At 35.7% G+C, this 70,051-nt stretch overlaps 1 protein-coding gene across 2 annotated transcripts; it reads left to right on the plus strand.

Moving 5' to 3' along the window:
- The first annotated feature begins 1,516 nt into the window (after positions 1 to 1,516).
- LOC121424342 (kalirin-like) lies at positions 1,517 to 54,290 on the plus strand. Of its 2 annotated transcripts, XM_041619995.1 has the most exons (22): positions 1,517 to 1,732; positions 2,502 to 2,671; positions 18,558 to 18,732; positions 19,311 to 19,454; positions 26,755 to 26,955; positions 27,493 to 27,609; positions 28,349 to 28,540; positions 29,044 to 29,326; positions 30,037 to 30,152; positions 30,671 to 30,793; positions 31,374 to 31,556; positions 32,776 to 32,958; positions 33,617 to 33,726; positions 34,455 to 34,614; positions 35,081 to 35,173; positions 35,573 to 35,692; positions 37,229 to 37,411; positions 38,086 to 38,187; positions 38,383 to 38,464; positions 39,190 to 39,277; positions 40,039 to 40,153; positions 53,625 to 54,290. In XM_041619995.1, the coding sequence occupies exons 1-22, from the start codon at positions 1,700 to 1,702 to the stop codon at positions 53,892 to 53,894; spliced, it is 3,243 nt and encodes a 1,080-aa protein (XP_041475929.1). In that variant the 5' UTR covers positions 1,517 to 1,699; the 3' UTR covers positions 53,895 to 54,290. The 2 variants fall into 2 exon arrangements, with proteins under 2 accessions (XP_041475929.1, XP_041475936.1); XM_041620002.1 differs by lacking the exons at positions 1,517 to 1,732; positions 2,502 to 2,671; positions 18,558 to 18,732; positions 19,311 to 19,454 and adding an exon at positions 20,499 to 21,793.
- The last annotated feature ends 15,761 nt before the right edge of the window (positions 54,291 to 70,051 follow it).

A 70,051-nucleotide genomic window follows, 5' to 3' on the forward strand; every position in this document is an offset into this window, starting at 1 on the left:
GGTAAGGTGTGTCAATGGGCCCATCTACATCAGCTTGAGTTTTTAAATTTCCCTGCAATTTCTTATCCAGCGAACCATCTTGATGAGAACAACCCTGGATTATTTGTAAATAAGGTGCAGTCGGCAGAAAATTTTGTGCAGGGGCAGGGGCTCTCAACAATAGTAGTTTACACACACTACCCAAGGTTTCCCTAAATGTGCATTTTTCATATTGTTGAATACCCTACCCATGTAGGCCTATATGCAAATGTTCTCTGTGTATTCTACCTGGTAAACCAGTGTAAAACGTGAACCCTATAATCCATGCCACATTTTTTAAGGAATTGAAAAAAAACTTTTTCTTTATTTTCATAATAATACCCAATTATAAAGAAATATAGTAGCTTCACCTGTATATCAACAGTAACTTTATCAAATGCCACCCCTCAAAAAAAAATCATGTCATTGATTATATTACCAAACATGTAGGCCTATGTCACTGTCATTAAATGTCTGCATCAGAACCAGGACTCAACCATTAACAAGGAAAATGCCCTTTTACTGCCCTTTAGCTATCCTTGCGCTCACTAAAAATCAATACCAAAAATGGAGCTGCATAGGCATCTAGCAAACTTGATTTTCATTTGCAATTGGAATACACATGATATCTGTATCACTACAGTGCATTATTTTCTTTATATGCTGCTGGTCATTCTGCTCACATTGGATTTAGAAAAAAAATCAATAAAATCTGAATTACCAATAGTCACAGCAGTCCAATAACCAGTGGGATTATCCTCTACAAGAAGAGGTGGAAGGGATAAAGGGTTATATCCTCAATTTTCAACAAAAATAACCTTGCAAAGTGTGTGGAATGACAAGTAAAGTGTGACCTTGTATCATTTAGTTCCATCAGACTGCATCATAATATTGACCCATCAGCGGCAGCGTATACATGCACATATTGGCCAGAAACACTGGCTATTGTTCATATTTTGCTTCACAAACACAACACACATTTGTATTTTTGTTGTTTTCACGCTATGTTTTAGCTCTTAAACAACTGTTCAAGGTGACTGGGTACAAATGAGCGTGGTATTCTATGTGAGAGGAGAACTTTGATTTTTATTCACAAATTTGTGTTTGCTGTGAGTGATTCGCATTCAGTAGGAAAGTTGAGTGTAGCCGAAAGGTAGGTCGAGGATTGTATTAGGGATACCATCCTTGTGTGTGTTACAGCAGTTATTTTGTGAGAAAGGATGACAGAGGAGTGAGAGGTTAACAAGTTTATGTTGAGATGAACAATTATGACTTACATAGTGGATATTTCATTTTAACCTTTACTTCAGGTTCATTAAAATTGACCCAAATGATGATGGGATTATTTTCAATCAATGGTTTTCTTATCTCAGGTAGAACAAAATCTTTAAGATGGATTGCATTATGAGCAATTGAGATAAGGCCCCTCCATGACCAGTATATATTGAAATTTCATTTAATGCAAATTGTTATGTAATTTTGTACTAATGTTTTCCTCTTTTTTTCGCCGTGAATTTTTCAGAATACATTCACAAATGCGGAAAGACTTCTGAAGGACGCCGCGCAGCTAGCTCAAACAGGGGAGTGTGAGCCCGACGAGATCGAACCGGTTGCGAGGGCTTTAGAAGCCAAAGTCGGGGACTTTGTTGGCCGAGTTGCACAGCGTCGTCAGTTGCTTGTTATGTCAGTAGCCTTTCATCAGCACAGTAAAGAGGTATGTTTGATGATTGAGTTTGGATGAATGATAAAGGCTACTAAAATTGATTTCTTTGGTAAAAAGCAGATTGGTTTTAACAAAATAGCAGATACATGTACCATTATTAATCAGGGTTCAAATGTGACCCACAAATTTGAATTGTCCTTGACTGGCCAAATAGGCCCAATGTAAATGTGGTATCAGGGAATATTAAGTTAATCTTCGCCATCAATATCACAGTTTCATAATCAATCTTTCTATTCATCCAGATTAATTGTTCTGAACAAATTTTAAATTGTAAAGCATTTGCTAGATACCATACACAGTAATGAGGGATAAAAAAAAGTTAGTAAGGTTTATTATTCATGCAGTTGTGCATACCTCATGCACTTCTATGTTTTGTTCCAACATGCCTTCGTAGTCAGCATTCTTTTCCTGTTGCCATTTTCTTCTGTCAGTGATACATATGAAATTAATTTCCTGTCGTAAAAGGAGTATCTAAGAATTCATTACAGAAGTACATAGGAGGCGCGATAGCTCAGTCGGTAGAGCAGGGGATTCGTATTCCCACTTGGTGTGCTAGTGCCCTTTGGTAAGGCATTAATCCTCAGTACCAGGTCCTTCGGAGGGGACCTTAAGCCGCCGGTCCTCTGGTTGCTTGCTTACAAGCATTCATGCTTTCTTAGCATTCAGGTAAAAAATCATCAATCACCAATGATTGAAATATCATTGGTGTGTAGAATATAATTTCCTTTTCCCCTTTCCATCTTTGATTTCACTTTTACAGCTGAGTATATGGTACAAGGAACTCCAGGAGAGTTTACGTAGCAGTGTTGTCTCAGAGACTGTGGATGGTGCAGAGAAAGATTTAGCAGAATTTGAGCACCAAAGAACAATTACGGTTGATGCCTCGGTCAATACCATTGGAATAGGACAGAATCTCATTGACCAGTTAAGGTAGGGTTATCTTGAGTTTTTACTGACAACTGTTTTCTTAAGTCGTTTAATTCCTTCTAACTGATTGGCTCAGATCGAAGATTTCGCAGAGTTTGAGCACAAGAGTTGATAAGAGCATAACTGTTGATATCTCAGTTTATACCATTGAAATATGAAAGATTAAGGTGAGCTCATCTTGAGTTTTTATTGGCAATTGTTATTAGCGACTGAAATCCTTGCATTCAATTGGCTCAGAGCAAAGATTTAGCAGAATTAGAGCACCCAAGAATGATAACTGTTGATACCTTGGTCAGTACCATTGGTATAGGCATGAACCTAATAGGTCCACTGTATAGGACAGAATCTGTTGATTGGTTGAGGTAAGTTCACCCTCGAATGAGGAATGCATCAAAAGAGCATTTCATGAAATAGTGATGTTCACTGACGACTGTTTTAAGCTACTGATATCTTTGCATCTGATTGGCTGAAAGCAAGTTAATTTGGGAAATCAATGACTATATTCTTTGTGGAACACTCCTGGATTTTTTCTATTTTTTTGCGATAGCATAATACTGATGGAGTCTGGTCAAAAGCAGACTAGTTTAGGGAACATGAATCCAGGGACTTAGCATTACGTTTGTTGGGAAAAGCTTGTATGTTCATACTTTGATATGCTTTAAGAACTTTTCTTTATTGACTCCACACTACCTTAAAATAAGCAAAATTTACCACCTTTCATGACGTCCTTAGCTTCCTAAAGAACAAGTTTTCTTCAGTTTTTTTTTAAAGAAATAACAAAGCCTTCCCCTTGTACTGTTGTAAATCCCTTAGACCAAAAGGAAGATTGGTAAGAAAGTATTGAATATGAATGGAAGAATCAAAATCATTGAAAGAAAATGGAAATTGTTTTGTTGCAATTCTTGACAAAGTGTACTTGATTGTACATGCCAAATTGAACTTTCACAATGCAATAAATCAAAGCAATAGCAAATTTCATTATGATGGATGAATGCATGGAATTCTTATTGTATTGCTACATACACTATTAAACTATCAAACTATTTTTCTAAATCATGATTGACATTCATGGGTCATTTGAAATCCATATGGGACCGCCAGAGTGGTCAAACTCGCTTTGATATATGATGTCATAATTGACAGTTAAATTGCACATATTATAAATGGGTATGTAGTCTTGGATGCAGGTGAATTTTATTTTCCTTTTCTTTGCTTCATTGATTTAGATTCAATTTACATTCAGTTGATTGCTGCTACAATCAAAGCATTCAGATGAAATAAAGGGTTTGCAATGAAATAGAATGGATAATGATTATAGAGATTAATGCAAAACAAAACTCAACTGAATAGAGGTGACCAAATTGGAACACAAAAAAGATAATTATCACCCCGCCCCCCCAAAAAAAAAACTCTTCTACATGTAGCACAGAGAAGAGAGGAGAAGAAATTATAAATTGTAAGCCTATAGGGAAATTCAGCAATGATGAGAATTGAAGCTGAAAAATAAGGAGAAACTGACTTGATTATTAAAAAATGACAAATTTGTGATTTAGTACAGATAATGCAGTCTTGAGCTGCAGAAGTTCACCTATATTTTAACTTATTAGGCAAGGTTCTTGTAAGTTTACTCAACTGGTGCATTAGGCAGTATGCTTAAATGTTCAGAAAATGTATTGTCTGTGCATTCTGTCCTTGACTGCCTTGAGTAATCATTGCAGATTACAATAAATGATTCATCAGCTTTTGTGTCTTAAAGCTGAACATCATTTCACGTTCACAGAATTTCTTCATATTGTGTTACTGCTGACTGTAAATTGAACAAACTACCTTATTATTAACAGTTAGTGATGCAACATTTTTGTCATTGCAAGCTTTAAGTCCCATCATCAGGGAATTGACTAATCCTTCATAAGATTATGTTTACATGTTGATGCAGTGTTACCCATGAAAGCCTACATGGACACTATTTCATGCTTGGTGTAACACCAAGTCATGATCTATTTACTGTGTATATTTACATGCGGACTACTCGCCAAGGATAACAATCCTGTACTAAACTCTGAACAGTGTGATGTGCTGCCTACAGAATACGTCATGTCCTAATCTATGGTAGCACCTTGTACAAGAACAGATGTTTATGTACCTGCCTGATCACAAAAAATAAAGTTTGTAGATTAAATGTTCATACTACATAATTTCCTTTACCCTTTCAACCCATTTGAACCCCCATTTGGAAATAGACATAGTTGTGAGCCAGCAACAAGCCTCATGCATTTATTTATGAAGGATACCATTCTTCTTGCCTTTTCTATCTTAAGCTCTTCACGCTGCAAAAATCCCGAATTTTTATGAAGTGAAAAGTGGGCTTTTGTACTAACTTGTAGTTATGTCGACCCATGTATTTCCTTTGGGGATGTTACCAAGTGATGCTGATATTTTCTGATATGACAAAATAGATATGAAAGCCCCTAATGTACCAGTGTCAATGTATAAGAGCTACACCACATCCCATTTATTCTCAATATAGCTTTAAGAGGGGTATATGTTTTTTTTCTAACCACAGTAGCTTTTAGGAACTCCTCTGTGTGCAGATGCAAACCATTATTGAATACTTTGAAGAAGACAGAGTATAGTTTATTATCTTTATCCCTAAAAGCCATGATGAGTCCATACACTTTGTTTACATTGGTCTGTAATGGGTGATATGTGAAGTTTATGGGTGTCTGCGGACATGGAGATTTATTACTCTGATCAAAGCCATCAAAGAATTTGCCCCTCTTCTTTTATGAAACTTTCTGGAATTTAGTGGTTTCTTATACATGTAGATGAAGCTCCATGTTTTGTGAGATTTTAGCCTGGAGATGAGTCCCCCCCCTCCTTAGAAATGGAATGGGAAGGCTTTCTTAGCCTCTATACATAAAATGGCACCTAATGGCAATTATGTAGGCCTATAGAATGAATGGGGAATGGGGGGGGGGGGGGAGGTAGTCGTGACCCCCTTGACATTTTTTAAATATTAGCATTACACATGTAAATGAAAAATAAAGTAAATAGGACCTAGATCTGTATTTCTAAACCGACATATAGGCCTACATTTATATACAGAAAGTGTTATATGTAATTTCTCATTTGTTGGATCATCACTCTCCATGGGTCAAGGTAATTGTAGCCCCTGTTGATTATATGAAGGCCTATGTGGTTTTATTAATCCCTTTAAAGTGATCGTGAAGTTAGCATGAATGTGTCCACCAACAACATTTTGCTGACCAAACCATTCAGATTCTGATAAAAATCCAAATTATGTCCTAAGTCATTCTTTATGCACGTCTTAGCAACAACAAAGTCTAATAGTCATTGAACCAATAATTCATAGGCTGATATAATATTTCAATATACATAACTACAAAAATTATAGGCCTATGCATTAGCATATACAAGATCATTAAATGTAGGCCTCCCTGTTCACCATTCAATGTTTATACATCTGGGACCCAAATTACCTCAAGCAATATATAATATTAGGTATGTTTTTTTTTTTTACTTTGTTTTAGCTTTAAAGCTTGGGCAAACAGGCCATAATTTGGCAGTCTATTCCTGTTTCTGAGAACTGTAAAGAGGAATTATGTCTGCAAGGTCAGGCATATATCTATCAATGATCACTTGTTGGGCCACTTAAAGGGGAAGTTCACCCTGACATAAAGTTTATTGTAAAATAGCAAAAAAAATAATAAAAAATATTGCCGAAGGTTTTGAGAAAAATTCATCAAATAATTAAAAAGTTATTAGAATTTCAATTATTTGATTTGTGACATCATATACGAGCAGTGCGAGCAGCAGTCCTACATAGCGAATGGTAAAAAATCAATGAAATGTCATTTTCTCAGAAAATTGAAAATGGTTTTCACTCTACCTTTTGTATATCAATAGACAAATCATTTCACACCCGATCATGAATTGAAAACAAAATTAAGTCATCAGGAACCATACAAAATTTGAAATTCATGCATTTTATATTACATAACACATGGGGTAGCTGCTCGTTTGTGACGTCACAAATCCAAAACTTTGAACTCTAATAACTTTCTTACTCTTTAATGGATTTTCCTCAAACGTTCACCAATATTTTTTTACTATTTTTTCTGCTATTTTTACAACAAAGTTTTCTTCAGGATGAACTTCCCCTTTAAGGCCTTCCGCCTTCTTGTAGAGGTTTCCCCAAATATCTTCCCATCTGTACAAGAAATATGAAGAAAATATCAGGGTCTATGATCATTGTTGGGTGAAAGTTCTACATTTTTTTTGTGAGTGCATAGCCAGTGTACTTTCGCTTTCTTCATTCAATAATATTTACAATGAATTATGCCCAAGTTTGGATTGAGGTATTATTCGAAAGTAATCCATGAAATTCTAGAAATTCATCAAAAACCTTTCACGATCCGATTCAGAAAATTCTTGCGATTCCAGTTAGGAAAGCAGAATAATCAACACCATGTTATGCTCGCAGCATGGGAGTTTACACATCACAATCAGACCTGTTTATCTTGGCTATGCTGAACAGTTTACACAGTTGCAGCCCCCTATTCAAAATGCCCTGTAATAACCTACCAAGGACAATGTTCAACTTCTTTGTGTATGTGTGGGACTGAAGAAAGGGGAAAAAGAACTCACCAGGGAACTGGTTTATGTATGGTTCAAAAGAAGCACATAGACCTTGATGGCCAGCTTTGTGGGACCAGAGGAAACTAAAGATTGTTACCAAAAGACCTTAAGGATATTGGGTAATAGGATTCCCCCACTTCTTTCTCAAAACCGGCTTTGTCGTTCAGAGAAGAAGTACATCACATTATTGTACATTTTTTTCAGTTTAATGTTTTACTTCAGGACAAATTTTTATTTTCCACCTGATGTTGATGAAAGAAGCGGGGAAATGATATCTGTTTGTCGACAAAAACATTGAGAAAACAAGACCCTAAAGATAAATACCTGTAGTGGTAATGAGTTCTAACAGAATCCAGTAAAATCACCACCCAAGTGTTCATATGTATAAATAAAATATATGTGCCAAATGGCTCTGGACGAAGGTGCATTATGAAAAAATGAAAAATGAAAATCCATAATTTATTGTTCGAAATAGACATGAAATGAAATACTCAGAAAATTTTCTGCCCAATTGATCGTGGGCCCGGCAGCAACTGTGCAGCGCCAGATCGACGAGTTCTATCCCTGTAATCGTTGAACGCCAAACAGGGTAGCAGCAACTCCCATCTTTTAACGACTTTTGGTCTGATGCGGCCAGTGTTTGAACCCCCCGACTTCCGGTTGTGAGACGGACTCTCTACCAACTGAGCCAACACACCAGGCAAGAAATTAGCAAAGAAACATATAAGCACGGAATGGCATCATATGTCAGGTAGTTTTTCAAGCAATATGAATACACTGTCTCAAATGTGATTTTCTGTGTTAGTGATCATCAGAATTATCAGTTTTGAGCTAAGATTTCATGATTTTACAAAGATAAGTTTACATTAATGTACCAGATCTAGATATATGAAAATATAGTTACAATTAACCTTGATTTATTAAGACTTTCTCATGAAATAGCTATTTGCTGCAACTGCTTTCTTTTACCTTTAATAACGAAATAAAAGCAGATTTACAGGGTTGATTTTCTAGGCCCTTCTTGATTGAGAGGTAGATATTTAGATATTTAATTAGATGATAATGTCTTTTCCTGAGGAGATGTATGATGATAGTACCATTATTAGCTCAGCAGATGCAATATCAAATGTACAGGATGTAATTGCCCACTGTGAAATTGATTTTTCTCTCTGAACGTCAAATATAATTCCTGAATTCTGGTCTCCATCTCATGACATCAACACTTGACCCAATTTTACATCAGAATCTCAGATTTCTTAAAGCTGAATTTCCCAATATTTCCATCCAGATTTCTCAAGATTATTTAGGGGACTAAAGCATGCATCATTAGTTTCATTAAGTCATTGGATTATTATCGATGTGAGCCTTGCAGTACATGTAACTGGAAAACTCTTTTCCAATCTGTAAAATTTGCAGATTGAACTGCTTCTTCTTTGACTTGTGTACAGACTCTGAGTTTTTTCCCCTTCTTTCGTTCACAAAGTTGCATGAAGATAGAACTGTGATGGTGGTTTTGAGTTTAAAATATAAAAAAATGGTCTAGGTCTGCACTTTGGATTGTGAGGGTAAACCTCCCTTCAGTCAATGTAAATGCCATGATACCCATTCCCAAAATGCATGTTGATCTTCATGTATCAAGAATGCTTTAGAAATTAATGTGGAGATATTTTGAATTTCAAAATGCTGAAACTTTTCTGATGGCAGCTAACTGTTTGATGAAGATAGCCCTAAGGCAGCTCATCTCCGATAACACCATCAATGAGTGCATGCAATTAACATTTACAAGATTGTTTATCCACCCGCTAACATCCTCAGGAGGTTTTATTTTCATTCAGACTGTCATTCTCATTAACATTCATCGCTGTGGAGCTTTAAAGAGACTGTAGACATTTCCTATTCAGTTTTGAATCAACACTTGTAGTCTTAATCCTTAATTTGTGACATGGGTCTTTCTACATTTGCCCACATGTGTAAGTTTATGTTAGCAATTTTCATCAGAATTTCAGCATTACTCAGTTTTCAGCTTTAGTTTTCCTTATTGAATTTCTTAAACTATGTTGTAATTACTGTTGGGCAATTCCACAGGTTGGTGGACATGAGCTTAGAAATTCAAATTCAATAATTTCTTGAATTTTTTATACTTTAAGTCCTTCATACATGATAGTTTCAGGAACAAGAAATAAAAAGTTTATTTTCATATGTATACTGTGGAAAAAAATGGTCAAAAGTTGTGTCTTCCATTCTTTACCAAAATACAAGAAAAATAGTGAAAAATGAAATATGCCTTATTACCATTTTGTTATTGCAACAACATACCACCTTATATATTTCTGAAGTTTAGAAGAGTCAAATTAAAATACACAACAGCTTTTCAAGTGAATTTGTAGTACTCATTCAAAAATGAATATTGCAACCTGCTCAGGTGATGTAACGTGAGTAACCAAAAAAACTGACTTTGTTTTCTGAGAGAAAAATTCTTCACAGTTAATTGGTGGGATTTTAAATTCTCTTCCTTCAAACAATCTTTGACACAGTGATGACTATCAAAATCATTAAAAAGTAAATTTTTTATATAAAAATGATGAAGAAAAACTGTAACATGAGTAACTTTGTAACGTGAGTAACCATCATGTAATGTGAGTAACCAGTAAAAATTATTCAGTTAGGTAACATTTTCTGTGGGATGTCAAGTTTTAAGTCTCATGGTGAGTTGTGAAGTTATTTTTGATTAATTAAAAGCAAAATGAGGGTACACCTCTTTGATGTGACTCTTTGTTCATCAAAATATCAGTGGTCATACAATCACACAAAAAAATTGAATATTAGTAGAAGTATTCACAATGCGAGAGTGCTTAAAGTAGAAATATATTGAAAATCGTAAAACTGGAGAATCATATATTACAATAAAGGAGAAAATAAGGAGAACACGATGGTGTACATCATTTATCATGGAGACGGATGAAACTCAGTTAATTGATAGTTTAAAGTTCTCTCTCTGAATGCTTCAAACACGCAGAATTACGTCCGCGAAATTGGGGATTTTTTTATGACGTCACTGTCTGTACGAGAGGCGTGATTGGCTCTCCCACGTGAAGCTCCACTTGCATGCAAAACCTGTTGCAAGGGTACATTTTCTCCACATTGTCACTGAATACTTCGATCCCGAAATGATCGAAAGAAAACCCAGAATTTTATCTAGATTTGGATTTTCAAATTGATGATTTTGAGATGAAGAGAATGATGATGAAGTGAAACAACACAGTGACGTAGTTGGAGGTAAATTGGGGGAATTACGCCGATGATGATGAAAATTCAACTTGCAACACAATCACAAGTAAAGTCATGTACATACCGATTCGCTACCAATTCATGCTGCTGGAAGTGCTAGCTACACCGCGCGGGCCAAATTGAATTCATGCTGAACATGAATAACCACATCCAGACAGTCTATCATAAGAAGGAAAATGATATAACTGTACTTACAAACATGTGAATAATCCGAACCTGAAGGCAAATCAACTCAACGAATAGTACCAGACGATATGGCATATGCACTGACGATAAACTTCATGTGGCTGGATAGATTGTCACTCGTTCTGTTAGATGTAACTTTTATCTCATTAATTTGACAAAATTACGAAACTCGGGGAATTATTATTCTATATAAAAATATAGTAACATCTCTTATCATTTTTTGAATTATGATAAAACCTGTTTTGAAGGAAAACGTTGAGGTAAATTAAAATTAGATGTAAAAGATCATCCCATCATGCGTAGCATTATGTGATCGTAAACAAACCATCACAACAACACAAGCCGTATTGTTTGCTCGCCTTGGCTGAGACTGAGAGAATAGATCTATGCACGTGTTGCACAGCTCTCAATCAGCAAGGAAGGAATACGTGCATGTTTGCGATGGTTTGTTTGCAATGACATACAAGCTACGCATGTGGGGGGGGGGTTAAAAGTAATTTTAGTTTATCTCAACGTTTTCCTTCAAAAGAGGTTTTATCGTAATACAAAAAATAATAAGAGATGTTACTATATTTTTTATATATAAATAATTCCCCGAGTTTCGTAATTTTGTCAAATTAATGAGTTACAAATTACATCTAACAGAACGAGTGACAATCTATCCCAGCCACATGAAGTTTATCGTCGGTGCATATCGTCTGCTGCTATTCGTTGAGTTGCTTCCAGGTTAATTCGGATTATTCACTTGTTTGTAAGTACAGTTATATCATTATTTTCCTTCTTATGATAGACTCTCTCTGGATGTGGTTATTCATTTTCATGGATTTAATTTGGCCCGCGCGGTGTACGTATAGCTACCACTTGTAGCAGCAGCTGCATGAGTTGGTAGCGAATCGGCATGTACATGACTTTACTTGTGATCGTCAGGCAAGTTGAATTTTCATCATAATCATCGGCATTGTTCCCCCATTATTTACCTCCAACTACCTCACTGTGTTGTTCACTTCATCATCATTCTCTTCATCTTTAAAATCATCAATTTGAAAATCCAAATCTAGATAAAATTCTGGGTTTTCTTTCATTTCGTGATAGAAGTATTCAGTGACAGTGTGGAGAAAACGTACCCACGCAACAGGTTTTGCATGCAAGTGGAGCTTCACGTGGGAGAGCCAATCACGCCTCTCGTACAGACAGTGACGTCATCAAATTCCAGTCAATTCAGAGACCGATGCGAGGCATATTTCGGAGGGGCATTTTAGCGTTTTTTAATCGGCGATTTTCACCTTTTTGTATTATTTTCGGTATTTTTGAATGACCCACTGATGATCCCCACATCATTACCTTTCCATTGATATATAATAAGACCACATTCATAATCAATATATTTCTCCTTTAAATAGTAAGAGTTGGTTTCGATTAACCAAACTTTAAAGAGTGTTCGAACAACACATTGAATGCCCTTACCTGTAACCCTATCTAGGCCAGGGTATTTTGGGAGTTGATATGGCCCGGGGGGGGGGGGCCTCCCAAGCCCCCTTGAGATCTCGGCCATTGGCGGCATGATCACGCCGAAAATTTGCGCGCAGGTTGTCTTGGACATAATCTACAATTTATTTCATGCAAATTGGTATTAAGCGATTATGCTAATTTATGCATAATTAGTAAGCAAAATCATACTTTTCCCTCCTACTCCCTAATAAAGCTCCAATTGTTCCAATTTTTGGTATAAAGTCTCTTTTTTATGTTCCTAGCAATGAATTTTACACACATTTTTGAATTTTTAATTACATGTGTGTTGTTAACTATACATGGACAAAATGTAATGTGAGTAACCGTAACGTGAGTAACCATATTATCTGCACCCCAGGTAAAAACCATGTGTTCTTTATTTTTTTAATCATATACAAAGTTTGTCTCCCTAATATACTTCTTAGATATGGATATAATCAACTTTCATAAAAGCCTTGTATGAGGAGACTTTTCACTTATGTCGACTTTTCATTTTATGCATGTCCAAATCATGTAACGTGAGTAACCGACACATTCCAAAGATTTGCCAGGAGCATAATAAAATTTCCCAAGTTTTGTTTTTTTACAAAGGATAGTCAGACTGTGTACTTAGTTGTGATAAGATGTTTAGTTCCTATCAATAATAATGGAGTTACAGCTCCAAATATGAGTCAAGGTGTCTCCAAATGTAACGTGAGTAACCGTGGAATAGCCCTGTTATGATACAGGAAAATTTAGAAAACCTTAACCCCCCCTAAAAAAATTGCTTTGACCCTGTGCATTTGGCTTTTAGAATGTCATGCACAATGAAAAAATGAGGTAGGGGTCAAGCCTCTTGATGAGCACTGTACTCCATCCATCTTTGATAAAATTCTTATTCAAATTAGTCTCACTTCAAAAACAAATGATTCAGTATTGTTTCTTCATGAGCTCTTATAAACTTTATTGAGTGTCATGTCCATTCTGAGAGAATACACCTCGTAAAATTTGATATACCCAAGAAATATTCAAGACTAGTGTGTGATTTTAAGATAAATATCTTGAAGAGCTTCAAAATGCATTTATGGATTTGGAGGAATATTTTATTTAAGCCCTTGAGACCAGTTTAGATAGGGAATGAGTATTTACAGTTGTGTACACATATTTGATGTCGATGAGAACCGTGAAAGGGGGATCTATTGTAATATTCAGTTAGCTTTAAAAAACGAAACAAAACTGAGAGAAATGTGTCATTGTAAGTTTGGAGGAAAGGGAGCTACTGATCAGAATATATTAGAGTTGCAATTGAGATTACCACTCTTCTTTAATTACAATGTATGTTTCCTTCCTCTTTGATCGCAAAGAGAAATTCTGAAACTGACACTGGTCCATTCTTCCTATTTATCTGCTTTCACACCAACAAAAATATCCATAATATAAAAATTGGGACATTTTGTATGTTAAATTTTGGAATTCATCATCTGTTTAAGGGTCTACATTCTGTTAAACATGTATTTGGCTCTCAATCACTGGCGGATCCAGGTGGGGGGGGGGGGCTTAGCCGACCCGTGCCCTCCCCCCTTTGAGAAGCAAAATTGAAATTTGTAAACGGTTCTACGCATGTCCTCATGGATATATGCAATAAGCAAGCTGATGATATCATATCCCTACTTTCTTGTTTTGTCTTTTTATGTGAAATTATATTTATTCTTACTTTGTCCACCAAGGCACCATGTATAAAAGGATTGACAACTGATTTAATGTAAAGATATTCATTGCTGCAACTTATTTTGGTATAAGGAAGACATATCATATACTCACATGTACGGAAACATAAAATAAGTATTATTTGATATAATATAAGAAAAAAAGTGGGGATATGACATAATCGGCCACCGTAATAAATATTCAAGATCACATGCATATAACTTGACAAAAAAATTACTTGACTTTTAGTTTTCATAATTTTTTTTAATGAAATATTCAGTCTTTTGATCAAACCAGATTCCAAATGTCCAATACATGAATATTTATGAAATGCCTATACTACTTTCTTTATGGGAAGGAAAAAATACCTTTTAATACATTAGAAGCAAGAAAATTCACCCTCAGATCACTGAAGGAATAAAAATGCTTCAGATTTTACACTCCCTCTTGGGTGAAATACACCTTTAAATATGTAGTGCTTGCTAGCCAATCACTTGAAGAATTCAATTAGTGTTGATTTTTTGTGACGGCCAAGCTCACAGAAAGAGCATCCTCATCCCTGTTGATATATTCTCTGGAGGGTAATACCCGTTCGATCCGACATTCTAATTTACATGGTCGCTATCGGCTGAAACTAGCCAGGACATGGGGGAGACCCACCGGTCAATTTCATTAGCAAGTTTCTCCTCTCCCCGTGTCGGGTTAGGATTAATACAGCCACCTTCGGTTTCAGTCGGCAAGCGTATACGTTTTCATGAATTAGAGAAAAGATTTGGAGGGTATGTTTCCACAGGCCTGTCTGTAAGAAGAGCTTCACTCAACATGCATGTACTTACAATTTGTGTTCTAGAGGTTAATGAACTAAAAAGATGTCAGTGTGAATTGTCCTTTTGCTAAGATTTTTGACCGGATTTGTTTTCATCATCTGAAAAATCAATTGTAGTCAGGTATAGTAAGAGGTTATTTTTATTGTAGATGTAACATATATTTCTGAAATTAATGCAAAAAAATAAGTATTTTATAAGATCATAAGAATTTTGTAGGGATTTCTCCAAGATTGTGAGGATATTAAAGGGGAAGTCCACCCTGATGAAAAGTTTATTTAAAAAAAAGTAGAAAAAATAAAAATTATTGGTGAAGGTTTGAGGAAAATCCATTAACTATTAGGAAAGATATTACAATTTGAATTTTTTAATTTGTGACGTCATAAACTTGCAGCTACCCCATATCATGCAACATAAAATGCATGAATTTCATTTTTTAATGATTTGTGATGACTTATTTTTCATTTGCTTTTTAGGATCGAGTGCATGTAATTTTCTTAGAAATTTATATATCACTGATTTTTATGATACGATATGTAGGAAAGTTGCTCACATATGATGTCACGAATCAAATAATTAAAATTCCAATAACTCTTTTATTCTTTGATGGATTTTTCTCAAACCTTCACCAATATCTTTTCCCTGCTCTTTTCACAATAAAATTTTTGCCAGGGTGAACTGCCCCTTCAAATTACGGTGTGACTGCAAATCTCAAGAAATTTAAGTGTAAAAAGCATTGACATTTCATTTACATATGAATATAAGTGTCTTTTTGCTGGCTGATACTATAAGATCAATCTTGATCTGGTTTAAGTAGATGGTGAATCTGATCAAATATCAGATGCGGATCGTTTCACAAAGATTTTAGTGTGACTTAGAGTCAAACTTAAGTTTTAGTAGCATGCTGTGTATCATTGCATTGGTGTGAACATGCGCACGGGATGCTCACTAGTACAGTATATCTATCAATCGGTGCCTGCCGCACAGAAACGTAGCGTAACAGAGCGCTTACGGTAAGCCCATTCACATCTTTTGAATTGCCGGTTGCAACAGGGCCTCTGTTAGCGCTAACAACATTTCTTTGCGGTCAGTACAGATTATGCGTTCAATAACGTATGTGCAGTAGCGGACCGTGACCCGGAGGAGACAAAGCATTGGGGGGGGGGCACTGCATTGTTTGTGAACAATGCCGTGCCCCCCCATGCTTTGTCTCCTCGGGGTCACGGTCCGCCACTGTATGTGTTTTGGTGTTTAACCAGGACCCTAATACCGTGTTTACACAGTGACACGGCTCGGGGGTTCGACACGCGAGCCGTGCTCAACACGGCAATTTTATGCTGTGTCAACGCGATCAGTGTCGAACACGGCTTTTTTGATCCGCCAAAATCGTAGGTTTCAACCCGCGAGCCGAGTCAGACTCGGCAATTTTTTCGTGTGTAAACAGAAAGCCGTGTCGAACTCTCTTGACCAGGTCACTGCGCGCGCTTTCACTTTTGGCATTGTTGTTGTTCGCACGGACAAGATTCGATCGGCGGTGAATTTCCCGCGTTTAATTTGCGACGTCATAATTCTTATTCTGTTCGAGATCCGCGAGCCGTGTTGAACTCGCCTTTTTATATGTACGTATAAACGCGATCTCTGATCCCTTCTTCGCAGTGTTCAACCCGGCTCGCGGATTCAACACCCGAGCCGAGTCAATGTGTAAACACGGTATAAGTCACACTTAATTCCTTGTGAATCACCTCCCTGGTAATTTGAGGTTTTGAATAGTTCTTATGATTTACTAGTATATTTGTGATCAGGTGGGTGTTAAAGCAGTTTATGTCGAAGATGACCACTACCTTTTTGGTACCTCAGTGAAGTGTTTCCTGTCATTTTGACTTCATCTGCCATTTAGAAAATGGAACGTATGAAAAATGGATGCTGACAGAGGGTGTCGGTATTCAAGTAACAAAAATGAATAAAAAAATTTGTACTGGGAGAATATTAGGAGAGAATGTAATACTACTGTCTGCTCATTTGAGTATGTTTTGTTTTTTATGTTTAATATCATACATTTCTTGCCTGTGAAATCTTAAAATTGCAAACAGAACCTTCAATGATTGTTGTTTAAATTATTTTGAATTTTATTTGACTGCTAGCTTTATTGCATTAAATCATTACTCAACATAGCTCAATAAAAAAAAACATTCAACAACTACAGTCTGACCTCTCTTATCCGGCCTCCCCTTATCCGGATCTCTCTATTATCCGGACGCACACTTGCCGAGATTTTTTATTCAATCTAGTACGTGAGGAAATGAGATTTCAAATTCAATCTAAACTCAATCCTATACGTAATCTCACTTTGATTACATATATTTCCCAATATAGTCAACCTACAAAAAATTATTTTCATGAAATCATCTCACCCAAATCACCAAAAGAACTTAGGCATGATTATTTCCAGTAAATCAGGGTGCAGCGCAAACATTTCATCACGATTCTCTTTTTGCTTCGTGGGGAAAAACAACACATGTCTCTGATCCCTAGCTAACGTTAGGCCTCAATACGGACAGCGCCATCTATCATGTTTGAGCCTACAGTCAGTGTAACAATGGCTGACATCGCGAAGCTGCGATACCCGCCGCGATGATCTAATTGTAAAACTTGGTTTCATCGAGTCATTCTCTTTCTTTCGAGGTATGCTCGATGTATACCTCAGTCATTTTAGCAGGTAAATTATCCAAGAGTTTTGGCCATCGATCGATTTCATTTCCGTAAAAACACTGCCTGTAATTTGCAATGATACTGCAGTGAATACTGTCTGTACGCCCACTACAATAGTTTAGCTACCGCTGCTGGCCTGGGGAGGCAACCGGCAGCGCAGCTGCGTGTATTTGATATTGGGTCTCCCAGATCCGGATAAATCCCTTATCCGGATTGGTGCTGGTCCCAACGTGTCCGGATAAGAGAGGTCGGACTGTAAGTCACATCCTTTAATTGCTGATATTTGGCCGCAGTGATGTTGTTATTCAGTTTAGCAGTCTTCTGTTTGGGATAATATTTCCCAATGTTTTCATATTATCATCACTAATTAAATTAACCAATGTCAGCGGTTGTGGTAATGTTGAAGATGAAGAGCAGACAACCACAAGTTGCTTTATTTCCTTCATCCTTCCAATTTCAATTATGAGACCAAAACTAGTACGAAACAGAGATTGAGGAGAATCTGTGTGAAGAAAAAAAGGGATTAATAGAATAGAAATAGAGGAAGAGAGAGGGAAAGATGAAGAGCAAAATAAAGTGATAGACATAAAAAGCAAGGGAGAGAGAGTGAGAGAGGAAATAAAGAGAAAGAAAGAAAGATAGAAGGAATAAAAGAGAGAGAAAAAAAGAGTGTGGAATGATAAATTGATCAAATTGTAAGGACACTTTACCAATGTGCCAGCAAAGCTTTAATACATAGCGCCATCTGTTGATGTAAATCAAGTTAGTTTCAGTGATATTTCAAATTTGTTGGATTGCTTTTTTCTTTGTAAGAGATTTTAATGGATTGGGAATGAAGCCCTGTGACAAACATAACATTATTTCCAATGGGATAGAAATGACTATCTTGGGGGAAAATTCTTCACATTCTTACATAAAATATAAAATAAAGCTCTTTATTCAAAACGAAATATTTGTAATCTGTATCCCTATGTCACAAGAATCAGTAAATAAGATTCTTTCCTATTTCTTTTATTTTCTTTCATCAGGCAAATCGAGATGGATACAAAAAAGGCCAACTACAGTGATACCTGCCATCACATTGATGGGTTACTAAGCAACTTAGAGGATGGGAGGAGTAAACTAGATGACTTATGGGCTACAAGAAGGCTTAAACTAGAACTGTGTTTGCAGCTCAGGCATTTTGAAAGAGATGCATTAGAGGTAATTTGGAAAGATTTAAAGGGGAAGTACTGTTATGATAAAAAAAATCACGTAATAAGAACCCACAAAAAGTTTGCCTTTCCAAATGCCTTAGTTTCATAATGGCTTTCTTCATAAAGTGCATGAACAAGAATATAATACGTGTCTAATAGATATAGACATTAGCAAATTTAGTAAATATTTCTATTATAGATTATACAACCTTACAGCATACTACTACATTTATTAAATGAATTATCAGCAACCTTCAATATAATTTGTCTTTAAGATTTGAGATTGATTTTTTTTTAAGTAAATAGAAGTCCAATGATATATTTTTAAGGGAAATAATAAAGCAACAAAACTTTTAAAGATGTTGAAATGCAGTTAGCAAATAACATATTTATATTAGAAGAAATAAGTGATTCAAATCATTATTCTTTTTTTTTGGGGGGGGGGGTATTAAGGAATGATAATTCTCTTTTGGAAGAGGATATAAATTTGGTATTCAGTACTAATTTGAAAAGAAGAAATAATACAAACTGGAAAACAAAATAAATGCTTGAATAATGTTTTTGTTATGATTCTTTTGATTTCAGTTACTAAGTCAGCTGCCAATTTGGACGCAAGAGATGCACAATAGGGATTTCAGCTTTGATCTGGATGCAGCTGATTTCATTCTAAAGAGTCATTTAGAGCTTGTAGAAAGTATTCAAGAAAACACTGTTCAACTCATTCAAAAGGTAAGAAAGATATACATGAAATTTAGAGTTTAAGATTATACCAATGGCTTCTTTGCGATAGTTACCCTAAGGTGGGGGGGGTATTTGGAAATAAAAATAAGTAGCCCCCCCCAAAAAAAAAAAACCCCACAGCATTTCATCTCCAAAATACAGACATTAAAACATGCTTTGCATGACTTGCACATTATCATTGTGTGTGGGTTTTCCTGAAGGTATCTTTAGAAAGTCATATTTAAAAAAATTATTTACTGCTTATAGTATGTCAGAGCAGCTTTTCTGATTCCCCATTGTTTTGTCTATGCAGAAAAGTGGTATTGTAAAGGAAAATGTGATTAGTGAGATCCCCAATACAAACTGCAGCTAAACATGGCTCAGACTAGTCTGGTTTTTAGATAAGAATGGATGAGACTATGTGTTGTAAGAATACACTTGCATTAGGCAAAGTGGGAGTAGACATAGTGGCAATTGGCATCCTGTCTGGTGCATTGGCAGATAGACGTTACCCTGTATTCTTACTGCTGGCATGTGCACGTGTATGAAATGTGGTGACAGGGGAAGCGTGCCACTTTCATCCTTGATCTCGAAGACTGTTTGCAGCCATTAAGGCCAATGTGAACGTGTAATTAAATCAAGATTAAGAGAAACTTTCTCCTCCCCCCCCCTCCTGCCCGATCCCCTTCACAAGTGTGAACAAGAAGCAAGGTACCCCTGATCACCACTGGCTCTCCTTGAAACACTTTGATGAGGAGCAAATTAGCTTCACTCTTTTGTTTGTCTCGACTTGATCGAAATACTGCAATACACTTCATAGTTTTGCATTTTTCTGTTCAGTTGTGACAAGTCACTTCTATTTTTTAACCTTATTCAGGGTGACAGGAGAAGCATGCCACTTTCATCCTTGATCTCGAAGACTGTTTGCAGCCATTAAGGCCAATGTGAACATGTACTTAAATCAAGATTAAGAGAAACTTCCCCCCCCCCCTCCTGCCCAATCCCCTTCACAAGTGTGAACAAGAAGCAAGGTACCCCTGATCACCACTGGCTCTCCTTGAAACACTTTGATGAGGAGCAAATTAGCTTCACTCTTTTGTTTGTCTCGACTTGATCGAAATACTGCAATACACTTCATAGTTTTACATTTTTCTGTTCAGTTGTGACAAGTCACTTCTATTTTTAAACCTTATTCAGGGATATCAACCAAGTCCCTTGATTTTTTGTTTACAAATACATGTAGCATGGTATGTTCCTGTAGAACTTCACTTTTCATTTTTTTTTGCCTGGTATTGTTGCACATAATGAATCGAGCCCAATGTCTTATTTTACTACCTCTGTTGTCTTTTTGGCAAAAGTTGGTAAGTTTTCCTTGGACACTTCAGATGAGCTCTAAAAAATTTCAGTGACAGAAAAACTTGATTTTCTTATCAATCTATCAAAGTGAGATCTTTGAAAACTTGACCCTTTGTAAGAGTCGGATTTTGATTTTTAAAAACTTTTCTATGTGAAAATGATGATAATGACACCTACTACCCCTTCATATATGCATAACTACATTTTCCTCAGTATCCCTACTGGTTGAGTTTTTTTCCCCTTAGGCAGATGTGGGATACCTTACCCCAAGGTGCTGGTAGTTTAGAAGAACACTGCATTTATCATATAGCAGCTGATATACGATTAATTGCCGGGATCATACCACACTTTCTATGAACTCATTAGGATATAACATTCAACTGCAAATACTTTGCTGTGCCTAAGTTCTTGCTGATGGTAATTTTTACTTCTGGAATATGGCTTCATGGTCTTAGAGTTTTCAAGCTATGGGAAGAACTAGGGAATCACTGGTCAGAGTTGTGATGAAGCCGTGTTTGTCTGTAAATCTATTTTGAGAAAAAACGAAGGCAGGATATTTACGAAGGCTTTTGATGCATAGTATTCAAATACAACATACAAGTTGTGAATATGTTGAAGAAGAATGGAGTAGATGAAGCCTATGTTGCAAGAGCAGGATCCTAACCAGTAATCGCAGTGGTGATGCTTTGATTTCTTGTGGATTGTATATCTCTACTAACAAGGATTACTATAGATGGGCATTGGTAAAAAATGGGGTAATCAAATATAACCCTTCAACCTCGTCTAATGTTTGGACATTTAAATGGAACTAATTGACAGTGGTAATGATAATAATAATAATAGCTAGTTTTTATATAGTCCTTTTCCCATACCGGCTCAAAGCAGCATATTATTACCCTGGTCATTGGATTCTGGAATATGGCTTCATGGTCTGAAGTTTTAGAGCTTCAGTGATGTCTTCAAGAAAGACTTCAAGATGTAAAACTAAGAAGGTGTGTATAAGAATCATACATTTTGACTAGAACAGGGTAAATCTAATTAAGTAAAGAATTAAATCATAAAATTTTGTCAAAATGAATCAACAATTTTAAATGAGATGTTAGTTTGTCATAATTCATATCATTGGAATTTATACCAATTTTTCTTTCCCTTGAATGTTTCCCTCCAGATTTTCATGTTTTGTGACCAACTTTGAGTTTTGGAGATTTGGAGTTTGGTAGTCTAGTATTGAATAGGATCTGTTTCAAAGGCATGCGGGACTCTGGTTCCAATATGGATTTACACTTGCCACTCCTTACCAGGGAGTGTTGCTAAGTCAGTAGCCAGTTGAATGTGAGAGTCAATGTAGTTGTGTCTGCATTGTAAGCACCACAGTCACAGTGCCTTGTTGAAATACTCTCTGGAGAGAGGAGAAAGTACGTACAGCGCATTGTCCTTTAATAGCAAAGTTCTTTCCGACCAGAAATTGTTAGAAAGTTCGTAAATGAATTAGGCAATGTACAAGAGGAGAAATATTCTTACGATTACATGTACATGAAAAAGGTGAATGCACATGTCGGTATTTTTACAAAAGTCTTGGCCATTCCCATCAGTTTTTTTTCTCTGTGTCTCAGTTTCTGTTTCTGTTTGTGGTAACTCCCGTAGGAACTCGGCAGGACAGCATTTTGTGCTGGTAAACGCCAAGCTGGTATATAACCAATTACCTTGGAAACATTTAACGTCTAGGTTAATCAGTCATAGTGGCTGACGTAATAGACGACAGATATCACTCTTGGGCCTTTTTATCAAAGTGGAGACAATGAGTTGCGAACTCACAACCTTGCGATTGTGAGTCCAATGTTCTAACCACTGGACCACATGACCCACCCAGTTGTTTTTTGTAAGTCAAATATAAAATGGGGATCGTTGTGTAATCCTGTATGCAATAAAATGATGGAGGTGACTTCTACTATTAATTGTTTCATATATTTTAAGTCTAAGAAATGCTACAGCAGGAGACTGCTATTCAACAGTCAGCTAATATTTCACATTATGAAGCAAAACTATCAACCCTTATCGTAGTTGTGATACTATTTCTTCAAGGATATGTTTAATACTGCATGACAAGAATGGCATAGATTATGCAATTTTAATTATGCATAGTAAAAACTAAAAATAGTACAATTATAAAGGCCATACTCATCTCCTGTTTTGCCACTTAAAGGTCAGTATGATTTGCGATACTATACGGTCAATTACATTTCTAGGACTGACTGCCAGTTTATTAAACACAGCCTGATAGGACAATAGCAGGTACTCCAGGTAAAGGGAACTCGCACAAAATTAATCAGCTCTTAATTCTCTTGGCCTGACCGGTGGATAGGCTTGTGTATTGGTTGATTATGAGGATTGGTTACAAATGAATGGAATTGCGGGAATCAATGATTGCATTTTCATGCCTTGTGCACTAGACAAAGAGACAGGACAATGACTTGTTTAATGTACATGATTGTGGAAGAATGGTTTAGAATGCTGTGTAGAATCATGCATATGAATGGGATTTTTGTTCTAATTTAGAAAATATATATATATTTTTTGGAGAATGTCATGCCATGCATGGTACATGTATATGTCCTAAAATGATGAAAAGGCTTTTAATTGATGTCACAGTTTACTAAAGAGAAATGCCTGTAGTTGTAGTAAACACTGACTTCATGAGAAAGTCTGTAAAACCAGGCTTATTGTCACTATATCATCGAGGATCTAGATCTGGTACAGTCACATAAACTGAATTTTGTGAAATCTTGAAATCTACACTGAAAGATATTCACACTGAAGATCACCAACACAGTTATAGCGCACGTGGGACAGTGTATTATTATTGCTTTGAATGTCGTGCCCGACGCTTGACCCGAATCCTGTTATTATTTGCTAATTTCTCAGCAAATACACAACTTCTTCCAGAATCCTTTGGCACATATTCTTTTATACAAACAGACACTTTGGTGGTCATTTCATTGGATTCTGTACGAACTCATTTTGATAACGTTACCAAAACTGACATTTACATGTACCTTTAAATAATAAAAAAGACAAAGAAGAAAATAATAAAAATGCAAACGAACAAACCTCTGTCTGTTTGTAAGTGCCCAATTTATGAATGCTCAAATTTCCTCCTGGTGCATTTACATAAACTTAAGATTAAAAGATAATTTTCACTTATGTTGTGTGTTCTGATGTTCTTTGTACAGAAATACAAATATTAAGAAATCTGTTGGCGTAACAAGACATTATTTCTAGTGTGCTCAGGCTTGGTTTGCTGAATGATGCCCCATTTCTGAAAATTGTAGAGTTACCTTCAAATTAAATTTTTCGTTATGTAAAAAACTTATATATCTTATCAGCCATATTTAAATAATATGTAATGGAATTTATAATTACCCCAAAAATATAAATTTTACCCCCCCCCAAAAAAAAATGTGAATAAATAAAAAAAAGAAAAAAAAAAGAGGTCTTACAGTTCGACAGCTCCCAAACCGCCACCAGGACACCACAGGATACAACTTGCAAGGAATAGCTTTAGGTTTACGTCTACTACAGGCACATCATTTCGAAAGAAGATGATGATCTCTACATCTTTTCAATCAATCATCCAACCATAGGTCATCATTAAATACCATCAACTGGTCACCCTTAATCCAGCTCCATGGACCTGTTACACAAAACTTAGTAATTGATCTTACATTTTATTTCATACAAGTAATTTCCCATGTTTATCAATTCATTGAATTGTACCAATAACCACTATAATCAGTTGCTAAGCCTTATGAAAGGAGGGTTAGATACGGTTAATGGAATTGAATCATACATGACCAAATCTCTTGACTCCCGCCACGGCATTCCTACTCGTGGAAAAAAAAGGGAGGAAGCGTAGTAATATTTCATCATAAATCCTCATTAAATGCCAATTAATTTGGGTTGTCTCTCGGACCTGTCATCAATGGGCTTGATGTAAATTGTTTGTATTACAATGGTAGTAGCATGCATCATCCTCGAGTCAGTTGTAGGGTTCTTATTCTGGTTTTGATACTATCTGATATCACTTGATCGAATTCTGACTTCTTTGCTATTCAACATTTTTTAATCCAGCTTTTTAACAGTATTTTCTACATCATAAAGGACACCTTTCTGATGTAAAGTTGGATATATTTGGAACAACGCTCAATGTAGGAATTACTAACAATAGACTTGAAAATTTAGGCTCATGAGCAAACAGTGGATGCAATTTGGTATATTTATTCAAAGGCAACCATTTGGAATAACAGTTGATGCTATTTTTCTTTACTACATTTGTTGATATTGATGAATACTATTGGATCAGTGATTGATCAGGAATTCAGAGAGCAATTGTTAGTTTAACCATCAAGGCGCATTCTTTATAAATTTAAATGAAAGCATTACATGAATCAATAATTGAGAGAAATTGTAGCATTTTCTTCTGAGGAACGTCGTCGTGTTCATTATCTGATTTTTTAAGGTTACAATTCTGAAATTGGAACAGAAACTATATTTGACTATTTGTGTCTATTTATTCACACCGTTGGAAGAATGATGTCAAATGAACTAACGAGACAAATTGAAACACTGTCCTTGGGAGTGTTATGTACAAAAATTTTAGCAGTCAGGCCGTGATTGTTTTTCCCTATTATGAGGAATCATCATTTGACTGATGTTTGTCTCAAATGAAGTAAAATCTGTCATTTCTATGCAGTATTTGTTTGCTTGTTACACCCATAATATTGACGATAGTCTACGGATGATTGGCTTGTCAGGACAAGGAACAATGATTTTCTGTTGCATAGCTTTTAAGTTAATCTGATGTCGTGGGTGATTAATTAACTAAAACACGCTGTATACATCAATTATTGTTCTTTTCGTATTGCACATTTTTTATTATATCTTGCGACCAGTGACATCTGGAGAGATCTTACTGGACGGTTATTTTATGGATACATAAAATGGCTTGAAGGCCACTTGATGTCCATTCTATGTGTTTCTGATATCATAAATGGATTTGGATGAAACTATAACTTGCACTGAAGGACATTTCAGATGACTATTGTATATTGTGGCCTCCAGTAGGATATTTTAACAGGATGTATGGATACTCAAATGTAATGGATGATGGTCAATTTTTGGTCAGTAACCTTACTGTCTCTACAGAGAGGATACATGTATATTTATTTTGCTAGACATGTTCAACATGGAAATGGTAATGAAAACACCTGTATTGTAATCGTTGTGAAGTATGATTTTTCTTCTTCTGTTTTAATGTTTAGTGGAGATAAATTTCATGCGAATGAAAATATTTTGTTTTAATAAGACAAACTTTGATTACATTCTGATTGTCATATGTTGATGGAAGTAATGAGGTATATTTTGTCTTTATATCAGTGTATGAAATCATCAAAGGATGCAAGGAATTTTTTTTCTCTGCATTGTAAAGGGATCCCACGTTGTGTCTTTTCATTCCAATCCTACAGATTCAGCACAGACAATACAAAAGGACCGAGGTCTCATTGCATAAAAGTTACCATTATGGTAACTTTGCCATCCAAAGGTAATTACCATGGTAATGAAGCTTATCAGCCAATCAAAGTCAAGGATTCTATGCAAGTTACCTTTGGATGGAAAAGTTACCATAAAAGTAACTTTATGCAACGGGGCCCAACAATGGAGCATTGGAATCATTATTGCAGTAAGCTGATGGACATCAATAATGTTCACCTTATGCCTTCCTACATGGGTTGTCCATGTATAAAGCTTATGGAAATTCCAAAATTAAGTGGTGAGCAGATTAATATATTGCCTACTGGAACCAGTTGGTTTCTGTACCAAGCCAACTGGAATGAAAGACTTCTTATAGTTAACATTCCTAATTACACATTACCTATTTACATATGTCCTATCACAGGGCAGAGACCTGGTCCAGCTTTTTGACTCGGCTGGGAAGGTCTCCATGAAAACGGGCTCCATCCCCGCCCAGACCCGGATCACGGTGCTCCTGGACGACATCCGAGATGCCTACCTGGAGCTGGAGGATGTGTCGGAGAGTAGGAGGATCCAGCTGGAGCAGTGCAGGGACCTCAGGCAGTTTGAGGTTGATGCAGAACAGGTAAAGACCTCAGATTAACAATGTTGTTCAGATTACATTTCTGCTTTGATTGGGGATGAAATGAAAAAAAAAAACATTTGTTATCAATTGCAAATTTCAATTACAAATCCACAATTACCAGGTCGATTTTAACGAGAGCAAACAAATCTATACTCTCAGTTTCAAGAAGAAGATTGACCTATCACTAAACAATCGACAAGTCCATTTTAACAGCAAATAAATTCATCCAGTAATCAATCAATTTCTAATTCGGTGCAAGAATTAGGAACTTTTTGACATGAAATTGAATGCAGGTTTAGTTCAACACCCCTTGTACATAAACAATTTGTGGAACCATGGAAAATGAGAAATGAACAAGTTGAGAAAACAGAATTAAAGGGTCTAATATAAAAGATCCTTTGTCAGATAATCTACTCAAACCTAAGGTTCGAATATAATTGATGTTATCTGAAAGTACGATTCATAAGATGCAAAAACATTATTCCTGGGATGTTACTTCTTAAGTCCCTCACATTCATTTTTTTTTCTTTTTGGAAGGTTGAGACCTGGATCCACACTGCTGAGAAGATGCTGGCCGTAGCTGCTATACCAAACTCACTCAATGAGGCAGAGCAACTACAGGCAGAACATCAGCAATTTGAACTCGCTATCGAGGTAAGTAAGACCATCAGAAAGGGGGACATTGGGGCGGGGGGATCGGAGGATAGGGATTTCTGATATTGTAGTGATGACAGTGATTACAGTGGTGATGAAGAAAGTATGAGGAAATATTGATGGGGATAATGGTAATGGAAAACATCAGCAATTTGAAGAATTATTAAGGTAAGGTAGATTATCTGGGAGGAAGATGCTGATGGATGGTGTGTTCATTGTGGAGGTAGGGGGTTGGATTATTGATGTAATATTAATTGGGGTAGGAATGACCATGGTTAGAGTGATGATTCAAGGAGTGAATGGTGATATTGACATTGAGAAAGATAATAGTAATATTGATGATCAAATTGAATGAAATTATGATATTAGTGATCTTCATCATGGAAAAGTGGTTATGCTGGTTGTGGTGGTGAGGCTGATGATGAAAAAGCTGAAGATAAAGAGGAGATGGATGATGATGATGGTGGTGTTGATGGTGGTGGTGATGGTGATGATGATGATGATAATGATGGTGATGATGATGATGATGATGATGGTGATGATGAAGATGATGATGATGATGCTGATGACGTTGATGATGATGGTGATGATGATGGTGGTGATGATGATGATAATGATTTATGATGACTGCTGTGATGGAAGTTCCTTCAGTTATTGTTTTAATTTAACTCTTTTCTTGAGCTTGATACTTAAAATCACATTCATTCCTTCCATCTATCTACACCCTTTTCCATTTCAGAAAACCCAAGAAAGTGCAATACGTCTTCACGACACTGCCTTCAAGCTCTTAGAATCAAGACACTATGATTCTGAGAGGATACAAGGAATTGCCTCCAGTATTGAGAGGAGATGGCAGGCCCTTGTCATGCAATCAGAAGATAGGAGGAAACTCTTCCAGTATGCTGCCAGCTTTTACAAAACTTCAGATAAGGTGTGTGCAAGAAAGGGCTTTTTTAAGTGGAATGAATAAATTTACCAAATTTATTAAATGAGAAAAATGGGATTTGCACAAATAAGTGCTGAAGTACTACTAAGTAAAGATAACATCAAGTTGTTTAAAACATGGAAATAGCTATTGTTAGCTATAAATTTCTTCCCATGATATGTAGGAAGATTACCGATAGAAATTGGTCGTCTGCAAGAGGTCATTTTTCAGATGCCCCCATATTCATAATATACCACAAAAGTAACTCTGAAACAGTGAGGCTGACATTGAATGCACTGTCTGTTACAGCTTGTCTGTGGGCATTGCAGGCAAATTTGGGCAGAATTGAGTAAATTTTTTAATCTCTTTTTGTAAATTATCTTACAAAATCCCCAGTTCTTAGATATATTATACATGTAAAAGACCTTGTATCCACAATTCACTCCCAACCAGGACTAATTTCTATCTTAATGATCTTCCCTGATCATCAATGTACCCTTCTGTCTCAGGTGCAATCAGTGTTAGAAGATCTAGAGAGGGAGTACACTCGGGAGGAGGACCTCTGCGGTGGGGGTAGCGGGGACCGTTCCCCTCCTCAGGTCAGTGATGCCGACATCGCCAAACACATAAGCAGGCATCAAGACCAGAAGGAAAGCTTCTTGAGGGCGTGTACCATGGCCAGGCGCAACGCAGAAAGCTTTCTCAAGTACCTCAAAAAGTGCAATGTTTACTCAAGCCAACAGGGCTCTAGTATTGCCGACAGGACGAGAGGGCCTGAAGGTTATGTCAAAAGTAAGTAGTGTTGTTTTAGGCCTCCTTCTTGTACAGACTACAATTTCTTCAAAATCAATTTTAGCTATGGAAAGCCAGCAACACCATATATCATCCAGAAGCATAGTGTTGAATGATATCCACCTCCATGCATGCATCATTGATTTGCCAAATTAGTGTGCCATTAGCATGGGACATTTTATACACCTTGTGTAATGACAAAATATGGTGTCACTGGCTGTCTGTTGGTGGGATTTAACTGAATCCATATTTATAGTTTGTGATTTTTTTTTGTTTCAATGCACTTTTTGTTAAACGTCTGAGAACAAGATTTTTTGTTTTTAATCATTGACTATGACAACGAATTAATTTAATTGAATTGAATTCCCAGCATGGCTATGCTCAGTTTGGTCAGATGATTATGAAAAGCACAAATATGTTTGTGTGACATGATAACATTGACATTCTCAGAAGTATGACATCATAACATTGACAATAAGCTTGACTTAAATAATGCCTTGTAAGTTTTGGTGAATCTGTGTCTGTCATTATTCCACTACATAATGACCAATTTTTATGTCTTGAAAGTCGTGGGTGAAATGAGATAAAAGCATCATTTTGTAGATGCATTTTATGATATTGCAGTTCATTTCCTTTATACCGTAAAGAATTCTGTATCTATGCATGATAGTGCTAACATTTGCTTCATTCTTCTGTCTCTGCCTTTACAGGAATACTAGAAGAATTACTGTTACAAGAAGACAAGGTGTTAGACCACTGGACTCAGAAGAAGAAGCGATTGGACCAATGCTTGCAATATGTCCTGTTTGAAGCTAGTGCTAGACAGGTAAACATTCAAACCACATTTCGGTATATCTCAGTGGATAATCACCTCTTGTTCATAGATGTAATATTATAGTATGTGTGGTAGATGGCAGTTAACTTTTTTCATGTTCCAGTAGATGACTTAAATAGCTTCTCAGGAAATACAAATAACTCCCCTGAACTCTTTCACAGAATTTTGATGCATATCCCTTATTTGCCTTCTTTTTTTGCTGATTTTTTTTTTTGAAAAACACTGGAACGTATCTGAAGAATAAACATTTTTAAATTTCAGGTTCCTTTATATCCAATGATCAACCCCTTCTGATCCTAAGCAAAACGTCTACCATTTAATTGTTTATGAAGGATTGGCCAACCACATAACCTAGGGGTCAATGTCTTACCACTTCACCACTCAGTAACTTGAGAAGTCAACTTTACATTGTTAAGGCTATTTATTTTAAATTTTTATTATGTTTCATTTTTTATTCCAACGTGTATGTATATATGATATTATACCTGTTACCTTAACAACTCATCCAGGCTTTAAATTGGATCCATGATACGGGAGAGTTCTACCTATCAACCCATACCAAGCTAGGGGAGGATAAGGAGGAGACAGAGGGACTACTCACTGAGTACAATGAATTCAAGAATGCTGCTAAGGTAAGTAGATAATAATAAAAATGTAGCGCAGCAATATAGTGCAGCAACTGTGTAGGCACACAACTGTGTTGACCTTTTCTGTGCTTCTGCGTTTAGCAGTTAATCGGAAGTATATATGATGAAACCTGTAGCAGCCAAGGAAGATGGAATTTTTAAGGAGGAGAAAGCAGTAAGCAGAAGAAAGAAAGGTAAAAATGGAAAGAAAGACCGAAAACGAGAAGGAGGCTGCTTTGTGTAATGACATCCTTCATATATGATAATTGTCATAGTTGAATAGTACAGTATGCTTACAAGTTGAAAATTCAAGTTAGAAATAGACCCTCTTTTGCTGTATTCTGATACTTCATCAATTCATCAACATGAACTGTTTGTTATACCTTTCTCTTCCAATTGGAGAATGTTGTTGCCATTTCCCTTGTATTGGGTTTATTTAATCAGGCAATTATGTTCATTCAAATAGTGAGGCGAGGGATATGTTCCTTACAGTCTCTTGATATCTATTGAAAAATTCACCCAATACCAACTGTGTCCAGATGGTGACCAAAGTAACCAACATTTCGATGTCATATCCTCCTTCCAGGAAAATGGTGAGAAGGTCAAGTTATTACTACGACTGGCTGACAGTCAGCTTGAGAAGGGTCAATCTCACGCCTCCCGGATCAAGTCATGGGTCAGTGCAGTGGACAAGAGGTATAGAGACTTCTCACTACGAATGGACAAATACAGGGCTCAACTGGAAGGCAAGCTGGGTCTAAGCCATGAGGTGGGTTTATCAAGGAATACATGGAATATACTATGATGTGATGGTGAAGATGATCAAGGATTTTCGGGTGATCATGATTGTAGTGTTAGTAATAGGGGTAACAGTAATGTTGTGGGGATTGCGTTGTTAGTTGGTGTGATGATGATGATGATGCTGATGTCGATGATGATGATGATGGTGATGGTGGTGATGGTGATCGTGGTGATGATGGTGATGATTATGGTGATGGTGATGATGATGTTGATGATGATGACGATGATGATGATGGTTATTGAAGGGATGATGATAAAGATTGTGATTATGATTTTGATAGTGATTGTGGTCGTGATACTGACAATAACCATAATTTTTATAATGACGAAAAAGACAATATGGAGAAGTTGAATGAAAAGGAATATAAATTGAACAGAATTAAAATGACCCAAACCACTAGGAGAGAGAATATTAGGGGACTATGATGTTAGATTGAATTTGAGGAGCGTAGTAGATCCTCTTTTGAATCGGTAGAATATACAAGATTCTTAGGAAGAAAAATAGTTTTAAAAAGATGACAGAAATGACAATAAAAATTAGGTGTTATTATACAAATAACGAATAGGCATGAGTGCGATGGTGCAAGATTTTGCATGAGGTGAAAGAAAGATGCTCTATTCAACGAGGCTAACGCCTCGTTGAATAGAGCTTTTTTTTCTTTCACCGAATGCGCAATCTTGCACCATCGCACGAATAAGAATAATCGCTATTTGTGCTGTACAACGCCTCAGAATTTAGCAAAAATATTGTAAAAAAAAGCGTTTTTCCCTGCAGTAATCTATGAAAAGGGAGCAAAAATATTGAAAGCAAAATCCCACAAGTGCACATGATTTTGGGCAGCATTGCGCATTTAGCCAGCAGGCTTATACGCGTATTGCACCTTCATTTTTACTGAGCGCAATGAATTAAATCGCATTGTGACGTCATCTCCTAAAGCCGTGCAACGGTACATTTTGGATGGTACGTCTTTTGTGCAACAGTACGAATGTTTGACATTCAGCCTCCCATTTGCTTGCGTACAACAAACTAAGTAGGCGTTGTACAATACTGACTACATATACAAGATATTTTCACGACCTTAGAAAAGTTTTTTCAATTTTACTTCCATTCAATGATAGTGAAATGACAGGAAGTAAATCAGTTTTTTGAAGACTTTTTAACCATCTTCTTCCCTTCTTGCCTGTAGGATGATGGAAATCTCTCATTAGACAATCGGAAATCAGACACCAGTCTGGAAGTAAAGTTAAGAGATGCTGCCAAGGGTATGGGTGAGGAGAAGAGAAAATCAGCAAGGAAAAGAGAGTTCATCATGGCTGAGTTACTACAAACAGAACAGGCTTATGTTAGAGATCTTCACTGCTGTCTCACGGTAAGATGGGCTATATGTCTACAAGAAGAAATCTCAGTGAATAAATGCTGGTATTCATGATTATTTATTTCACTCATCAATATTAAACCAACTTCATGACGCCATGTTTTGATAGACCCTTGCTCTACCACTCAGCCGTCATATGTCATTGGTTCATTTAATCATGGAGACTACTTTGTCCATTGTTTTTACTTTAAGTGCTTGATGATTTTGTATGTAACATCCCATAGAATTGAATATCTGTACTGAGCTACTTTATGTAATAGGATCTATATGATTTCTGTCAAAATTGTTAGTCAGGAATTGTATTTGTTCATGTAATGTAATGGTTGATTGAGATGGCCACCTGCAAGTTGTATATCACTCAAACATCTTCAACATGAAGACAATGTTTTTCTCCTCTATCATGCTCATGTCAAAATGTTGTTGACAGCACATTACAATATGCTCAATTCTTTGAAATAACCAATCTGGTTGAATGTCTGACTCCCATTTTTCTCAATTCTTACTTCACTTTGTGAATTGACTAACCCAGGAACTAGAAACAGAAAAATCATTTTTGGAAGTTTTGAGATATAGGGGGTCGAACATACATAATGTATGGAATTATTTCCATTTATCATTTTATGATTTCCTTCTTTTTGAAATTATTTTGTAGAACTACATGTGTGAAATGATGGCATCAGTAGGAGAGGTACCAAGTGGCATCATTGGAAAGGAAAATATCATTTTTGGGAATATCGAGGAAATTTATGCCTTTCATAAAGAGTGAGTATTCTTTGTTTCTCTCTATTACATGTTGTGGCAATATTCCCCCCCCCATTTATTTATAAATACTGATGGAGCTAATTGTGGTAATGGTGGTGATGATGATGATGGTGGTGATGATGATGGTGATGATGATGATGGTGATGATGTTGATGGTGATGATGATGATGATGATGATGATGATGGTGATGGTGATGATGATGGTGATGATGGTGATGGTGATGATGGTGATGATGATGATGATGATGATGGTGATGATGATGGTGATGATGATGATGATGGTGATGATGGTGATGGTGATGATGATAATGATGATGGTGATGATGATGATAATGATAATGATGATGGTGATGGTGATGATGATGATGATGAGGAGGATGATGAGGAGGAGGAGGAGGATGATAAGGATGATGAGGATGATGATGATGAATATCTGATTTAAATTTGTTTGCTTATGATAAAGAAACACAATTTATATTTTTTTGTTATTGTCATGATTGTACATATGTCAGCTATTGAAATCAGCTTCTGCTATGTCTATGTGACTTACATAATCAAATTCATTGGATGAGTAGTCAATAAATTGAGAATAAACGATTGATATATTATGAAAGTTTCTCTGCAATATTCATAATAAATCTTATGATAATTCTTGAATTCAGATGAAACACCTAATTTTGAACTTGTTCTTATCCATCATTTCTATTTTATTTATTTTTTTTTTACAGCATTTTCCTTAAGGAGCTAGAGAAATATGAAGCAATGCCGGAAGATGTCGGCCATTGCTTTGTCACATGGGCCGACAAATTCCAGATGTATGTAACCTACTGCAAGAACAAACCAGATTCAAATGCCTTATTAGTAGAACATGGAGGAGCTTTCTTTGATGTAAGTAGAATATCATCATAAGTAACATAATACAAATTGAATTTCATCCATAACATAAAAAAAAACGAAGGAAGCTTTCTTTGAAGTCAAAACCAAAATATGGATTAAACATGCATGCTATATTTTGAATTATATTCCAAATACTTACAATCTTGAAGCCTGATTGGGAAAAATAAATCTTATGGTGAATTGTAGATTTGACCATCACACTCAAGTTGGTGTTCTGTTTTGCATTAAAAAAACCAACTGCAACCCTTTCATAGAAATCTATTACGATATAAAAAATATTAATGCTGCATGTATAATTATTAAGGTATTAGTGATGATTTTATGGGCCTGAATCTGTCAATAAATCTAACATCTATGGTGTATGTTTTTTTTTTCTTTAATGCATGGTTTTTGGTTTTGATGATCTTTAGTTCACAAATGACTCTTGTTTATTACGTTTTATCTGTCCTTCCAACAGGAGATGCAAAAGAAGCACAACCTTGGTCTCTCAGTTCAAGCTTATATAATCAAGCCAGTACAAAGAATAACTAAATATCAGTTGCTGCTCAAGGTACGAAAAACACCATCTCTCTGTCTCTTTGTTTGTTACTATATTTATGTATAAATTTGTCTGTCCTTCTGTATGTTTGTATTCCTGTCCCTCAGTATAAGCTTATATTATCAAATCAGTAAAGAGAATAACAAAGTATCAGATGCTGCTCAAGGTAGGAAAAAAAAACATTTTCTTTCCATCTCTCTCCCATTGTTTCTCTGTATGTAATTGTGTCTGTCAATCTGTCTTTTTGTATGTATGTATGTATGTATGTATGTCTGTCTGTCTCTCAGGTCAAGCTTACATAATCAAACCAGTACAAAGGATAACAAAATATCAGCTGCTGATTTGAAAGGTTGAATCGTTTGTATTATATAAACATTAATTTGCTTAAATTGTTTGATTTTTTTCTGGCAGGATCTTCTTGCTACATGCGAGGAAGGAAAAGGAGAAATCGAGGATGCATTAGACGTGATGTTAACAGTACCAAAGAAAGCTAATGATGCAATGCACGTCAGCATGTTGGAAGGATTTGACGTAAGCTTTGAAATTAATTGATATTATAATCTACATTTACATATACACTGTACTATTCCTATCCAACTCATTGCAAGGAAAGTATATAATATTTTCTTGAAATTATTAAAACCTCCAAATATTGAGACCATTAAAAAAATTAGACTTTCTAATTACAAAGCTTTAAAAAATTCTTGTATATCATTTTCTGTGTGACCTGAGAAAATTCTCAAAAGTTTTCTTTTGTGATACACCACCTCTTACAGAATTTTAATTAACGAGAAATTCCAGTAGTTGCAGTAAACACTGATTTCATGAGAAAGTCTGTAAAACAAGGCTTAATTGTCATTATATCATGGAGGATCTAGATCTGGTACAGTTACATAAACTGAACTTTGTTAAATCTTGAAATCTACGCCAGGGGTGTGAGAGTTCAGCTATTTAGCTGATTTCAGCTATATTTGTTCTTAATTGTCAAGCTTATTTCAGCATTCTTTGTTTTTTGTCTGTACAAAAGTATAGGAGCTTTTGCAATTTCAGCTATTTTAATTTGTTCTTGCTCACACCCCTGCTACGCTGAAAAATGTTCAGACTAAAGATCCCCATGCTCCACAGATAAGCGCACGTGGGACAGTGTATAATTATTGCTTTGAATGTTGGGCCCGACGCTCTACCCGAACCCTGTGCTTATTTGCTGATTTCTCAGCAATCACGCAATTTCTTCCATAATCCTTTGGCACATACGTTTTATTTACACAAACAGACACTTTGGTGGTCATTTCATTGGATTCTGTATGAACTCATTTTGATATCGTTACCAAAACTAGCATTTACCTTAAGTCCAAATCATTTATAGACAGTTTGATTGATTAATAGTCATTTTGGCACCACTCATCATCAATATTGGTGATTGCAGACAGCTCCAAGTTATTCAATATGCATATAATTTAGGCTATTTAGAAATACGAAGAGGTTTGTAGGAAGTACCCAGGCAATTGTGCATTAGGTTAGTAAGTTATGGAACACATTGATGATTGAAATTATTTAATGAAAGTGTCTAGAGAGTTTCATAGCAGCTTCAATGTAGCATTTGTACAATTTCAAGATACTTTTTTGACAGTTCTCTTGGCGTATATTTTTGAAATACAAGTTCTAAACAAATTCTAAATGCAGTTTCTTAAGGCCTGGTCCCACTAGCCCATGGACACAAAAATGTATTCATAACAGATGCAGCAGACAAGCAGAATTTGGGGTGGTTCCATCTGTTTTCCAGACAATGGACAAAATGGGCGAACAATGAAATCACAGTGGATGGATTTTGCTGGATATAGAGCGTATGAAACATATATGCAAAGAGTGCACAAAGTATATGTAACGTTTTAAAATGGATGGCAATATTCTTTTCTGTTTTACATCCTCTCTGCATGACCTCTGATTTTCAGGAATTGATGGACTACATGTGATCCTCCATGATGTCTTTTAGTTCTGGGATATCAGGCCCTAAATTTTGATAATTATATAATGTTTATAATTTAATCTTCAATTTTTTTCTTTCAGGACTATCTACAAGCTCATGGGGAAGTGATCCTCCAGGATTCTTTCCAGGTCTGGGACACTAAACAGATCTTCAGGAAAGGTCGTGAGAGGCATATCTTCCTCTTTGAGATGTTTCTCGTCTTCAGCAAGGAAACCAAGGACAGTACTGGAAAGACCAAATATGTTTACAAGAGCAAGATGGATGTAAGTGTCATTGCAGAAATTTGATGGACTATTACATGGTTCCAAGCCCATCAGTGAACTCAGTAGAAGTTGATGTACATTTTCCAGTTAAGAAATTCCTAAAATCAGGGAAAATTCATGGAATTTTGATTGTCTTCAAAACAGTGCTGAACAAGTTTGTCAGCAGCAAGTGGAAACAAGTCCATGAGTATGATGAGTTAATGATGTTATTTCCGATGGCTGCTTCAGTGAAAGTTCACAAAAACATGTGTAACCTGGAAATGAGTTGAAATAGTTATTGTGGAATTTGGAGACATCAGAAATTTTTTAGGGGGAATGTTGATTTCTTGAAATATTTAGAACTCTGTACTATATTTAACACAATCAAGCATTCTTGAACTTTGAACTTCCAAAGTACTATACAATTTTCTAAGTACCCCTGCCAAACATCTGCCTTATGTTTTAAATGCTGGTGGGGCACAATAAAGGTTGAAATCCCCAGGTGCTTGCCTTTAAGGAGTGCAATTGATGAAAATCAACCTTAATTGTGGAAAGCCAGTTGTGCCCTTATTCGTCTTGTGTGCTACAGGAAAAATGAAAACAATTGTATGTAAATCTTGATAATATCTTTGATATGCAATATAATATACTTCATATGATTGAGGTTCATATTTTTTCCCTCTCTTTTCCAACAGACTTCTGATCTCGGCATAACAGAACACATAGAGGGTGACCATTGTAAGTTTGCTCTATGGACGGGTAGAACACCATCTTCAGACAATAGAATAGTACTCAAGGTAAGTCCAATTTATTATTCAACGAACTGGGGAGTATTTCATAAAGGACTTGTCAGACGTTTTATCCGACAGTTAATAAGGTTTTTTAATATTCATGCATGTAGAGTGGTTTTAATTTCATTGCATTATCACTTTACCAAATGAATAGGTAAATCTGCTGTAACTGTGTGCATTTATTTTTGTTTGCACTTTTAGGCTCAGAATATGGACAACAAGCAGGAATGGATCAGGAAACTAAGAGAAGTCATACAGGATAGGCAGATCCACCTTAGAGCAGGTATGGTATTCGAAGGGTTTAGAAACCTTTAATATTTGTACAAAATGAAATACAGCCAGTAGTTAAGGTCATCCAGCCTTCATCATGATAATCAGGCAACTCCTTTTCAAGTTGGGAATCATTTGCATTTGTCAGGAATCACATTTGACATCTATGACAACAGCACTCCTGCATTCCCCTCTGTTTTTTTTTAAAATGCTGAAATAAGAGAATTGTAAGGAAAAAACAAATGGTTTCCTGTTGAAAAAAACTTACATTTTCTCCGGGGGGGGGTTAAATTTATATGCAATTTTTTATTCATAAAAGTACAAACTTTGTACTATCATGGTAAAAGTTTATTTTATTCTGTACTAATAAGGAAAAAGCTTGTTTCACTCTGTACCATCTTACTCAAAAGCATCCTTAAGCACATTTAAGCATAAAAAACAAGTATTAAGCACAAGCGATTAAGCAAACACATTCGAGCACTGAATACAGAAGCAGTACACACCCAGGAGTAATTGAACTTACTGTTCAGTCTGGATTTTTGGTCTCTTGCATATTTGTAATTGTATATCAAGGACAGCAGAGCAGTCAAGGAAATTTGACACTACCTGACTACCATGATTTAGGATCAATCATTTTCTACCTCATTAGTGTTCCTATCCTTGGATTCCTGTGGTTGAGGAGGATAACAGAATTAGATCCCAAAATGTTACATATGCATGTATCTGTCCTTTTTTCAGCTCTTATTAATACAGTCAAGTTCTCAAAATCGTCCTTCACCCAAAGTGCCCCATCCACCTCTGGTAGTCTCAGTCAGAAATCCAGCAGGTAAGATGTCAAACCTTTCATTATTCTATTTCTTTCCATGGTTATCACTGATAGCAAAAATAAAAAGCAGGTTTTTATCATCCTTGGGTATAAATCTCATACAGCATATTCCAAGATTCAAGACATTTTGTTGTCTGATACCTCATTCACTTTATTTGAAATTTTGATTTGAGTGATCTTCTATTTTAAGGATTATGTGAATTACAAGAAAAAAAGCCATGGAATATTCATTGCTTGGACCAGAAATTATGAATATTTTATACAAGAAACGTTGTTGTGTATACAATATCTTTTTCTGAGTTTGTAGTGGAAATGCCCATTCAACTGTCAATTTATTGTGCGGTGATGTTTTCTGTTAAAGTCTGATCATTTTGAACCTTTTGGTCCCATCATTAATCTTGTAACAATTACAGTAGATAGAATTGCTATCTTATAAAGAAGTGATGGACTAATTGGTGAAAGCAACTGTTCTACGAACCTGTTTAAAGAAAAGCTTTTTAGTTTCATGGATAGTGATTTAAGAAAGAGGGGACATTCAAAGAATATTTGTAAAGGAAGTAAGCAGATGAGAAGAGTAGGAGGATCGTTTGAGGATTAAGGATGCACTGAATCCCGTGACTGAATCTTGCGAAATGGAGGAAGGAGTGAGGATGTGCTGTGGGAGAGAGTTTAATCCAGCCCTATGTGTATTGGGACTAAATAGATTTTACAATTTTGATTTATTGTCAACTGATGTTCCATTTTCTGTTTTTCTTTCATAGGAGTTATAATTCAGAAGAAAGTCTGAATGATGAATCTTTGCTGGAACGATATGACAGGAACTCCATAACCTCAGTATCAACAAACAACACCAATTATACAGATAACAGTGATAAGGTAAGCTGATAATGATTGGATGCTATAGTTTGACTGGTTTTGGGTGATTTCAAGTTCAGTGTTTGAAGCCAGTGTTCATGTCCAGGTAGAACTAGCACCAGGCACATGAATCTTGGTTGGTGTTTGGACATTGCTAGTACTACCCAAGACATCAGTTCTAAAATTAAGGTAGTGTTGGTGTTTGGCATCTCTATAGCATCAGCCTCAACACCCAAAAACTTTAAATATAGCTTTGTTTCAGTGTTGGGACACTGCTAGCACCAGCTTCAACACCACCCTGAATGAATCTTGTGGTGGTGTTGGGACAATGCCAGCACCATCTACAACACCAAACCTAAATTGAAGCTGGTATTGGTGTTGGGACATTGCTAGCACCAGCCAAATCACCACACCTAAAATGAAAATGATACTGAGGATTTGTGTTAACGAGTGCTGAGTTAACCGATTTCCTCTTGTCAGTTTGAAGATAAATCTTGGTCAAGGAAGAATGCAGTAGCATAAAGAAGATTCTAATGTATGAGTATTTGGTAACTGATTATAAAGAATGACATCTGAAGATTGATTGGCCTGCTTAATGCTACTGAGAAAAAGTAATAATGAAATAAGAAAAAGAATAAATAATGGTAATTTATACTGTTTTAATTGGATTGATGTCCAGAACAGATGTGTGATTCTTGAACTGATTGGAATGAAGATGAATGTACATGTATATGTGATGATTAGATGGTAGATTAAACATGATGTATCCAACACAAAACCATAGCATAAGGTTGATAGCATGATAATACAAACTATTCCGAGATAAGTCCAGGGAAACTAGGTCAAACAGCTACAATAAATCAGAAGCTTGATGAGGTTAATTAAGGTGTTTTAATCTTTCATTTTTATTTCCATTGATGAATGTGGGTGCTGAGTGGAAGGCTGCATTGTACATGATGTTGTCATCAAGTTTAGCTGATGTCATCTAGTGTAACTGTTGATACTTGTGTTTTTCATAAAGAGAAAGATGTAAAAGATAATTGGCAAATGAAAAATAGTTAAATAAATACTGCTGACACTGCAAGTTTCTGAGTATATATATCATGCATGTAATGGAAAAAAAAGTATAGAAGACATGCACGCATTTCATGTGAGTCTCCATCCTTTCCATGAAGTTACACACGCAAATGTGCTTCATTCAAGGGAATAGCATTGTATGAAAATACATGTGATCAGTTATCGCTTTATTAGCTTCTTCACAATAAAAATTTATATCATTCTTAAAGTGATTGGTTAACATTGTTATGACTTTTTAAAAATCTGAGCTAGAAGGTCACACTTGTCACCTGTGTCTGTGATATGTTACAAAAATGAAGCCCAGAAAAAATTGCGTTCGAAAATTATTATTAAGTGCTTCGAAAATTGAAATATAAAGCGATCGGAAACATCACCTTAATTTCATCCCATACACTTATGTGTACTATTTAGGTGTCTATAAGACGCATATTTACAAAATCGGGGGTTGCCTTGTAGTTTTAGCTTTTCATTCTCAATAATGGTTGTTTTCAGGGTTTATTAGTTCCAATACATGCACTTGTACACATGTTTCATCTTGGTTTGAGATTTTTTAAATCGGCTGCTCACAAAGTTAAACAATACCTTTAAGCATTGGGTGTGAACTGTCTGTCTACTTTTCTTTGCATTAACATCTGAATGTAGAGACTATAAATTGGTACACAAGTGCACACTTGACTGTTAACCTTGTCTACAGCACTTCTAAGAACCCTTAATGAACTACAAAACACTGCATGTGAATGCAATTGGTTCTTACATGTACTTCAACTACAGACATGACAATCTACATGCTAGACCTGTTATTTAGCTTCATATTATGAGCTCTTTGCATTTGTGGTGCCAGGTGGATTGGGGGCATTGGGCACCCAACCTTTTGATTTTTGATAAGTCGTGGGGGAGGGACATGACAAACATGTAGGGATTGCATTGGCATCTTTTGTTTAGTGCTGAAAAGAAGATTCCTTGAATTGGCTTTCTTCGCAAATGTCTTACTCCTAAATATATTTTTGTCAATTGATATTTATATTAGGAACATGATCTTCCCCAAAAAATGAAAAGAAAAAGCATAGTGCTGAAAAATGGATTCATGTTGCCAATTTGAAGATGAAATTAAGTAGTAATTCATCACTTTATTAACATTCAAATCGTTCAAAGGAATAAAAATATACAAACATAAAGGGAGTGCCCAGGACATATCTGAGTAACAGAACAAGCAGGGCATACATAAATAACATAGATTATATTAACATAATAGCATACACAATACATTACTATAATTACCCCGAATCAAAATATTAAAACAAGCATAGAAATTATTATAGAGAAGTAGAGTGTATAAAAGGAAAAAAAACAGTAAAAGCAGTTGAGAAAAGAGAGGTGGAAATTATAAAAGAAGGGAGAGACAGTACATACAAACGTGAAATAATGAAAATTGAAGTGAGAGGAGGAATGAAAAGGGGAGAGTAAAGGAGAGAGGAAGGAGAGGGGTGGGGGCTGGTGGGAGAGAGGGGGGAGTGAGAGAGAAAGAGAGACGAAAGAACATGTGACTTCCAGGGCATTACATAAATTCAAATGATTGCACATATACCCCGACACAGACCAGATAGCAACGTTTCTTCTTTCCTTGGATACATAGTTATAACAGGCTATGTTTTCCCCCTTCCACACCACACACCCTCAGACAGAAAAGAAAAACAATATTGGGCCGGTGAACGCATGAACCCACCAACCGTTAGACAAAGAAAATTGCACACTAAATGAATGAACTTTATCAGCCAACAGTCGGAAGGCCCATACGCTCACCAACGTCAATATGCTGAACAAATTATCTCCGAGGGAGTATGTTATGGGGGGGGTCACATTTTGGAGATCCTCATAAGTCGTAGTATATTTTTGTTATGATTATTATTTATTTTTTTTTGTCTTACGGTATTTGGTTATTATTACATTATTACATTAGAGGGTTATGACATTCCCATACGGGTTCCTCCTTGGCCGAATATATTACAAATGAAGAAGTGATGGCAAGTGAGGCAAGTTTATCCCGAAAGGTCTTGAAAGGCACCGGTTTCCCACATAGCGAGAGAAATTTCTTCAGCTTTTGTGAATTGTCGTTACTGATATAGCCCCTGGAACCTATTTCTATAGGAAGGAAAGCCACATCGAAACCATTGGCTTCTATGTCCGAAATCATAGGTGCATATTTATTTGATTTTCGTTCATTTGCCCTGATCAGATTTGTTTCGAAAGGAACCGTGAGTTCAATAATTGCAAGTTTCTTATCCCGTTTCCAAAATATGCACATATCTGGGATTAAGTCTGTTTGGGTGCATTCAACAGGTACAGTAGACCGGACAGACCGTGCGTCACCTGCGAGATCACTTTGGATGACAGGACTTGATACAGATTCACTGTGCGCATCAATACCCGACTTGGCGACCTCAACGATATGATGTAATATATTGTTGTGGCGCCAAGTGAAACGTCCCTGTTCTAAGGCAACTGGACAGTGATTTAGCACATGGTGCAGTGTTTCACGATTACAACATTTTGTGCATCTATCACTTGACCTTTTACCCCATGTAAGCAAATTTGCCCGTGTATTCAATGAGTCCGTTAGAGCATTAAGCATAAATTTGGTTACTCTTTCGGGTAGATTGTATGCCACACTCTTCCACTGGGAGTTATTGGTTTCTATACTAATTAATTCAAGGGTTTTGCCTTGCACCGCCAGGTTTCTCACATGACTTCGCCAGTATTCTGACACCCGTTGTTTACATGAGTTTCTTACTGCAATTTTTTGTTTATTAGCTGTTAGATTTTGCACATGTATATCATTCCAAATCTTTTCAGATTGCACAGTAGCAGACACTTTTCTTGTCCACTTTTTCTCTCTTTCAAGTTTGGAATCCAAACATTCATTGACTTTAGAATCACTCCTTTCACGAATGTGGACATGAGCGAGAGTGTGGCATTCAATGTACAAGTCAGAGATGGATGGAATATCCAGGCCTTCTGGCATGTGAATCATTGCCAGGGTGGCTGGGTGAGCAAGGCCAGACCAAATAGAGATTTGAATAATTCCCTGTTATGAATGAATGTCTCTATTCAGATGATTCAGAGGTACAGATATTCATTAGGCATCTTATTTCTTTTGAGAAAAAAATAATAGTTATTCTTATGCCACTGTTTTCACATCTTCATTAGATCTTATTTATTCTGGTTGTCTTGAGTCATTTGTAAATTAGACTGATTTCATCCATATCAGTAATGTATAAACTTAGTAAAATATAAACAACTAATTAAATAAATTGTTTAATGTATGAAATAGGAAATTGAACCCCTTTAATTGCTATGATATTATTGTTTTTATAATAAAGGACTGATTATTAATTTTCATTCATTATTTTGAGGCATGTGATCCAATGAATTCACAATTCTATTATTAGACACAAATATTTTCATGCTATTTTGTGATTTCAGACATTATTTTCCCTTCTCATACGTATCCAGAGAAAATAACCTATAATGTTAGGTTTAATTTGTATACTTTATGATTTACTTTTGTTTTAATTACCTTTCTGTCTGTCTGTCTGTTCATCCGTCCGTTAACTTTTCCTTGTGAACGTGATAACTTCAGTTTAACTTAACCTATGCTTGTGTAATTTGGTGTGTACATGTATGTACCTAGCATGTATCCCAGGAAGCCTATTGATTTTCTGGTCAAAAGGTCAAAGGTCAAGATCACAGTGTTATGTTTTCATCTTACCCTTCTAAAGTCCTTGTTAACATGATAACTTTAGTTGAACTGAATCTAGGCTCATATAATTTGGTGTGTATGATACTAGCATAGATCCTAGCAATTCTATTGATTTTGAGGTCAGCAGGTCAAAGGTGAAGTCTCCATCTTCCACTTTTCTTGCTTGACCAATAGCTCCATTTTCCATGTTACAGACGGGCGTATTATATGTGCTCGCCTTAGCGACACTCTTGTTTGAAAAAAAGAATAAACTACTACTACTCATTTTGTGCACGTCCATCATGTAATGCGACACTATGGCGAAACATGCCTGTGGTAACCGGAAACCCCCAAGCTGACTTGACCTCGATGACCGCTGCATATATCACTCTTCTTTCTTTTTGTCTTCGTAGAATGGTGACAGGATATTAGCATATTCTGTATACATGCATATTAGCGTTCACTGTGTGTAAACGACTACTACTTTAATTCTTATATTATTTTATTTCAATTCTATTGATGTTCTTTGTCTTTTCTGTTCCTGTCATTGACTGATCCAACTGAGAGAAGTATACAGTCCTTCAAAAACCTTTATGTTAATGGTCCCCATACATTTCATTAAAGTGATTGGTTAACATTGGTTTGACTTTTAAAAAATCTGAGCTAGAAGGTCACACTTGTCACCTGTGTCTGTGATATGTTACAAAAATGAAGCCCAGAAAAAAATGCGTTCGAAAATAATTATTTAGTGCTTCAAAAATTGAAATATAAAGTGATCAGAAACACCATCTTAATTTCATCCCATACACTTATGTGTACTAGTTAGGCATCTATAAGACGCCTATTTACAAAATCGGGGTTTGCCTTGTAGTTTTAGTTTTTCATTATCAATAATGGTTGTTTTCAGGGTTTATTAGTTCTAATACATGCACTTGTACACATGTTTCATCTTGGTTTAAGAATTTTTTAAATCGGCTGCTCACAAAGTTAAAGGTATTGTTTAACTTTGTGAGCAGCCGATTTAAAAAAATTCTCAAACCAAGATGAAACATGTGTACAAGTGCATGTATTAGAACTAATAAACCCTGAAAACAACCATTATTGAGAATGAAAAGCTAAAGCTACAAGGCAAATCCCGATTTTGTAAATAGGCGTCTTATAGACACCTAAATAGTACACATTAGTGTATGGGATGAAATTAAGATGGTGTTTCGGTCACTTTATATTTCATTTTTTGAAGCACTAAATAATCATTTTCGAATGCAATTTTTTCTGGGCTTCATTTTTGTAACATATCAAAGACACAGGTGACAAGTGTGACCTTCTAGCTCAGATTTTTTAAAAGTCAAACCAATGTTAACCAATCACTTTAAACAATACCTTTAAGTAAAAGTCTATCCTCTATTCTTTGTTAGACCTTCTTTATTATATTATTGCTTTGAATTTCATTTAATTTAGTAATTTCAGGAAATGACTCAATCATCATCATACAAGAATTATTTATGAAATTGTTGCATATAACAAGCCTCTGTTGTAATATTTAGCTTACAAAAAAACATTGATAGAGCTGTCAATTTTGGGGTGTTTGGTGGCAACTTTGACAATTTATAGCTGTTTCTTTTAATTTCTAAAATTCAAAATAATTTCTTCGAGGTTTTGTATGAGTCTCATTATGAAATTAGGACATTTAATGTTCTTTCTCCAATATGTATTAAACATGACATACAAGGCAGCGTTATACTGACTGGTCTATGTGAGCGGATGCTTGATTTCTTAAAGCCGCCTACACTTTGAAATTTTCATTCATAAGGATGCTATTTTCTCCAGTGGAGTGTATTTCAATGCGTTATGCACAAGAGTTGAATCCATTGGATGCAATGAACATGGTATATGTATGTGATAAACCACTCTTCTTGATATAGATCTGGAGCCTTCTTGGAGATCACAATTATTTGATAAATTTGCAAATGTTCAAAATTCTATTGAGTGCAAAAAAGATAATAAAATAGACCACAAAATCAAAATGTGATACTATTAGACCTTATTCATTCACATGTTTGTGTTGCAGTTCAGCTAAATTTGATATGATTTTGGTTTTTTGTTTTTACCTTTTTCAAAGTGTAATGGAATGATTATAGTTTTTACTTATTGTGAATGATCTTATACTAAATTAGAGCTAAAGATAATCATAAAATTTATCATATTTCTGAGTTTTTTTCATCAGTTCATTTTGTTCTGTTATGAGCAAGGTTTATAAGGGTGGAAAAAAGTGGCATTTTCTTTTTAGGTACTAAGTATAGTGCTTCATGCAGAGTATACATATACATTAATTTCCTTAGTATGTCAATTCCAGAGTACATGATAACAGTCCAGACACTTATAAACAGACCAAATCCCTCTATTTAGACTTCTAAGGAAGAATTTGTTAATTTGGTTCGCGCTGGTGTTGGTTTTCTCGTTGTAACCCAAACCTGATCCTGCTTTGAGCAGACTAGTCTTGTCAGCGTGACGAAGTCTCGCGTAAATTTTGGCCGGTCGCAACCACCTGACGAGTCCAAATTACACAAACCTCGACACCCCACCGACTTGTCCAATCCAGCGCTTCGTAACCTTATCTCACCGTTTTTCTGCTAACAAACCCTAAGGGAGTATTACTAGTCTTTTTTCATACTTCTATGGTAGGTTGAAAATACAAGCAAGATTAAATGAGTTTGATTTGGGTATTTGCATTTATTGCTATCCAATATAACCAACTTTGGAATGATTGTATTCAAAAAACATTTTTTCATAATCCTGTTATGTTCATTTCATTCTGAAAATAAGTAGTATGAATATGTTAGCATGTGATACTTCTTTTTGTTCTGTATTTTTAGGTTTCTTTTCTTTAGTAATGAAAGGTAATGAATCGAGCATCATAGTTTTTTTGTTGATATGGACATTTTCATCATCAATGTGCTTAAAGAAACAAATATGGAAATTCAAGAATTCATGTTATTTATTGTGTGACCATGTTTCGTTGTAAGTTATAACCAGTTCTCATTTCAAATTGTAACAGTGTGAAATCATTCCATTTTCAAAGATATATATGGCTATTTCACCATTTATCAACACCTGAATTCCCGTCTATCTTGAATTATTAGTCTGTTCCTTAACTTAAGACTCTGATAGAGTCATCAAGTTTAGGTGTGAAGTACAGGCTAATGCTGTTACTCTGGAGGAGATCTTGTTAGCCTAATTAGTCTACAACAAAGTCTGATTGAAGTATTGAAAGTAGGGATTTCAAGGTGCTGAAAGGTGAATATAAGGAAATAGTCTTGTACTCAAGACTTCTGATATTTTCTTTTCTAGGTAAATGGAAGTGATTGACTTTCAAGAGTGGAAAGAAGAGTGATTTCAATCCTGGACAAAGCGGACTGCTGTTAATATGATTGATATACAAGTGTATTACTATTAAGCACATTTCAAATGAGGTTGCACCTACATGCATAGGGGGGCATGCTAAACTGTAAGCCCACATTTGTTGAAAACAGATTTATTCAGATTATGTATAGACATGACCAACAATTATCCTAAAGGGTCTGGATTGTAGTCCAATACTTCAGAGCAGCAATCTGAGCAGCTTCTGAATAGGTTTTGATTTTGGATCAGCAAAATTTGACAAACTGACAAATTTTGTTACCCAGATTATGTACATTGGGTGAGGTGTTTTATGACGATAGAGATTTGAGGTCTGAATCATAGCCTAATCTTTTGGAGAAACGGGACAGTACACTCGGCGGGTAGCCCCCTGACGTGATCAAGTGCGTGTATCGCTGACGACCATCATGCTTGCGCTTGCGTCACGCGTGCTGTTTGTACGCAGAACGCCAAAGAACACAAGAGCTCTCATTTCATCGCAGCCGGATACAGATGATGCAGAACATGTGGGGTGCGAGTTAACTGATGATGGGTGAGGAAGGGAGATGGGGACATTAGGGAGAAAGATGGTGATTAAAACTGGCACCTATTTTTTCATTCTCCAGAAGGTATTACCAAAAGTTGTTACTATGAGATTGAGAAGGTCTTTTCCAAGATTAATCATTTTCCAAGAAGGATTACTGAAAGAACCTTGAAGCCTTGTATTTCCTTGCACTCAGAAAATTTGGTTAGGAAATACATAAATGTACATGTACTTGGTTTGTTCATAATTAATGTGATGTTGGTTGAAATTATTACCTATATCTTTTGCACACATTTTTATTTTATGCTACTGTTAATACATGTAGGTTGATATTTGTAACCCAAATTGATTCTTGGAGGATGGATTTTTTTTAAAAAGGGAAATAATTGGGGAGTGAAAACCCATTAGTGAATTGTGACTTCATTAAATGACACTGCCTTCCTGTCGACATAGCCTTGTAGATTCCCTTTTTTATAGATAAAAGGTATGAGTTCAGGACAGGACACTAATATATAGATCATCTAGTCAATAAAACAGAAAAGCACCTTTTCTTCAGACATCACGATGCATCATCTGACCTCATAATAGCAAAAAATCCCAAATATTTTGGATGGAATTAAAAAAAAAAGTACTAGGTAAAAGGCGAAGTTGGGGCTTGACATGAGGCCAAAAAGCAATGGATGGAGACTCCTCTCCCCATTCACGTCTCATTTAACAGTGGTTGGTTTCTATGGCAACACCTAATCGATATCCACCTTCAGAAAGGAAGTGCTAATTATGGTTGAGTGAGTTTCTAGAATTCCACCCTTACTGTCACTATGTTATCTTCAATATCCTGTTTGTAGAGTCTTGTATTGTTGCAAGGAACCTGTTGAATACCACCACACAATCCTGATGCACACCAAATTGCAAATTTTTAACCAACCTTTTTTATGTCAAATCGGCAGCCACTGGTCAAAACATAATAACATTTCATCAGGCAGGGTTGATTTTGAATAAGTGATTGCTAATTTGCAATAATATTAATCAAACGAATGAATTAGCTAAAATTAAGTAATTTACAGTCCATTCTTTCTATCCATGTTTTAATTGTCTTCATATTAAGCATAATGCATCATGTGAGAATATATATATATATATAGAAAAAATTAACACGATTTGCCATGACATCATGGTATTGAATACTGATATTTAACAAAAAATGCATGTTATTGTATCAGTATAGGCAAATACATGTAGATTGAATATAATATGGGTGATTTGTCTCTTTAGCCAGTAAGTATTAAACCTTTCAAGCAAACCATGTTTTAAACTCCATCAATCTTTGTTCATTCAGTTATGTTGTGTCCCTGTTTTTATTTATCTAGTTGATTCAAAACAAATTCTAAATTTTTTTTACAAAATGCTTGGTCATATTCATTTCTAATATTTGATTAACTATGACCAATGTAATGATGCCCTTTTCTTTTTTTTATACAAATCCTTCAACAAACTGTATTCATATCAGCTTTAGATTTCAGTATACAAAATTGCCCTAAATTTTGTATTGAATTTTTGAAATGTGATTGAAATCCACTGATTACAATAGATTGTGAGTTCTTACCAACCATATGCCCATTTTACAAGTTTAAAGAGTTTTAAGCTACCGAAATAATTCAATTTGATTGGCCGATAGTAAACGTGTGATAGAAATTATGCAAAATATGACCCATGTGTGGATTGGTGATGAAGAGAAAGTTTCCATCACTTCAAAGGTGATTTTTACTTGAAATGAAATGTCTTGTAGAGGATTATGTCCCACTATCAATAAATGGCATCATTTCAATATCACAATCAACAAATAGGCCATGCCAGATTAAGGGATTTTGAAAACTGTATATGGCCCAAACCTTTTGCAATATTCAGGGATGTACTTTTCTCTACTCTCCCTCTCACTAAAAAAAATGAAAGGCAAGTTACGCTTCATCTTTTCTTGGATGAAATTATGCACTTGGATGGTTGTATTATACATCTGTTTGGTTTAGCCCCCCCCCCCCCAAAAAAAAAAATAAATAAATAAAAATAAAATGAAAATAAATAAATAAGTAAAATAACTAGATAAATGAATGACTGAATAAGTAAATGAAGAAATATATAAATAAGTAAATAAATGAATACATAAATACAAATAAATAAATAAATGAATTAAAAAAAAATAAATTAATAAATTGGGTTTTTTTATTGGAAAAAAATTGATCATACTGAATGAGTTTTTAAGAAAATGTGTTTTGTATGGGCATTGGTGAAGGGGGGGGGGGGGGAGGCTACAATGAGAGGGGTGTATTAGACACCTCCCTCATGGCAGTAAAAGAACTATTAATTGAGGTGTCCAATTATCATGAGCAAATATTCACATTGCATTAGTAAACCCACTAAACACATAAGCATTTATAATCAGAGTATGTATATATACTCATGACATGTGCTTCATGTCTTGTGACACATGTCGAGTCTGGAGGGAAATCAACGAAAGTGGAATTTCGCAGAATTGTGGTATTGTTAAATGTAAAAGCCATCTGTTCCCACTTCATTCTTATTGCACCAAATCAAGTGTTAAGGTGAAAGGAGTCATCAAGAAATAGTTTAAGGTGGTCTGGTCTTACTTGATGGTGCTCTTGAGAGTTGGTAGAAGCATTGATTAAAAAAGCACTTTTTCAGAATAAAAAACAAGACCTACATGGACCTTTCTACAAAAAATTAACTTCCCGCCACACAAACATGTACGTCAGGGACTGCACACCATTTTAAGCTTTGATGTGGACTCACAACTAACTACCAATATACCCTATGTCAGACTTGTCCCTCTTTTTAGTATGAGTAAACATTACTTGGAGGAACTGTATCATATGTAGACATGATCAACATTTGAAAAGAGTGATTTGTCCCAAAAATGTACATATGCAAATCTGTATAGCGACCACCTGTACAGAAGGACCACCTATCTGTAAAGACCAGTTGCCCGTAACACAAAACTTAGCAATCATACTTTTTTTTTTACAATTGATTGCATTGACTACAATGTACAATCAATCATGAAAATCAAGCATACAATTAATTTCTAGCCTTTGTGTCATTGTGTCATGAGACCTGGATGTTTGGTTTCCCTTGAACAGTTTTGCTCAATGCAACATGTGAACATATCCACAGAGACTATCTGCTTTAATAAAGACTTTTTTGTCCCTCCCCTTGGGTAGTCTTGATATACAGGTTTCTCATGGAACATGTGGAATCATAAGCATTGTGACATTTTGTGATTTTATACTATTATATTATTCCTGTGTAAATTTGAAACATTTGCATATTCCCAGGGTTCCCACGGTCATGGAAAATCATGGAAAAATTTGTGGTTCTGGAAAGTCAGGGAATTTGGAAAAATTTTGAAAAGTCATGGAATTGCATTTACCTCATGGCTATGGCAGCTTTCCGTTTCGTTGTGTCTCGCAAAGTTCTCTCATACTTAATTATCATACTCTGCTATAATTGGTGTTCATAATTTCCATTTTTCCCAGTTTTGTAACATCCCAAATTCTACAAAACTCCTGGGACATAGTTTCTAGTGGAAGGCTGAAAGGGTGTGGCATCCCTTGCCTCAAGAGCTTTCCAATGTTATGTGGTCTACAGTCATGTAGTCTGCATACATTCTGTTTTGTTGGGAGTGGTTTTGTGTCTTGTGGTGAGCAGGCATGATCACGACCGATCAAGCACTACCAGCATGGCTATCAGAACACTACATTCAAAAGGTTCCGAATCTCTTAGTTACACAAGATGTTTCAATTGCTATTTTAGCATCAAATAATGTGTCCTCTCTTTGTTGAAAATGAAGTTTAGTGAAATACCAAAATAGGCATCAAATGTCAAATTTTCAAGATATCCTCATTATTTTTGGAGCATATAGAGAAATACACTTGTTAATTTAGCTGGTGTCCTCAAGTTGTATCACAAATTACCTAATTTTTTTGTAATGTAGAGTGAAATGCAGCACTATGTTGAGAATTTTAGGATGAGGATGTCTTTGTTCGCCTTTTTTTTCATGTCACCTTATTGTAAACCTTAACTGTCACTCTTTTGTAATAATTGGCTCATGTGTGACATATGTAAATTGTTTCATCTTCATATAATTCAGGGTTCCCCCAGAAATTTGAAAACAGAATTCCATGACTTTTATGCGGAAGTTTTATAGTGAAGGTGAATTCAGGATCCTAATTTCAATATGCCTGGAAAATTTGACATTTACATTTACATGTATTGTATAGTTAACTTTGTGACAAGATCTGCATGCTATGCTCTGAAAATTTGGAAATAGTTCATGGAAATCTGTCAGTTCAAGAAATTACATGAGTTTGTGTTCAAGACAATTTTGAATCTTGATGTTGGTGAAACGAAAATGTTACTGTACCCTGGTCAGAAACAGACCATATACCAATGATAATACATGTAGATGTACATGTCATGAGTAAGGTAGTGGTTGGAATTAGAAAGGAATTATGGAGGCCATCATAATGTGTCTGATTTTGGAAACCGTGCCAGAAAGCAATTCATGGAAAAGTCATGGAATTATGTTTTCAGATTGCTGTGGGAACCCTGATTCCTTTGATTTAAAATAAAACCTTTTGAGGGACACTATCAGTGCAATCATTTGATGTAAATATTTTGTGAACTTAAGCCAAGCTTAAATTGCCAAAAAAAAATTTCATTTCCAGGACTCGACAAGGATGAGCACAGAATGCGGAGTGGTCATAGAAGATTTTGAAGCCGCATCCAGCCGCGAGCTATCGGTCACTCGAGGTCAGACGGTGGAGATCCTTGACCAGCCATATGAGAACCGAGACTGGTACCTGATCCGGACACTGGCCCAGGACAATGCCACGCCCATAGAAGGAATGGTCCCGGCTTACTGTATCCGACTTGCTTCTCAGAGATACAGCTCAAGCAGTCTAGGTATGTGGCATGCTGTTGAGGATGTTGTATAGTTTGAATTAATCAAAGTGTTTTTATGGTGTACCTTGTATTTTGTTTTGGTTTTGTTGTTGTTGTTTCTTTTCCATCATTCTATAATTTCCAAAAGGATTCCTACAGCTGTAGAAATAAATTTAGAACATCGGTTGAAATTATTAGGGAAACGTATCATATAATACTCAAGATCTTTTATGAACAAAATTTTGAAAATTGAAAATTGAAAAAAAAGAACACAGATTATTGCATAAGTCATGCAAGGCCTTTTTTTTATCTCAGGGAAGTAAGGAAAGAGCTGTCTATAAATGATTTCAATTCAGTGATTTTTTTTTTAGCTGATGTCATGCTATTTGTTCTGTTTTTACTGTGCTAAGATTTCACAAGTTTCTGCAAACTAGCTCATCAGTATATTCTGCCCCACCTGATAGAGCTTGCTATCATTTCTAATAGTGAATGACCTGTAACCCTTATCCTAGCAAGCCTCCCATCTCCAATGTACACTTCATTTATGAGTGTTGTTTTTATTGATTGAGTGAGTGATTGTTTGGTTGATTGAAAGAGTTGCTTTTTATTTGTATATTTATATGTGAATGTAATCATTTTATATCTGTTTGTTTGGTGTTTGAATTCATTTCATTCATTTGTTATTTTTGTTATCAGTGTTAGATGTCAAACTACTTGATTTGTGTTCATTTAATATCAATATTCCCCAACCCTTCCCATGAATTCAAGTTGTGTAATATATGTTCATGGTGTTGTAGAATTTGTACATTTCATATAACAGAACTGAAGAAGCCTTAATCAAATGTGTTTGAAAGCTATAAAATTAACAATAAAACTTGTCACAGTTTTCGAACGTGGCAAGACACATTTGTCCATTTGTCCAAATTGGAATATAATGATTTCATCCTGACATTTCATCTTGTCATTCCAGTGATTCCCACAATTAATATGGCAACTTTTGGTTCTGTGATAGGATTTCATAAGTTGTAAACTGAAGTATGAAAAAATCATTTTACAATTACGCTGATGTATGTTTTTGATTCATCCAGGAAGAAATACAAATTACGAATAAAGATAAATCTGATCATTTGGACTTACCGTTTTGAAATGTAGAACAGTTTAACATAACTTCATTTTACGATAACACTAACATTCTTTTTTTAAATATCATTTTGCTACCTTGGAACAAGAAAAAAGTCTCTTGCCAAGTCAAATTATTTTCTCTCAGTGATTCATATCTATAGCCTTTGTAAAGTAAAATATATTGAGTGTTTTAGTGTGCTGTATTTGAATGAGCCTTTAGTTGGTGAGCCTTCCATACAAATCTGGTAAATTGCTATTTTGTCCACTGCCAACTCGTCCGCTCACCACATGGTCTACCTTTATTTAGTCTAATGCCATTTCGTCCATCAACATTTCGTCTAACAACCATTTGGTCCAATAACAATTTAGTCCAATCATCAGTCTGTCTAATCACCTTTACATCTATGACCATTTTGTCTCATAACCAGTTGGTCTAATATTCGTTTTACTTTCATTCATTTTGCCCAATTAACACTTAGTCTAATTAGACCAAATGGTTTATGGACTAAATGGCTATTGGACCAACTGGTTATAAGACGAAATGGTGAGTGGACTAAATGGCAATTATACCATGTGGATAGTGGACGAAACTGACGGTAGACCAAATGATAGTAGAAAAGTTGGCAATTGGACGAAATGAAAATAAACCACACATTCTACTTATTTATCTCGTGAATCACCTGAGCACTGCTCATATTAAACTTATTTTTTACGTGTTTGTTATCAGTAGTAGATGTGAAACAACTATCTGTTATCATGAATCACTTACCTTCTTTCCACCACCTTCATTGAGAAGTAAATTTTATTGAAATTTAATTATCATGCTCTCTCATCTTTGCATATATTAACCCCCAGTGTAGTAAGCCATCATTTTACACTCTGTCTTGTTCTTTCCAACCTTGTGTACTGTTATTATTTCTTTGAATATTATTTTTTGTTAATTTGTTTTCAGAGGTAGATGTGAAATAAGTGTCTTTTTTTTCATGAGATGTAAACTTTGTTTTCCCCTTCGTTTCACTAAGCTGTCATTAGCCGAGAGGCAATTTTAATCTCTGTACTCCTTCAGAAATCATAAGAAAAGTCTTAGCGACAGTCCCACCAACCAAACTAACTCTAAAACATCTGACAATGTTTCATTGTAAATGACCTAATTGTCAGTCTGGAGTTCATTTCACTGTTGTGACTGCAGGATCAGTATGTTGGCTCGTAGAACCAGTTGACCAGCCTTTCAGAATAAGAAAGTATATTGGTTAATAGAGTGTTATTATAGCTTCATGTAAATGGTCGTGCCACCAGGTGCATTCTGGGATTTCAGATGCATGATGGAATCATGGGAATGAATCATTATGGTTCAATTGAGTTTATTGCTCATCGGAGCTTGATCACGCTTGCATATATATCTCCAGGCTATTCTGTAGGTGTCATGCTATTGGTCGATGTTTTATTGAATGATGTTTTTCCCCTTCTCTTTTCCTTCTTACTTTGGAAATTCTCATAATAGTCCTATATGTCATTTCTTGCAACAGGTGGAGCATATTGTGTACATTATATTTGCATCAATGTATGAGTTCTTGACTTGCAGTTGCTTGCATGATGCGCTTTGAATGATTTCATATAGATTTTTTTTACTGCTTGTAAGGATAAGTTATTTTTTAATTGAACAAAGGGCAATCAATAAGTATATTATCTCTATCATATTAGTATCATAATCTAACTGGGAATACATCTATTACAATAGGTATCTCCTTGTTATAATCTTCAAATGCATATAAATTGCCCAATTTTGGTTGGAAAGCCCTTGGCAATTTAAGAAGCCATTTGAAAATCAATCTGCCATGCATTTTATCAGTGAACGACATTTTGTTATTAAATACAATTGCCATCTAATTTTCATGATTACTTTCCTGGTAGGATTTTTTTTTGGGGGGGGGAATGAAAATATTACTATTATCCATAGAATTGACCTGATTTTCTTGAAGAAAGGGGGAAACCCCATATCTTTATGACCGTGGACTTATATCTTTGTGAGAGTCCTCCAAGTTAAATATTTGTTCACTTGCATTATTATACCAGAGATTGAATTATTGATATTTGAATGATCCAAGACTGTAAATATTGTCTGTGTCATGTAAATTCCCATCATGAATATTATTTTGCCTTGGAAATAATTTTGGTTGGTATTTGAGAAGACTCTCACTTTTAAGATCGTTTTGTTGTTCAATTGTTGTGTTATTTTTGGTCTCACATGCTCTTCATTTTGCACTGCACTGCATATAGGTAGACATGGTATGGTATTTGTGAGTTTTCCATACATAGAATTTCACATGAAGTTTTGTTGAAGATAGAAAATGGAATAAAATGGCAGGGAAGACTCAAGAGAAAGGAAAAGAAAAAAAGTAATGGAAAAAAGGGAAAAGAAAAAAAGGAAAAAGTGAAAAAAAGGAAGAACATGAAGTAAGAGGAAACTTGGAGAAATGGTAAAAGAAAAAATAATATAAGCACAATAACTGTGAAAATACATACCTGATAGTTTAAAGAAAGATAATATTTATGAGTACCTGTACCAGGAGGCAAAGTTCTTGAAGAGAGTAAAAAAAAATAGTGAATTGCAACATTCTTGATCCCTTATGAGAGGTGGATGACTAACTTTAATCCTGATATCATTGACACTGCAGTTGAGGGACCAAAAGAAATCATTATAGCGAGCATTGGCAAATTAACTTGCGTTGACATAGTCCTTCCTGGCTAATGCTCAGATATCATTGTATGAGGTATGCATTTCAAACCAAAGGATTTAAGTCCTCTGTCACAAAGATGAGAAATTGATCATAGCGCTGATTTTTATTATTGATTGCATTGAGCACCATGCGCAGTCGGTCATACAAATTGATTTTTAAGTTCTGTGTTATTAGGTCCTGATCATTGCTCTGTCAAAACATATGTCCCTGGTGAGCATTGGAGCGATGGCCTGACATATTTGTTTTATCGACATTGTAAGGTATATCCTTGCAAACAAATAACAAATGAAATCAGTACCTCCAGATATTTGCAAGGATAAAAAGTTGTAGGTGATTATATTGAAAGCAAAAAATTTCATTCACAGGGGGGGGGAGCAGTGATCGTTGATTTCAGAGCTATTATTATTTTTTTTTTATCTACTTTTTAACAGAACAGATATTCCTCTTAATTAACATTAAAAAGTCGCTAATGTTCTCTCTAGGGAGTGGATGAGAATTAAAAAATCACTTGTCCTTTTCAGAGATGTGTCCTTTAAAAATAGTCCTCAGAATAGTGAAAAATACTTAAAATCCACCCAATTTATATTTTGTTATGTAGATATATTTGCTATCATTTTTATCACCCAAAGGGTTGTCAAGTGAGGGGGGGGGGGGTACAATTGATGCATGTTTGCAAATCCTTTTGCATATTAATGTGAATTATTGTAAATATGTTTGACACTGTTTTAAGTAGTGCATGTACATTATTTCATTTATGTATAAAGGTCACAGGGTCACACAGCAGGTAGGTAGAACATTTTGTTGTGTTTTACATTGCACTTCATTTACATGGCTTTGCGAGACCAATTTTGCATTCTTGAAATCGCCTTTTAGCAGTGTCTTTCAACATCTTCGACTGATGCAGAAAAGACCTTTCACTCCATTGAATCCCTCCCATGTCGTACCAGAGAAGATGAGCGAATATAGAAGTTGACATTTGAAGATAACTTCCTCTATATTCTCTCTTTAGCTTTTCACATTGTTATTTTTTCTCGTTTCACCTTTATATGACCTTATGCTCTTTTAGCTTGATGACGTTTTACTGTGCATTTGTTCTTCACTTTCAATCGCTTCTTTGAAGATAAAAAATATTCTAGGCTTGTGGTTATTGCTTGGTTAATTCACTACCATTTTAAATATTTTTTATTCTTATATTACTTTGTAATTGTACATCAGAACAAATATTGAACAAAACATGTTTAAACATTGAGATGGGATGAGTGAAAGTTTTTGAGGTAGAGGTGAAAAAAGGAGAAGTTAGGTTCAAGAGCGTAATCCTCTTACAATCGAGCATGGACCTCATTCTTTAAGGGTATCTTCTTTATTGTAGGATGGGTTGCCATGGTAACAGGCCAATGGGAGTGATCATGGCGACTCCGGGAGGGACGAGGTTGACTATGAGTGCTTATCAATCCATATATCATGCGTACTCAATAGAATCATAGCTCTTGTGTATACACACAACTTTGAGCAGTGTGACTGAGTACGTGGCATGTTTTAGAGGAGCATGGGCGCAGTTTTGCATGTTTACATGTCAATGGGGAATGGATAAGTTTTTTAAGAAGACACAAATTTTCCAAGTTAGACTAGGATTTTATTTGTTCTAATGTGTAGTACATGATGAGTTTTTTTAAACCATGAATCAAAATGTAGTTCATATAGTAAGAAAACTCCTCTTTTACTCATATTAGTATTTGATTATTCTGTGATATCATTCTCATCTACTTTGCTTTTCCTGATTCAAACTTTACAAACTCCGATCTATAATTTCATGTCTATGAATAATGTTTATTGAAAGTGATTGAAGGGAGTGGTATTAATATGAGGTAAATAAGAAGAGATGGTAGGAGAGTTTGTAGGTGTAGGAGACAGAAAAATTATGAAGAAGGGATGAGGGTGAGGCACAGGGGCAGAGTCAGGGGGGGGGGTAAACAAAAGAGGATTAAAAAGATAAACATTAAGAGTGCGGATATTCAAACAATAAATCTGAGACTTTGGTTATGATTTTAGAAGAGGCAGGCACAATGACAGAGAGATATAATAGGATGGATAGAAAAATGAATAAGATCAGAGAGAAAGAACGAGAAAGAGAGAAAAAAATCTTCTTTAGGGTAAGATGGTTGGTACTTGTGGTGTAAGTCTGATGGGTTGAATTAATTGTGCATGGGCGGAAGATGCACGGAAGTGACTTTGCTGGAGGCGCAATCATCGGAGGCCTCTTGAACATCAGGCAGACAGCAGAGGAAAGGAGGGAGGGAGGGAGAGGGAAGGGGTTGGTGAAAACAAAATGATACTCGTATGATATGATGTATGGAAAATAGAAGATGATACTGATTGAATGATAATGGGTATGGTGGCAAGTTACATTGTCCAAGATGCTGCGTTGTTCTCGTGTTCCTTTTATGGATGCTTATTTTGGTGAAACTTCTCTTGCCACAAAGTCCTGGCAGCAGCACCAGTGTTTATGAAACATAAGTATAAATCATTGCATGCATTTCTTTTTGGCAATTAGTTCTTCATCATTGAAACCTGAGTATATTCTTAGTTGTAAAATATTCATAGCAGTCACAGTCAATGTCTGAATTGAAAAGTATGTAGTATAATGTCGTATTGTAAAAAGGTAGAATAATATTTTCAAAAAGCAGTCTAAGCATCTAGAGAAAACAAAAGCAAGGTTCCACATGATTTATCCATATTGATTATTCAGTACTTGCTTCACAGAAACATTGTTTGTGTTAACAACGTTTCTTTGTGGCCGATAGAGGTATTTTACCTGTCTTGTTTAAAAAATAAACTCCCACTCATGATTGCCTGAATTAATTTGTGCAATTTGTTTTTAATTTTGTTGTTTTTGTTGAAATCTTATTCTTGGTAAGCTCTACAATACACTTCTACATAAAAGTGAATTTGCTTGATTTTTCCTAATTGTTTTTGCCAAAGTTGCCTTTGACATCCTGATAAAGGGGACATTTCCTGTACCTTCTACTTGTTTCTGGAAATGAAGGAATTTAACAAACACTCTTGAACGATATAGATTCCTCATTAAATAATGTCTGTATTGAAAAAAGAGGCCATCTATTGACGGAAGGAAGTCTGTGCTTGTCTTGTAGTCCTCCATGATGACAAAACCCTGAAACTGAAGTGAAATATCTGTTAATAACTGCCATCAGGCCTCTTAACGGATTGTGTCATCTTCAAGATGCGAGCAGCAAGGAAAACGTTAGCATCATAAGTTTGAACTGTGGAGGCGGGGAAGATGGATTAAGAAGTAAAACAGGCAAATAGCATGTTATTGCCATGGTAACTTAAGATCGTTTGATCCTCACATGTATGTGGAGGATAGGCAGGTGGAAGGTATGTGTGTAGGGCATACCCGCAGATCTGTAATTTTGTAGTGTCTAAGAATATTTCTTATGCTGGGGGGAAAATGGCTGAGTATAGCATACTGCTTCCTTGAAGTTAACCAGAGGTTTAGGGAATCTTAATTCTTGTAGAGGTATTGGAGATGGGGAGTAGTGCAATAGGGGAGAGTGGAATAACAATGTCCTCATGATTTCCTCATAGGTGTTGACTTGTCGGTTGAGAACACAGAATATAGAGAAAGGGGAAGGTGGTTAAGAGGCAGTTGCCACAATTCATAAAATGGAGAATGGAGTAGAAGAATTAAGATGTGATGCTAGAGGCATTTCCTTTCCAAGTGCAATTAGTCCGCCATGGGAGTACCATTTTCTCTCTCCGTTTCTTGTCATGCTCCCCTTTGCCCTCGATAGGCAATCGTACGATAGTGAAGCTTTAACCAAATATGCTCAGCTTTTCCCGCGCTCCTTGAACGGAGCCTTACTTTGATAAAAGTCTTGCTTTCTGTTGTTTTTGCTTCAACATATTCTGTGCTTTCTCCGCTGTCCTTTGTTTTTGTTTGTTGTTCCTCCTCCATTGGACATGTCTGGAATGTACCTATTCTCTTTCATGAAGAGAAACTGGATGCCCCTCTAAAAAGTTCACTTGACCATTCCTCAATCTAAACATAAACCCTTGCTCTGGTAGCCATCACAAAGTGAATTCTAAAAGAATCCAACAAAAATAACGACCAAGTGTTTGGAAGGAAACATGAACATGCCAATCAATTCTGTAAGATATCAAGTTATTGCTCTGTAACTATCTATGTCTTCCCCTCTTTATCTGTTTATGCAAATCAGTGGGCTTTTTTCTTCCAATCTTTCATCAAATATGCACCACTTTCAATCACACTCGGTAAGAAATTAACCAAAATGTAACATTATAGACCAATTTGTGCTGTTTAAAAAAATTGATAAATCTCCACACTCACCCCCTCATTGGTTGTTCCTCTCCTTTTCTTCTATACCCCCTTTCTCGTAATCTTGAATCTGGCATGTGACAGTATATTAGAATTTAAACACAGTTTGAAATACACAAATTACAGGATGAGTACCAAACCTGCATTTCACATGACCCATCTCATTAGCATAGATGACATCCAGGCTAGTAGAAATATCATGGGTTCATGTTTATTGGAGATGATTGCTTCTCACTCCGTCAACTTGAGAGTCGCCCCTTAACTCCAAAGATAAATTTGTGATGCAATAAAGGCAATATAGCCTTTGGGGTATATTCATCTTTGAGATGGGACTGTAATTGCAGTTTTTTTTTCTTCTTCTTCTCCATCTTTTCTTTGCTTGCAAGGAGCAGCTTGGTGTAATCAATTGACTCTGTCCATGGCTTGGATTATAACATGTCTTTTGCTGGGATTAGAAGCATTCATAGAATGACGTTACTCAATTGATTTTTGAACTCCGGAACATTGATTCAGCAAATGTTTGGGGATAGGGAAGGGCAGATGGAGAGAGGGGAAATTGAATCAAAGGGAAAAATATAAAGGATAACATATATATCATCTTTATTTGCCAAATAATATACAATTAACATATAATATGTGGTATTTTATATATAAAGGAGAAAACTATAAATTATACCCATAAAGACAAATGCATGTACACATATTGATACTGATATTGAAAATGAAGAATGAAAAAAAATGAAAGAATGGCATTGAAAATAAAGGCAGGAAGAATGAAAGATTCACATGAAGATAGAAAGATAGAGAGAGGCCCAAGGAAAGGGGTAGGGGGAGGGTAAGTGGAGACAGAGAAGGGGGTTGGGGAATAAAGAAATGTTCAGTAGAGTGAGAGGCAAATAAATTTGATTGATTATGCATGGTTTAATAATCTTGTGGAATGAAAACAAACCGATTAAGAGTATCAATTGCTTCTCAATGGTTATTAATTTAGTTTCAGACTCCAATCAGTCCAATTACATTCCTCTTACATGGCATCTTCATTTATATTTTTTGTTCATTATTTGTTGACTGACAGTCACTGTATTATTTGTTTAAACATCTGTAAAATGCTGTTCCAATACAGTGTGTCCTATTGTACATCATCATACCATATATAATTCTGTGTGTGATTGTAGTTATGGTCATTTATCATCATTCCAGTGGCACCTCAGATCCTCTGGTAGAGACTTAGCCTACCCATAGTGCATCACCCCCATCAGTCGATCAGCTCAAGAAGTCGCATCAATCCAGGTTAAATATTCCTACCCAGGCATTTATTGTTTGGGGAGCTGTAGGGGATGTCAATGTCTTTTGTTCAATATTTATCCAACACGGCACTCCGATGGGGATTCAATATCACTTCATTTCTCTCTGTCACCCTCATATCACAATAATATGTAGTATTGCAGTATAACATGGTGTGTTCATCTGTGGAGTTCAAGTAAGGATGTTTTTGTGCAGTCTTTACCTGCTAGAATTTCAAGTGTGAATGGCAAGTCAAAGAGCTGATAAAAAACCTTGGTTATTGCAGAATATTTCAACTGAATCTCCCCATTCTTCCTAGTATATCAAGACTTCGCACTTTGCAGAGTACTAAGTAATTCAACCTAAAGTTTGAGATGAAGCTATATGACAAAGACATGGGCCAATTTCAGGGTTGGTATATCTCTGAACCAATAGCTCAGAACAAAAAAGATGATTAACATTATGTTTCCCCCGCATACATGTTGGAGTTCGATAGAATCTGTGATAACATGAGATTACTTTTGCTCTAGTTTGAGGCGATCAATTGAACAGTAGCACATGGCTCATCAAAAAATCATGAGAAACACGTTTGGTCGTAACATCCGAATCAATATGTGGAAATGTGTTTTCAACGTTCTTGCCCTTGAGTTAGGAGACAAAAGAGACTAGAGAGAGAGAGATTTGGGGATGGGGTTTTATAATGTTGAATCAGTATGTTTAGATTTAAGTAAGTAAAGGTGCATTTTTTTTCTCCATAGAAGCAATTGTACATTCATAGAGCAATTTGGAATGCAGTTTTGAGCTCTGTAGTTCGACTATATTGCTGCAGCTGAGTATACATCAGATTTCAATGACATCATTTACTTGTATGTTGGTTTTTTTTTTAAACCATCTTTGCAGAGCTCTTTATTTCTGAGGATTAATTTCTCAGAAGTGAAAAATGAATTTCCCCTTTTGGGTTTACTTTTCATGGTGTATTCCTTTTTTTTTAGTTTTGGAAAGCTGTGTCACTAAGTTGCTTCTGGTAAAGAATTCTCATGAAGAAAGTGCATTGTTCAAAATGTTAACCTATTACTGATTTCTTTATCTCCCATGGATTTTGTACATGGATCAACCATTTCAGGTGGGAACGGGTTCAGTTCCTTTTAGATGAGGTTTGGGTTTGCTTTTCTTCTTATGATCCTTAAAGCATTTTAGAACTTTTAGATCAATAACTTGCCTATTTCTATGCAATTACTACTATCATATTTCCTTGTCTGCAACTGGATCCTTTTTTACTTCATGTCCATCTTATTTTGTTTTATCTGGAGAAATATCAATAATGACGTGCTTTCACTGCTGCTATCCTAGCCTTTGTAAATACTGCTAAAAGGTGTGGATTTTTTTTTTTTAATCTTGGCCTGGGTCCGAACCTCATCATCTCCCATCCCCGTTGCCACTGGACTGCGAAAGCTAAGTAGAGGATGTGATGATCTTCTTGGCCAACAAATTCTCCCTGATGAGCCGGCAAGACTAATAAGCAGGAACCGAAAGTGGAAAATCTCGCTGGAGAGTGAAGGGAATTGCCAATTTAGCAGGCTATGTCAATTGGAAATGTGATCTAAATTTAGCACTGTATAGCCGCAATAGCGATTGCTTTAATCATGTGAGGAAAGAATACTTTCTTCTGGAGGGGTGGGGATATGACCAATTTAAGTGTGTAATTTCCTCAAACCATAATTATATGGTTGAGTTATTTTGTAAACTTAAGTTGAAGAATGGAAGTTCATTCTACATGTTTTGTTATTTTAAAGATCTCTCATTGGTGCATTAAAGTGTCCAGGGGCCATGTCATAAAGCTGTTTGTAAATACGACGGGTGATCCTTTCTTGTGGTTAATGATATTTACCTTTAAATGTTCATTAATGAATATGTAGTGCGTAAAAAGGTTCATCAGTCATTCTTAAAGTTGCTCTTTACTTACGAACAACTTTATGAAACACCCACCAGTCTAGTCGAAACATGAATTTACTATATCAAATTAAAAAAAATGGGGCATCTTTTCAAGGAACCCTCTTTCCAAGCAGCTCAAAGGCAGTGCAGTAAAGAGACTATTCAGAATGATGTTTGCAGTCAGAGTCTTTATGCCTTTGTCCTTTAATCCTCCGCAAGACTAGAAATGTCAGCCGAGAATTAGGGCTGGAGATCCAAGAGGTTATTACTTTAGATGAAACTATGAATTCAAATTCATGTGCTGCTCTTTCCATTTGTATGAGGCCATGTTGATTTGCCTATTTATTTATCACACCATTTATGTAGAATTAGCCATCTATTGAAATAGGTTTGAATGTCTTTAGTTACTTGTTCCCCCTTTTCATTTTTTTTAACTTTGCACTCTCTTTCTCTCTCTCTTTCCCACTTCCCCTCTAAATTGACTTAATTGCCTGCAGTATCACTAATGATTTTTCAAGGTATTATGTTTTGTTGATATTCCTATTCTTCTTTTACATGTCTCTCTCCTGTTTTCTTCTTTTCTATCATTTAACATTCCAGTTTTTTTATCTTTCTCTTTAGTATTTCAATCCCTTTTAGTTTTTTTTCTTTCTGCGATCTTCCTTCCTTTATACCCCCCCTCTGTCTCTCGTCTATATTCCTAGCATCTGTAGTGTGCAATGCAGTATTATGTCAAGCTTATTATCTTATCTGTCTGATATACAAATCTTCTGTCATCACTGTTTGAATTCATATCTCATGCACTCTTGGTCCTATTTTATTCATTGTTGTTGTAGCTGCTTTTTTTTTTTTTTTTAAATGATTTAAAGGTAAATATGTATACTATCACATAAAATTTATCAGAGCCCAAATGGCAGCTGTATATGTTATATCATTTATTTAGACATGTTAATGTAATTACAAATTATTGAATTTCCGGCAAATTCTGTAAAATTTAATAAGATTTTTTTTAATGGTGATATTAGTTGTCAGAGACACCTTATGCTGACTGACAATGTTAGTATGAAGACACCCTTCATTTGCAATCCTGAAGCACTGTTCTGACTAATTTTCTGGGATAGCTAGGTTTCCCCGTATCAATGTGAAATCTAACTCTGTTGGGAGTCCCTTTACACTCCTTTCATTGGGTCCATTCCTGAAGCACTAAGATCTGCACATCTCCAGTAGCTTCTGAACTGTAATGAGAAGATTGGAGGCCCGAGGTGACATGACTAGAGGGAAGGTGAGGCATGCAGGAATGGAAGGACATTGGTTTAGGGTGGAAGAAGTCAGATAGAAATAAGGGGAAAGGGGCAGGGGAAACCAGACTAAATAAAGGGTTGAAAATAAAGAGCAAATGATGAATTTGAATGGATAGGGAATTTTTTTTTATTGAGAAGGAAAGAGGGATAGAGAGGAGGTCAGAAAGGAATAAGATGTTGAGGAACCAAACAAGAATGATGTAAAGGAGAGCACGGATGAGGAGAATGAGGATGGGGAGAAGAAGAATGAAGAGGAGAAGAACAAGAAGATTAGAATGTAGGAATTGGAAGTTTTACTTGGCATAATAAAGGAAGAATACGTATTCAGGAAAAAAGGAGTTGTTGTGAGACTATTGTGGGAGAGAGAGAGATACTCTGAATTCAGTTACACGTTATTAATAATCTCATAACTATGCCGTGTTCTCCTCACTTCCCATTTGATATCGCTATTGGTAGATGTCAGAGGTATAACACTTGATATTCTCAATACAAATGAAATGTAGCATTCTACAAGTCAAGCTTGAAGCAAAGGGTGTGGCTCCATTTATAGTGCCCTTATTTCTCTCTTCAATCGTCGTGCATGTTTTATTCAAAAACGGGCAAGTGGGAAGAATTTGCTCTTAGCTGCAATCTACTGAAGATGTGGAAATAGTGTGTTATGTACTCTCTAAATTCCAAGGATTTAGAATAAATCCAGATAGGCTGTGAATAGTGACCAGCCAAATATTAGATTTAGATTTAAACCTTGTTGATATAAATATAAATCTAAAAGATTTGAATTTAAATCTTTTGAGATTTAAAAGTTAATCCTTAAGATTAAAAACAAATTAAAAATTTGGCTGGTCACTAATCACAGCCAATCTGGGGGCTGTTACATAAAGCTGTTCATAGGTAAAGAGCGACTTTAAGAACGACTGGTGATCCTTTCTTACATGCTAAACCATCGCCAATGAATAAACCATTTACCACAAGAAATTAAGGATCACCAGTCGTTCTTAAAGTTGCTCTTAACTTACCAACAGCTATATGAAACACCTACCCGGATGTATTTTAGATTTTTAGCTAAGAGTGCAGTGTGTATAATTATTTTCAAGATGATGTTGTTTCATCAAATAATTTCATCACTAATTATTATTCTTTATGCCTGTATTACTCTGTGATTTATACACAAGAGCTCATTATCAATATAATAATTTCATAAGGCCCTGATGACATTAAAAGCAAAAGTAGAATTTAACAATATTGATGAATTTAATAGATTTTTAAGAGAAATAAAATACTTGATGGACATAACAACTTGACTGAAGGCACTCGCATGAAATAGATTACAATACAGACCTTAAGAACTCCAAAGGTACAATACTAAGTCAGACTTTATATTTACAGATTTGATAATGCAAATTTATTTCAACAAAATATCACGAAAAGCTCTTTGTGAAAAATGATGCGAATGAATTGGCCATTTCAATCAGCATAATGTTCATTTATCTACTAAAATAAACTTAATGTAAACCCCTCCTGGCACCTAAACCCTTGAAAGAAAGGTATTCATTTTAACCTAGAAAATATTTATTGTGAGAATAGCATTTGCTATAGAGAGGACATTGTACATGACCTCTTCTATTGTTTTTAGTACTAGCTCTATACAAATTTCTTTACCTTTAGGCACTATGGCGTAGGTAAAACGCAATATTTGCTTTCAGTAGTGGACTAATTTACATTTCTTGTTGCATGCAGAACCTGTTATACAAACATTGAATACATGCAGTAGGAATAGGGATATTTGGGCCAACGTTTAACAGTGCTTCCATTTCATAATGCTTCATTAAGATTACCTTTAATTAATATCTCTTCTCTCTGCTGTATTAAATATGTTTTTCTTCTGTCTGTGATGGAAGATGGTGTCTCAAACAGATTTAAATTGATACCTTCTTTAGCATGATAAAAATGTTAATAGTTTTTTTAAAGTTTTATATCCACAGTAAGGTTTCTTTTCAGGCTGAAGTATATTCAGCTACAGAAATCACTCTCTTTTTAATATATACAAAAGGGTGGATACTCAGTGAATTGTTTGCTCTTTATTCTTAGCGCTATCCCTAGATCTTCTTATGTCCGAAGGACTGCACCGCTAATTATTAGGTGTAATGTAACATTAGTGACCTGCATTGTCGGAACATGGTGCCAGGGTGTCTGTGAAAGTAGGTCCTGTCTTGTGGCTAAAACCGAACAGCCGTCAAGCGTCACGGCTTATTAATTTCTCCTCTGCTCTCTGGGAAAACCACCTGACTCTTTAAGATCTTGGACCATCTGTAAATTAATTCATAAGACAATATTTTTGGCCGCGGGTGCCCCACAAAGAGTGCGTGAGGTCACAACCATATAGCATATGAACAAGCCCTGAGAAGACAGTGCGTGTTCCAGTTGTTTTTTTCCTCTGTGTTTTTTTTGTGTGCTCATCCCCTTGGGGAAGTGGCTCCTCGTTGCTTGCATGTCCTTATTTATGCCCTCATATGCACATTATGAGCAGTATTTGCGGGTGCATGCAAACAAATTTCTTGAGCAATTTGAGAAACAAGCAATATCCTCCCTTATAGTGTGATGAAGAGTGCCAGAATTGTAAAGGTAAGATGAAAAGTTGACGAGAATTTAATCGAGTTGATGAGTTTGGGGGTTATAGATTTTGTTGAGATGAGATCATTATCTTTACCTTTTTTGTCAAGTTTGTATGAGATTAATTAAAATTGCAAGGTCTCAGAAATAATTTAACAAAAAAATATGAGGTGATTCTTAGGAAAGTGAAGGATTGAAAACCAAAGGGTATCTTCTATAAGACAAAATGAGGCTGAAATCTGAAACCGATGATAGTTTGTTTTCCAGCATCTTCTATTTCTTTGAGTGTATCTTCATCCATTTTGCTAGGTATCTCTGGCCCTGGGGAGCAAGCATTATGATTCTGCCGCCAAAAGGTATTCAAGTATCAAATTGCTCAGGAGTCAGAAAGTAGTTCATGGTTATCCTAGATACATGTTATCTTTATAATGTCTTCTTTACGAATGCAACAACCTGCTTTTTCTTGGGGGGGTAGGTCTTGCCAAGCAGTTGTATTTTAGAACTGTGGATTAGTCTGCGTTATGCAAGGGTATATGATTTTTAACCATCGGGGAGCAGGTTGGTTCCAAGATTCTACTTCTTCCAAAAGCATTATTAATGCTTACTTTGTAAAAGCCTGTATATCCTTACCCATTACTGTAAAAAAATTGTCATGTATAAAAATTGCAAAGAATAATTCTCATTCAAGTGATACTGAGTTTTTCCTATTTCATTCAGCTTCATGCATAAACATGATTGTGAAATTAAAAAGTTTATTTTTGAACTTTGACGGTTTTGGTTTCATTATTGATTTTACTACTTTTTCTAATGCCAAATGGAGAGTAAATTCTTCCCATGACATACAGTATCCAATTTGAATATTCTATAAT

This window comes from Lytechinus variegatus, chromosome 1 (assembly GCF_018143015.1).
Source record: "Lytechinus variegatus isolate NC3 chromosome 1, Lvar_3.0, whole genome shotgun sequence".
NCBI classification, from domain to species: Eukaryota; Metazoa; Echinodermata; class Echinoidea; order Temnopleuroida; family Toxopneustidae; genus Lytechinus; species Lytechinus variegatus.

Bases quoted from the DNA above. Each gene is read 5' to 3' on its own strand.
- LOC121424342 (XM_041619995.1), top strand. From the start codon at position 1,700: ATGTCAGTAGCCTTTCATCAGCACAGTAAAGAG. The intron at 32,959-33,616 runs GTAAGATGGGCT...ATTATTTTGTAG, and splicing joins ATCTTCACTGCTGTCTCACG to AACTACATGTGTGAAATGAT. The intron at 40,154-53,624 runs GTAAGCTGATAA...TTTCATTTCCAG, and splicing joins ATACAGATAACAGTGATAAG to GACTCGACAAGGATGAGCAC.